This window comes from Arachis hypogaea, chromosome 16 (assembly GCF_003086295.3).
Source record: "Arachis hypogaea cultivar Tifrunner chromosome 16, arahy.Tifrunner.gnm2.J5K5, whole genome shotgun sequence".
Lineage (NCBI taxonomy): Eukaryota > Viridiplantae > Streptophyta > Magnoliopsida > Fabales > Fabaceae > Arachis > Arachis hypogaea.
The window spans coordinates 139694314-139765450 of record NC_092051.1 but is presented as its reverse complement, the minus strand read 5'-3'; the positions used below and the strand labels follow the sequence as shown (position 1 = coordinate 139765450).

General features: G+C 35.4%; 6 protein-coding genes across 12 annotated transcripts; 5 read left to right on the top strand and 1 right to left on the bottom strand.

Annotated features, from left to right (window-relative positions):
• The first annotated feature begins 14426 nt into the window (after positions 1-14426).
• Positions 14427-27006, top strand: LOC112755316 (uncharacterized). 2 transcript variants are annotated; one of them, XM_025803312.3, is made up of 18 exons: positions 14427-14851; positions 15532-15723; positions 15816-15971; positions 17239-17532; positions 18360-18577; positions 18689-18763; positions 18961-19027; positions 19308-19627; positions 19863-20096; positions 20177-20364; positions 21009-21150; positions 21242-21350; positions 23040-23142; positions 23247-23436; positions 24357-24455; positions 24540-24598; positions 25225-25330; positions 26216-27006. In XM_025803312.3, the coding sequence occupies exons 1-18, from the start codon at positions 14632-14634 to the stop codon at positions 26384-26386; spliced, it is 2943 nt and encodes a 980-aa protein (XP_025659097.1). In that variant the 5' UTR covers positions 14427-14631; the 3' UTR covers positions 26387-27006. The 2 variants fall into 2 exon arrangements, with proteins under 2 accessions (XP_025659097.1, XP_025659098.1); XM_025803313.3 differs by having other exon boundaries at positions 14471-14851; positions 15816-15982.
• Positions 27007-29218: 2212 nt separating this feature from the next.
• LOC112755315 (peroxidase 31) lies at positions 29219-31015 on the top strand. The gene has a single exon (XM_025803311.3). The coding sequence runs from the start codon at positions 29694-29696 to the stop codon at positions 30669-30671; it is 978 nt and encodes a 325-aa protein (XP_025659096.1). The 5' UTR covers positions 29219-29693; the 3' UTR covers positions 30672-31015.
• Positions 31016-39615: 8600 nt separating this feature from the next.
• On the top strand, positions 39616-42858 carry LOC112755314 (iron-sulfur cluster assembly SufBD family protein ABCI8, chloroplastic). The gene is made up of 2 exons (XM_025803310.2): positions 39616-41408; positions 42357-42858. Exons 1-2 carry the CDS (start codon positions 39975-39977, stop codon positions 42573-42575), a joined length of 1653 nt encoding a protein of 550 aa, XP_025659095.1. The 5' UTR covers positions 39616-39974; the 3' UTR covers positions 42576-42858.
• A 1208-nt stretch (positions 42859-44066) lies between these two features.
• Positions 44067-52023, top strand: LOC112755312 (uncharacterized). 2 transcript variants are annotated; one of them, XM_025803308.3, is made up of 7 exons: positions 44067-44445; positions 48916-49024; positions 49115-49459; positions 49691-49737; positions 50086-50148; positions 50275-50407; positions 51554-52023. In XM_025803308.3, the coding sequence occupies exons 2-7, from the start codon at positions 48946-48948 to the stop codon at positions 51568-51570; spliced, it is 684 nt and encodes a 227-aa protein (XP_025659093.1). In that variant the 5' UTR covers positions 44067-44445; positions 48916-48945; the 3' UTR covers positions 51571-52023. The 2 variants fall into 2 exon arrangements, with proteins under 2 accessions (XP_025659093.1, XP_025659094.1); XM_025803309.3 differs by lacking the exon at positions 44067-44445 and adding an exon at positions 46169-46815.
• Positions 52024-61012: 8989 nt separating this feature from the next.
• Positions 61013-64546, bottom strand: LOC112755309 (uncharacterized). 2 transcript variants are annotated; one of them, XM_025803303.3, is made up of 6 exons: positions 64371-64546; positions 63086-63121; positions 62523-62724; positions 61793-61868; positions 61508-61629; positions 61013-61346 (listed from the first exon to the last, which is right to left on the bottom strand). In XM_025803303.3, the coding sequence occupies exons 1-5, from the start codon at positions 64544-64546 to the stop codon at positions 61508-61510; spliced, it is 612 nt and encodes a 203-aa protein (XP_025659088.1). In that variant the 3' UTR covers positions 61013-61346. The 2 variants fall into 2 exon arrangements, with proteins under 2 accessions (XP_025659088.1, XP_025659087.1); XM_025803302.3 differs by having other exon boundaries at positions 61512-61629.
• Positions 64547-64681: 135 nt separating this feature from the next.
• On the top strand, positions 64682-69869 carry LOC112755310 (dolichol-phosphate mannose synthase subunit 3). Of its 4 annotated transcripts, none has more exons than XM_025803305.3 (4): positions 64682-65282; positions 67362-67471; positions 68779-68886; positions 69540-69869. In XM_025803305.3, the coding sequence occupies exons 2-4, from the start codon at positions 67370-67372 to the stop codon at positions 69597-69599; spliced, it is 270 nt and encodes an 89-aa protein (XP_025659090.1). In that variant the 5' UTR covers positions 64682-65282; positions 67362-67369; the 3' UTR covers positions 69600-69869. The 4 variants fall into 4 exon arrangements, with proteins under 4 accessions (XP_025659090.1, XP_072077424.1, XP_025659089.2 ...); XM_072221323.1 differs by having other exon boundaries at positions 67362-67782; XM_025803304.2 differs by having other exon boundaries at positions 64905-65282; positions 66605-67471.
• Positions 69870-71137: the final 1268 nt, after the last annotated feature.

The window sequence follows — 71137 nt, the reverse complement described above, 5'->3', positions numbered from 1 at the left end:
CCCATATTAGTTTCAAGCCACATATCACCCATACCAATAATATCACACACTCTTTTATCTCCCAATTTGATCTTGCCAAAATTTCCAGCAGTATAGGAAGTGAAAAATTCACGCCTCGGAGTGACATGACATGAGGCACCAGAGTCCATAATCCAAGTGGAATCATCACAGACAAGATTCACATAATTTTCATCATATGTGATAAGAACATCTTCATAAACAATAGCAGCAGTTTCTTTATCACTATCTTTACCTTTGTCTTCGTTTCTTCCCCTTGATTGTTCTCTTTTCAAGAACCTACAATATCTCTTGATATGTCCCGGCTTGCCACAATGGTGACAAATAAACTCCTTTCTTGGCTTGTACTTTCCTCTTGACTTGCTTCGACTCTCTGACCTGTCAGAACTGTGAGGTTTTCTACTTTGACTTCTCCCCCGTGACTCTGAAACAAGTGCTTCTGACTGGGAGGAGGCATTAGTCAAACCTCGCTCTCTTCTTCTGGCTTCTTCATTCAACATGATCTCTTTAACCATTGCTAACGTCAACTTTCCTTTTGGAGCTGAGTTAGTCAGTGTCACAACCAGAACTTCCCAACTATCAGGCAAAGAGCTCAACAACAAGGCTTGCAACTCATCATTCAATGTGATTTCATTATTTGTCAGTTGGTTCACCGTCTCTTGAAAAATACTCAAGTGCTCCGGCATTGATTTACCTTCAACATACTTCATATTGACAAGCTTCCTAATCAAGAATGCTTTATTTTGCACATTCTTTCTCTCATATAACTCCTTCAATTTCTTCCACATCTTCTCAGCATTCGTTTCGATGTCAACATGTGGATACACACTAAGATCAAGCCATTGCCTAATCAAAGCAACTGCCTTCCGATTCAGCTTCTTCCATTCAGCATCGGATTTAGTACCTTTGGATTTATCTCCCTCCACAGGATCATACAAGTCCTTGCTATACAACATATCTTCCATGAGGGTCTTCCAAATTGAATAATTTTGGGAATTCAATTTGACCATATTCGGTCCATGGGTATTTTCCTCCATTTAATCAGCACAGAAATAAACAACCAAAGCTCTAGATACCACTTTGTTGGGAAAATCTCAACCAAGGTTCAAAACAAGAACCTGTCTAACAGCGAAAGCACTAGAAATAATTTTCCCACAACCTGTGCAATTAAATGGGCAATGCCAAAGATACTCCAAGCAGCAAATATAATGGCAGAAATTAAATAATCAGACACCAGAATTTTAACGTGGGAAAACCCCCAAAAGAGGGACAAAAAACCCACGGGACCTAGTCCAGAAAAATCTTCCACTATCAGAATAATGGGTACACAAACAGTCTTCCTAGTAACACTAGGGCATCTCAACAATCAACAAAATACATCACCAAAACTGGTGGAATCAACATAAACCCTCCACAAAGTGGGTATCTCAAATCAGGCAAAAGAGAAGGCAATACAACAAATAAGTTATATCCTAATGTTCATCTCTACACCAGGAATAACATACTAAAATTTCATAAGAAATGGAGCAAGTTTACCAAGTCAATGTGATCAAAGTTGGCTTGCCCTTTTCCCCCAAATTTTTCCTTCTCCAACGCCGAAACCCTTGCTGTTCTTTTCCTTTCATTCAAATGAATGAAGCCTTCAAAAATCTCTCTCTCCCTTCCTCCGTGGCTTAAAGCCACTTTCTTTTATTTATTTATTTATTTATTATTTTTTTTTGTTTTAATGTGTGGGCCCCACTTGAGATTGGGACCCACCAACAATTTCTTCAAATTAAAAAATATGAGGAGAAAATCTTTAAATTAACCCTTAATAATATTCAAATTATCTTAATTTTACCTTTAATATTTTTTTAAAGAGTTTTAATTTTACTCTTGTTGTCATCTCTTGATTTTTTTTGTTTTAGTGGTCTCTCTATCTTTTCTCGTCATGTCTCATCTCTGACTGTTGTGCCACTATCTCTGCTATAGTCACATCGTTATTAGGAAAAGTCTAGGGGTCATTATTTAACCATCAAAAGAAAAGTGAGTGATCTCTCACTATTCAATATAATCTCACATTATTAAAAAGATTATTAATGATTAATTGATAATTACAAAACACAAAAGTTGCTAGCCCCTATCACTCCTCCTCCTGTTATTATTGTTCTTTTCGCTTCGTGTTTGATAAAAAACGGAGCGTCCAAACAAATAAAAGCATAAATTTATACAATTGACACAAAAATATCAAATATTTTATTAAAAAATTTTATAATATAACATAATTATAAAATTGGATAACTAGATCTGATCTATACATCCTAACTAAATCTCTTCCAAAGATATCCAAAATAAATAGTCACTCTATCCAAACTAAAATCCTTATACAGAGATACAAAATAATAGTTTATTTGTAACATTCCATCCAAAACTAAGTCTCAAATACACCCACAACCATAATGTATACCTATTAGCACTAAATTAAAATGGTGTAAACACTCAACTCAAATACAAAAAAAATACAAGACTAATTTTCTCTATCCCCAAAAAGGTGATAGATGACTTGGTAAACAATTAAAATGTAGCTAGAGTCACAATCCTCGTAATAAAACCTTACAATTTTTTTTACTCACTATATTATTTAATTTTCATACCAAATTAAGCTAATCAAATCACTTATTTATACTAATTTATTCGTAGATATGATAGTTTTTTGTATTATCAACTTATATAGTTTATGATTTTTAAGTTAACAACTTTCAAGTTGAAATATTTAACTAAGTAACTCTTTAAATATAATACTATCAAATCAGGTACTACTGTTAAGAGGAGGTCCGTGAAAAGATGTCTGACAACTGAATTTTAAAGAGCAATAGGTAAAATATAAGATGATTAGTGGATTATTTATGGAAATAGTGGATAGGAGAAGAATCCGATTTTAGAAAGATAATTGGCTACAAGGTGGGCTGTTGAAAGGGAATTTTTCGAAACTTTTCTCTATTTCAAACCAATAAGGATATGTGATATGAGATTGTGGGTTTTAAGATGGGTTAGAGTGGATTTGAAATTCCCATTGGAGGAAAGAGTTGTTCCAATAGGAGTTGGCACTTGTCAACCAACTCCATGAAAAGTTAAGGCCAATTAAATTATCAACTGGTAGAGAGGATAGAGTGGTGTAAAAATTTGATAAAAATGATATTTTTTCTACTAATTCCTTTGTGCAGGTGTTGCAGACAGAGACGATTTTGGAAGAAGTTACAATGCAAGTTATAACTTCACTAATGCAATTTGGAGAGGGTTGGTACCGTCAAAAATTGAGTTTTTTATTTGGTTTGTCTTAGTGAAAAAGGTAAATACTAAAGAGAGACAGAGTATATTAGGAGTCCTTCATCAAAGTGATAATAATTATGTTATGTGAAAAAAGATGTAGAATTTGTTCATCATTTTTTCTTTGTTGTGAGTTTACCTGGTAAGTGTGGTGCGCGTGATTGACATACTTTGGTAGAACTTGGGTTGTTCCAGACACGATCAAAGAACTGTTTGAGAGTTGGACAAGAATGTCTGACAGAAAACATGAGTAGAAACAATGGCTGGTTGGTTTCTTTGCAGTACTTTAGAATATGTGGATAGAATGCAATACGAGAATTTTCAAGAATAAAGAGGGTAGCATCGAGGACGTTGAAATGAGAACGTTCTTGAACTACAAGGAGTAGTGTAGTGATGATCCATTTGGTTATTAATGGTAATGTCGAAATATAATGGATTGATCGTTTTTGTGTTCCTTTTGCTTTGTTGTGTCTTGTTTCTTTGAGTCGCTCTACTTTAGTGTGTTGAGCTTTTTTTGCTTAAAAAAAATTAAACTAATACACTTTGTACGTAACTAGTGTATCAATAAGTTGGTGTCTATTAATTCACTCTTTTATCCTTTAAATATGTATAAAAATAACAAAAATTAAATTAATAAGAAAATTAATTTATAATTTAACAAAATGTCATGGGTTAAAGTTTTAAAAATAATATTTTTTATGAATTATATGGAAGGAAAGGTATTTTAAGAAAAGAAAATTAGACATCAAACTTTTTTATATTCTCGTTATATATAGTATAGATATTGTTCATACCCTGACCCAACACTAAGGCCCAGATTTAAATAAAAGGCACAATCCAAAGATTGGCCCTCACTCGACACCGACCTACTCTCAAGAAGTCAGATCTAACGATGACTTGCTCTAAGGAAGTCGGGAGTGAAGATTAGCTGGCAGATAATCTTTATTCAAATAAATAACTGCCCCTAAAATCTCTCAACCCACTTCCAGGAGCCATATCTCAACTTCCCTAAGATAAAGGGACGGTTATCCTCCTTAAAAGGTGGAACTACTTCAACGGTGGTTATTGGTTCACCACTATAAATACACTGACACCCCTCAAGTATCTCTAAGTTCCAATACTCTCTAAACTTGCTTAGACCCTTGCTGACTTAGGCATCGGAGTGTCTTTACAGGTACCACCCTCATTCCTTCATCCACACAAGTCGGACGGAGGCCCCCAGACGTTAACCTAGTCGAAGGCTTCCTCCTTCAGACGATTGGGCCAACCCAACGAGTCCAGTCCACTAATCTTCGATTACCTACCGTAACATTGGCGCCGTTGTCAGGGACCTGAGAGATCAACTAATAATGGCGGATGACTCGCACGAAGATGACCACATAGCGTCCGATTCCGAGCAGAAAAATCAGGATGTGGGAAGCAACAATGAGGATATTGACCTTCATCAAGGGGTGACCAATCAACATAGAGAAGGCACCTTAGAGTTGAAAAACCCGAAGACAAACTCCTCTGAAGGGCGCGAATCAGGAAAGGAGGGACAACCCCACGTAGCTGATTTCATGGGATTGTTCCATGGCCACCAAGGGCGCCTGGAACAGTTGGAGCAAGAGTTAGAACGACAGCGAGAGGCAGAGAGAAACTTGAGGAATGAGATAGAGCGACGAAAAGAGCTAGAAGAAAAGCTCTTAAGGGTGGAGTTTGCTCTCAAAAATCGAAGCTCCCGCAGCGACCGAGAAGATTCTCCCTTAGGAGGAGAAGATCCATTCAGCGAGGACATTATGAAGGCCAAAGTTCCAAGGAATTTTAAGAGCCCTAATATGGACCTCTACGATAGAACCACTGATCCAAAGCATCATTGGAGCAACTTCAAAAGTCAGATGTATCTAGCCGACGCCTCTGATGCCACTCGCTGCAAGGCTTTCCCGACAACCTTGACGAAAGCAGCAATGAAGTGGTTCGATAGTCTTCCCCCTAGGTCGGTCACTAGTTTCGACGACTTCTCGCGAAAGTTCCTGATGCGATTCTCCATCCAAAAGGATAAAGTAAAACACGCACCAAGCCTTCTGGGAGTAAAACAAGAGGTCGGAGAACCTTTGAGAGACTACATGGAGAGGTTCAATAAAGCGTGCTTGGAGATTTAAGACCTGCCCATGGAGGCAGTGATTATGGGCCTAGTAAATGGGTTTCGAGAAGGTCCCTTCACCCAATCCATCTCAAAAAGGCACACGACCTCCCTAAGTGATGTACAGGAGAGAGCTGAGAAGTACATCAACATGGAGGAAAATGCCAGACTTCGAGAGCCAAACTAGCGACCTGGACACTCTCACTCATCAAAAGAGAAAGAGAGAGCCCAAGAAAAAAAGGAGGTCGGCCCTGAGAGGCCCAGGAGATATCACTCCTATACTCCTCTACGAGTTTCTTTGGTTGATGTCTACAGGAAAATTCGCCATACTGAAAGGCTACCACCCCCTAGACCCATCAAGAATAAAAAGAGGGGGGAGTCGTGGCGATTACTGTGAGTACCATAAGATATATGGTCACTCAACGAATGAGTGTTACGACCTTAAAAATGTGATAGAAAAACTGGCCAGAGAAGGTCGGCTTGACAGATATCTCATGGAAAGGTCGGACCATCATGGGAAAAGGAAGCGAGATGACGAGGACCGAAGAGATCCACCATCACAAACCCCGAAAAGACGTATACACATGATCTCGGGAGGATTTGGTGGAGGTGGCCTCACGAAGTCGTCTCGTGAGAGACACTTGAAGGAAGTCTATCAGGTCGGAGGCGAAACTCCTGACCTACCAACTATTTCTTTCACCAAAGAAGATGGGCAAGGAATCATTCCTGGACACGATGATCCAATTGTGATAACTATGATTCTTGCCAACGCCCATCTTCACAGAACCCTGGTAGATCAGGGAAGTTCAGCCGACATTCTTTTCAAACCAGCATTCGATAACCTGGGATTAGATGAAAAGGAATTGAGAGCTTATCTTGACACCCTATATGGGCTAGGGAATACACCAATAAAGCCACTGGAATTCATACCCCTTCATACAAATTTTGGAAAAGGGGCAAAATCCAAAACTCTGAGCATCGACTTCATAGTCGTCGATGTGGGGTCAGCCTACAATGCCCTAATCAAAAGAACTACTCTAAATCGGCTCGGAGCAGTGGTTTTCACTCCCCACCTTTGCATGAAATTCCCAACATCAGAGGGAATAGAAACCATTAGGGGAGACCAGAAATTGGCAAGAAAATGCTACAATGAAAGCCTGAACCTGAGAGGAAAAGGCAAGGAGATGCACACAATTGAGCTTGGAGGAGTCAAAGCCAAGGATGAGCTACAGCCACAACCGGGGGGGAAAGACTGAGGAGGTACAGGTCGGAAAGGAGGAAGGAAAAAATACAAAAATAGGAGCCAATTTAAAAGTAGATTTGAAGCAGAAGCTTATAAGGCTCTTACAAGAAAATTCTGACCTCTTTGCCTGGAAAGCTTCCAACATGCCAGGGATAGATCCCGAACTCATGTCGCATAAGCTATCAGTATACCCCAGATCGCGGCTTGTTCAGCAAAGAAGATGGAAGCTCAGACCAGAGCGAGCTCAAGTTGTAGAAGAGCAAGTACAAGCCCTCCTAGAAGCCAGCTTCATCAAAGAGGTCAAATATCCGGCGTGGCTGGCAAATGTAGTGCTAGTCAAAAAATAAAATGGCAAGTGAAGGATGTGCGTCGATTACACCGACCTGAACAAGGCGTGTCCCAAAGACCCATATCCACTTCCAAGCATTGATACCCTAGTAGACTCTAGCTCAGGGTATCAGTACTTGTCGTTCATGGATGCATACTCAGGGTACAGTCAAATCTCGATGTACAAGCCGGATCAAGAAAAAAAAAACATCATTCATCATGCCTAGGGCAAACTATTGCTATGTGGTCATGCCCTTTGGACTGAAAAATACTGGAGCCACATATCAAAGGTTGATGAACAAGGTATTCGAACCTCACCTTGGGGGATTGATGGAAGTCTATGTAGACGACATGCTAGTAAAAACTAAGGATGAGACCGACCTCCTGGCTGACCTTTCGCAAGTTTTCAGCACCATAAGGATGCATGGGATGAGACTAAATCCCGCAAGATGCACCTTCACGGTGGAGGCAGGAAAGTTTCTAGGATTCATGCTTATACAAAGGGGAATCGAAGCCAATCCCGACAAGTGTAAAGCAGTCCTAGAAATGAAAAGCCCGACTTGCTTAAAGGAGGTCCAGCAGTTGAACGGCCGACTTGCCGCCCTCTCCAGGTTCTTGGCAGGATCAGCATTAAGATCTCTACCACTCTTCTCTCTACTAAGAAAAAGATGCCAGTTCGAATGAACTCCTGAGTGCGAAGAAGCATTCCAGAAATTCAAAAGGTTTTTAAGCCAACCTCCCATTCTGACCCGACCTAAAGTTGGGGAAGAACTCGTCCTGTATTTGTCTATAGCAGACAAAGCTGTAGCATCAGCTCTAATACGAGAAGACGAGGTCGGGTAGCATCCTGTATACTTCACCAGCAAAGTCCTACAACGCCCTGAATTAAGGTATAAAAAACTTGAGAAGTTTGCATATGCCTTAATAGTAGCCTCTCGGAGACTACGGCCTTATTTTCAAGCTCATACAATAAAGGTTCGAACGAACTAACCCATGAAGCAAATCCTTCAGAAGACGGATATTGCGGGTAGAATGGTTCAATGGGCAATAGAGCTATTCGAGTTCGACTTAAAGTACGAAACTCGGACGGCAATAAAAGCCCAATCCCTCACCGACTTCATGGCAAAATATAAAGGAGATCAAGAGGAAGAATCCACTACGTGGGAGCTATATGTAGATGGATCCTCAAACAAGGGGGAATGCAAATAGAAGTCTCCCTCAAATTCGACTTTTCAGCTTCTAACAATCAGGCAGAATATGAAGCCTTAATTGCCGGGTTAAAGCTGGCAGAAGAAGTCAGCGCAACAAAGGTAATTGTGTTCAGCGACTCCCAGGTGGTGTCCTCTCAAATAAATGGAGAGTATCAGGCTAAGGACCCCAATATGAAAAGGTACTTGGACAAAATCTTGGAGCACCTTGGACGATTTGCTGAGACCGAAGTCAAATACATATCTCGGGATCTCAACAGCAGAGCAGATGCCCTTTCCAAACTAGCAAGTACCAAGCCAGGGGGAATAATATAAGCCTGATCCAAGAAACTCTCCAAGAACCCTCTGTCTTAAAAGCAGAGGTCAAACAAGGTATCCTTGAAGTATCCAGATTGGACCTCGGATGGATGAACCTATTAGTTGAGTATCTGAAATTCGACATCCTACCCAAAGGGAAAAAAAAGTCAAAGAAAATCCGGAGGAAAGCACAAAATTACACCTTGGTGAAAAATATCCTCTATAAAAGAGGGATATCAACACCATTATTGAAGTGCGTCCCGACCTCAAGGACGACAGAAGTTTTAGAAGAGGTCCACAATGGTACCTGCGGAAATCATCTTGGAGCAAGGTCCCTGGCTAGGAAAGTCATCCGAGCCGGGTTCTACTGGCCGACTTTGCAGAAAGATGCCATCGAGTTCGTAAAGAAGTGTCAGCCATGCCAAATGCATGCAAATTTCCACGTCGCTCCCCCCGAGGAGCTCATAAGTATAACTTCTCCATGGCCTTTTGCAAAGTGGGGATTGGACCTATTGGGACCATTTCCCCAAGCGCCTGGGCAAGTAAAATACTTAATAGTGGAAGTAGACTACTTCACAAAGTGGATCGAAGTAGAATCATTAGCCACCATCACCGCCCAGAGAAGTCAAAAATTCCTCTACAAGAACATTATCATAAGGTATGGGGTACCTTACTCCATCTCCATTGATAATGCCACTCAGTTCATTGACTACACCTTCAGACACCTGGTAGCCAGTATGAAGATCAAGATTCAGTTCACCTCGGTGGAACACCCACAAGCGAATGGGCAAGCCGAGGCAGCCAACAAAGTTATACTGGCAGGATTGAAGAAAAGGTTGCAAGAAGTAAAAGGAGCATGGGCTGAGGAGCTCCCTCAAGTACTATGGGCTTATTGGACCACACCTCAGTCTGCCACAGGAGAAACACCCTTCCGACTTGCTTATGGCATAGAAGCCATGATACCAGTCAAAATCAATGAGCAAAGTCCAAGGGTAAACTTCTACGATGAGGTTGGCAACATACAAGGGCACAAAGAAGAACCCGAACTACTTCCCGAAGTCCGAGAACAAGCCAGATAAGAGAAGCAGCGCTAAAGCAAATGATGACAAATAGATACAACAAATCTAGGGATGGAAAGCTTCACCCCGGACGACTTGGTCTTGATCAGAAACGACATTGGAGTTAACAAATCTAGGGATGGAAAGCTTGCTGCCAACTGGAAAGGGCCATAAAAAATTAATGAGGTCTTAGGAAAATGCTACTTTAAGGTGACCGACTTGAATGGCATCGAGCTACCCAGGTCGTGGCATGCTTGTAATATGAAAAGGTACTATAGTTAATAGCGAACTCCATTCCCTGATGTACTCTTTTTTCCGACTTCATGGTTTTTTCCAAAAAGAAGGGTTTTCCTGAAGGAGGTTTTAACGAGGCATCAAAATGGGGCTAAGGGGAAACAACTTGTCAAACCTCTTAGTAGCAAAAAGTACCTTTGTGAATAAATAAAGATCTTTTTCCCACATCTCTTCATAAATTCCTTTTACGTTATTATCACTCTTTCTACGAAACGCGCCAACTTAAACTCGACAAAATGTGAAAATCCCATGAACCGACCTGTAAGGTCCTCAGGATAAAACGACGAGGTACAAGTCGGTGTAAAGAGGTTATAAAAGTAGATCATGATAAACTTAGAAATTTATCGATTTATAAATCGGTAAAATCGAGAAAAATAGAAATGCATCACGAAAATAACCTAAGTTACAGAAACTCAATGAAATAAAAATTGAGTATAAGGAATACAAAAAGAGATAAGAAAATCCATCAAAATCAAAGGCAGAGACTGTCCCAAGTCTTTGAAAAATTCAAATAACTTAGACAAAAGACAGCCAGCCAAGATAAAAGATTTTCCAAAGCACAAAGATAAAAAAGGCCTTTTTACAAAGCCTAAACAGAAAGCACGCACGCACCAAATATATCTTGAAACCCTTATCCAAAAAAGGGTGAAAATTAAGCGCATTTTTCGTTAACGGCCATAAAAGGCCATAAGAGTTAGAAACAAACAACCACAAATTAAAAAACAATAAATAAAATTATTCAAAAAATGAGGGGCCCACAGGTCGGGCCCCCAAATAGCCAAACATCAATTAGGTGGAAGATCAGAAGGAAGGTCAGTACCGCCAGAAGAAAGATCAGCAGGGAGAGAAGTCGGAGCAACACCCGGGGAAGACGGAGCAAACTGTTCAGGACCTTGAGAAGGAACTCCAGACGAACTCGGTAGGTCTTCACCCTGAGGCTCCCCACGAGGAGGGGACTCCACTATCCTCTGCCCCCTTGTCTTTAAGTCGGAGTCAGTCTCAAGTCGGGGAGGGTAGACAATGGCCCCATCAACTACAATCTTATCAGGGTCAAGAGGAGAAAGATCTAGGTCAGGGGCAATAACCCCGACTTATTCCTTAAAGACCCTCCAGGCTTCCTTTGCACCCTCAGCCACTGAATCCTCTAGGTCCTGGAAAGCCTCCCGACATTCTGACAGCTCCTTCTTCAACTCAAGATTCTCCCTATAAAGCCTGATATAATTCTGCTCTGCCTTCTCTTTAAGCCCCTCCGCCATGGCACACTGGCCCATCAACCTCTTCTCCCTCTCCTAGAGACGGTCCTTTTCCTCCTTCAGCTCGGCGACCTCCTCCTTAAGCATCTTCTCTTCCTCTTGATGAAGGAAGATCCTCCCCTCTAGCTCCTCAACCTTTTGGGTGGAACCCAAAGAGCTGAGGGTAGTCTTCTCCAAAATATCAAGAAGTTTGGTACATACTCCAGCCGCATGGACACTCCCCTGGACCAGAATATTAAGATGGTTTCGAACGAAAACATCATCCATATTTATTCGAGTATGAGGATAAATGTGATTCTGAATGAATTGGGGGCCATTAAACTTATCCTCCCCATCAAGAGAAGAGCCAGACTCTGAAGTCTTACGCTTCTTCTTTTCTGGTTCAGGGGAAGATCGGGGCGGAGGAGAAGGAAGAGAAGAAACAGAAGAAGAGGATTCCATAATGGGACGAGAGGAGGTCCCCAAGTTACGAGGAGGAGGAGGTGGAGGAGGAAGAGGAAGAGTGCCAGCAGCCATGGCAGCATCAACTCGAGCCCGAGACCTCTTCTTGGCGTCTTGGACCTTCTGGTAGGAAGAACTGGAATTTTCCTTCACCATTTCTGAAAAAGAAAATAGAAAGTAAAATTACAAAGTCGGAAGACAACAACAAGTCAGAAGCAACAAATCGGAAGATTACAAGTCGGAAGTTATCAAAATCAACAACAAAGTTACCTAATTGGGTCTGCACAAAATTTGGAGACCTCTGAAGGAACTTTTTGGTATCCAGATAAGGGGCTCTCCCCCAAGCATCCCGGAAGAACCCACTATGGCCTCCTCAACTTCATCCAAATCATCTGGACCATACTTATCTACAGGAGAAGCCTTCAGCCAATGTAGAGGAAAGAGGGGGTTGGAATGTTCATCAAGAAAAAAGGGATGGTGACCTTCTACTGCTTGGATTTTGAAGAAAAAATTCTTGAAATCATGAAAGAATTCGTCAAACATGGAGAAAACTCTCCAACCTTGAATGGCCCAGAAGGATATCCACTGTTGTTTATTATTTTACCCACTGAAGGGCTTGGTCATATGAAAAAGAAAGAACAAAATCCTCAAAGAAGTCGGAAAATCTAATTCTCGACTAACAAGTTGATAAATTTTCATGAAATCCCAAGAATTGGGGTGAAGCTGGGTGGAAACGACACGACAATGAGATAACACAGCTATTTCAAAGTCAGAAAATGGCAGAAGAACCCCCAGACGGGTAAACAAACAATCGTACATAAAAAAGAAAGGAGGGTCAGCGTCAGTAGCTTTCCCAAAGCAAACCCAGTCTTCAGAACTCGGGGCAATCAACTCATATTTAGGCTCATCATCCTCAGAGCCATAGATTCTATGGTGGGTGCGGAGGTCGGTAATATAATATGTGTCTACTAGAGGTTCCTCCCCAAGAACAGTAACATCTACCCACTCAGAAACGGAAGAAGTCATCTTTCTCCAATAAAAAAAAATAGGAGAAAGAACGACGAGACCTACAAAGAAAAATGAAAAAGATAAAAAAACAGGGTCTCTAAAAGGCCCAAAGCGGAGACACTAGACCTATCAATAGACTAGCTTCGGATGCGCAAAAAACTCCTCTAAATATGCAAGTAAAGTATTTAAATAAAAAGGAGAAAGAAAAAGCTAACCTTTGTCAATGCACTCCAAGAAGCAGCGGCAGCAATGCACTCCAAGAAGGAGGAAGCTTTCTTTCAGAACAGAGTGTGCAGGCGAAAAAGTTTTTTCAGAAAAAAAACAAAGAAAGAGAGGGAAAAGCATTTATAAACACGCTAGGGGCATAGTGGTAAAATTGACGCAATCATTAAAGAAACGCACCGTTACCAATGTAACTGCCACCCCACGTGTAAATGCGAAAAACCCTAACGGACGCAACGTTTGATTAGACGCAACTGTTGGAAATATTTTGAATCACGCAGGTTAAAAAACCACGTCGGTTCCCATTTCACGTCGGCTACAAACCCGAGTTCAACGAATCCAACTCTTAAGAAGAAGAGATTGAACTCGAGTAGGGGCACTGTTGATATCCTGACCCAACACTAAGGCCCAGGTTTAAATAAAAGTCCCAATCCAAAGATTGTCCCTCACTCGACACCGACCTACTCTCAAGAAGTCGGATCTAACGACGACTTGCTCTAAGGAAGTCGGGAGTGAAGATTAGCTGGCAGATAATCCGTATTCAAATAAATAACTGCCTCTAAAATCTCTCAATCCACTTCCAGGAGCCATATCTCAACTTCCCTAAGATAAAGGGATGGTTATCCTCCTTAAAAGGTGGAACTACTTCAATGGTGGTTATTGGTTCACCACTATAAATACACTGACATTCCTCAAGTATCTCTAAGTTCCAATACTCTCTAAACTTGCTTAGACCCTTGCTGACTTAAGCATCGGAGTGTCTTTGCAGGTACCACCCCCATTCCTTCATCCACACAAGTCGGACGGAGGCCCCCAGACGTTAACCTAGTCGAAGGCTTCCTCCTTCAGACGATTGGGCCAACCCAACGAGACCAGTCCACTAATCTCCAATTACCTACCGTAACAGATATCTATAATTATCAACTTGCATAATCATTTTCAAGTTGTAAACAAATATTAATTGATTTTGATTTCTTCACATTTTTTCCCTTTGGTTTTTTCCTTTACGAAAAAAAATTTAAAAACCAGCCATCCTTTGGTTCTTCGGATCCCAGTTTTTTATCTAACCGTCCGTCCGGATCGGTTTTCATAAGTGTTAATTCGGTAACTCCCCGTCATGGCGACATCTAGGGGTGGCAACGGGGCGGGTAGGGGCGGGTTTTTGCTCTACCCGCATAAAACCCGCCCCGCCTGACAAAAAACCCACATAAAACCCGCCCCGCCCTACCCACGGGTAGTAAAATGTTAAACCCTAACCCGCCCCGCCCCTACCCGCCCCTATAATTATTAAATCCAACAAATAAAATAAAATTTTAAAAATTATATAACCACCATTTACATACATAACATAAATTAAAGTAAAAATTTATATATGATATAATATTATTAATCATTTTACTAATTATTTTATATATGTTACATATATTATATATTAAAAATATATATATTTATATATATATATTATATATGCCGAGGCGGGTAGGGGCGGGTTTAACCTAAACCCGCCCCGTTAAAACCCGCCCCGGTGCGGGGGCGGGGTGGGTACCCGCGGGTTCGGGTAGTGTTGCCACCCCTAGCGACATCCCAGTTTGAACATGAATAACATCCCGGTTTTTTATCTAACCGTCCGGTCCGGATCGGTTTTTATAAGAGTGTGAATTCGGTAATTCCCCATCATCCCAGTTTGAACTCGAGTAACATTCGATCTAGACATTCAGATTTTGTCTTTGCTTCTACTCTAGTATTTCCCAGGTACACTGGTTTGTAGTTGGTAGGTAGTCTCACTCGAGATTCATTACTCACTAATCAGTAGTCACTAGTTAAGGGAAGAAGAATGCATAGCGATGGGATCTTAGGAACGAAAGCGGGGGCAAGCAAGCAAAGGAAGTGGCTGAAGGGAAGAGAGAGATGGCTTGTGGTGCTTGGCATCATCCTCCATGCCGTTTACATGCTCAGCATCTTCGACATTTATTTCAAGTCTCCCATTGTTCACGGCATGGATCCTGTTACCCCTCGCTTCGCCGCCCCGGCCAAACGCCTAGTCCTTCTCGTTGGTACGTCCAAACCACGCACTCCACCTGTTTGTTCTTTTGTCTCGCTCAATGTTTCGGTTATTTTCCCAGAAGCTGCACTTTTTTCTACTTGCTAGTGCCATTTATATTGATCAAAGGATGCTATAGTGTTGTGAATAAATTTTGTTTCTATATGCTGAGTTTTTATTCTGTCTCCACGAGACAAAATTACAGAGGGATATTTTCTGACCCACTTTTAGTAAGTATAGAACATGCATGAATTTGCTGAACAGAAAAAGAAAACTGTGTCTATGTCTCTATTTCTACAACCAAAAGAGTTTTAGCATCTACTGTCTTTGTTTTTCTGTCTGGGAGACGAAATCTGAATGCAGGCTATACGAAGTTGGGTTCTATTTTAAGTTGTATTGGCGTATTATGAGAATATTTGATTTATTTATTTGTAGATGCTAAAAATTTCATTGCAGCTGATGGTTTGCGTGCTAACAAATTTTGTCAATTGCATTTGCAGTATAACCAAAATTTAAAACCGTTGTGGATGCTATAACAATAATAACTAAGATTTTTTAGGTTAGGTGGTGGTGCTATGGAGTTGTGTCATAACTCATGTTTATCTATAGAGTTGGGTTCTATTTTAACTATTTATTAGCATGTTACGGGAATATTGGATTTACTTATTGGGTGACACTAAAAATTTATTGCAGCTGATGGTTTGCGTGCTGACAAATTCTTTGAGCCGGATGCAGAAGGGAATTTCAGAGCTCCATTCTTAAGAAATATAATAAAAACACAAGGTCGTTGGGGGGTGTCTCATGCTCGGCCCCCAACAGAGTCGCGGCCTGGGCATGTTGCCATAATTGCTGGATTCTATGAAGATCCCAGTGCAGTTACAAAAGGTGGTTATTATTAGTCCTTCCGATTTGTGATGGCTGGCTCGGTAGCTCTATGGGCTGTGTATGTGCTAAAAGGTTGATATTGTTTGCTGCAGGGTGGAAGGCGAATCCTGTTGAGTTTGATTCCGTGTTTAACAAAAGTCGGCATACGTTTTCTTATGGGAGTCCTGATATAGTTCCAATTTTCTGTGGTGGTTTGCAGCATAGCACCTGGGGTACCTATCCACATGAATATGAAGACTTTGCTACGGGTTTGAAAACGGTTTTTCACTATGGACTTTTACAATTATCAAAGGCGTCTATATGAATAATTATGTTTCATAGATGACTGTATTTCTTAAAGTTCAAAATTGGTGACACTTCCTCTTTGTTTATATTAGTACATAGTCTGAATAATGCATAGTTGAATCGTCTGATTCCTGTAGGCAATTCTAACTATTTCAAATAGGCTTTTGTATATTTTTACTGCATTGATACTAGTTTATGAAATCATTGTCATAGAAGAGGTTCTTTTGAATGTTATAATTTTCTGATGAGAATTACTATTGCAAAAAGCCTATTTGCTATACTAATTATCTTTTTCTCCATTGATACTAGCTTTTGACTTTTTCCTGGCCTAAGTATAGTAGCTTTTTAAAATTCAGAACATTGAATTTGAACCCGAAAATTATTTGACTGTAACTTTTTTAACTATTTCTCCCGATAAAATGGCATAAGCATATAGTCCCTGCTATATTTTGTAAACAATTTGATTGTAGGCTATCTAGTGTAGTTAATGGCAAGTGCTCTAAAGATGCCCGGTCCCATTTGTTCACTGGATTGAGTGTGATTCTAATATAAAAAGAAGGCTTTGAAAATATTGAGAGCTTATGATTTTCTCCACATCTCAAACTGTGGCTCCTGCTTTTTCACATGAATTTGTATTATGAAGATGTGAGGCAAGCTAGTGTGTAATATGGACAATAATTTGTTAGAGATGCTGGCCTTCCAACCTACTTTTGTTGACGAGACATTTCATAAACATGTGTACATCAAGAAACTTGGTTTTCATCTAAATGTCTCAGTTTTATTCCTGTGTTAATTTGAATTGCAAATGATGGGACATATGCATCTGATTTGCTTTTCATGTATTTCTGTTGAGTATTCTTGTTTATGTCCATCTAATTAGGCTATTTGTGTATGTCTGCTGAAAATGTCTGCTCCTATGAAATTTTTGGGGGGTTTATTGTTGGATGCAAATGTGGCTTTGTTTAGTTCTTATAGTACAACTATTTAGAAATTGTTCCTACCTATTTTGAAATATGGGGGCTTATTAAGACTGACTGACTTGAAAAATGTGCAATCAGTTGGTCAAGGTGTTCTCTTGAAGATTTTCTTGTACTTGCTAATTAGAAATTTAAAAATCTTACATGATAGTTTGCTAGGTGGAAAAGTAGTATTAACTATTATATAAATTAGCTTACTGAATCCTTAAATTGATACATTTAACAATTTGGTACTCTTGAATTCTTAACACAGATGCATCATTCCTGGACATGTGGTCTCTTGATCAATTTCGAAGCCTTCTTAACAGGTCCCATGAAGACTCAAAGCTAAAGGGACTTTTGCAGCAGGATAATCTTGTTATATTCCTTCACCTGCTTGGGTGTGACTCTAATGGGCATGCTCATAGGCCCTTCTCCTCCATCTATCTCAACAATGTTAAGGTTGTTGACCATGTAGCTGAAAATGTTTATTCTCTTCTCCAAGATTATTTCAAGGATAATCGTACAACATACATTTTTACAGCAGATCATGGAATGAGTGACAAAGGTGGCAATATTTTTCTATCATATCTCTGTATGGATATTCTTTTCTTCATATCATAAATATATATTAATCCCATTCTCGTTGTTGAAACATGCTGGACCAAGAATTTCACAAAATGATGCCAGTTTACATTCCTGTTAATAGCATTTGAAGTGCCTTAATTCCATTGTAATCATTGAAAGACAGCAACTGTTCTTACGTATTTGTTGGCATACATCCACAATTTTATATGGAAACCAAGGCAGCAAATGATGAGAAAGCTTAGTCTTGATCTAGGTTGCATTAGCCAAATGCCCAAATCATCTTAACTTAGATCCAATCATCTTTTCCTCAATATACCCCATGAGAATCTCATTCTTTCAATGTTGGAGTCAAGTCCATAGCTTGTGATGGATCCCAACATTCCACGACACTCTGCAGTCTTGGTGCACATAAGATGGTTGTGCACTACTCTTTGACTAGTCTGGAAAAACATTGCAGTGATGGCATTCCAGCCATGTCACCCCATTGTAGTGTGGAAAGCTCTGTTACCAATTGATAAGAACCCAATAACACAAAATTATTGATTCCCTCTTTTCCCTGCAATTAGTTTATTATTGATTCCCTCTTTCCATTCTCTCTTAGCAATATATCATGTGTAAAAGGCAATCATTGTGGCACTATGGCTAGAGTTAGTCATTGACTTGTAAATGAAAGAATTCTTTTAATTTTCGATTATTTAAGTTGTTCTTTTGCCTGTATTGCATTTTTGGTTGCTACTTTGAAATAAATATTGCTTTATAAAATCTTTCGTTCTTTATATATTTGCTTTATTTTACTCTTATTCATAGGAAGCCATGGAGATGGGCATCCTACAAACACGGATACTCCCCTTGTTGTATGGGGTGCTGGTGTTAAATATCCGAGACCAATTTCTAGCAGCAACCATTCTGATTGTGGTTTTCGATTTGTTGATGACCATGTCCATGACGCGCCAACACCAACTGAATGGGGCTTGCAAGGGATTGAAAGGGTGGATGTCAACCAAGCTGATATTGCACCACTGATGGTTTTATTCTTTTTGTTTCTCTGATCTTTGTTTGGAGCTTGATATATTTCTCCAACAATTCTTTGATTGCATGTATCTGATGTATTTATTCAATTTTATTTTTTATAACAGTCTACACTACTTGGTCTTCCTTGTCCTGTTAACTCAGTTGGAAGTCTACCCATAGATTATATCGACATGACCAAGGTAGCTTCCGTAATTCCTTAAGCTATTGTGCTTTTGTTTACTGTTTCCATTGGAATATTATGTTACTTAAATTAAGGATTTGCATTGTCATGCTTGTGGTGAAAGAGTAGAAAAGCTGATGTTTCTATACATAGAAGATAATAAGTAGGTCAATGATACAACTAAGATAATATTTATTTATTTATTTTGTTTTCTAGGCTGATGAAGTTGAAGCTGTTCTAGCCAATACAAAGGAAATTCTGAACCAATTTCTTCGCAAATCAGGTAGTGTTTGTTTCTTTGATTTATTGTGGATAACATGAACTATTTTTCATTGAATTGCATCCTTTGAGTCAAGTTAGTGTCACTTAAATGATTATCTAGCCTTTGGACTGGTTTAGTAAAGATTGAGAGGCAAATCAGGAGTAAAATGTTTTATCAGTAAAAGCAAGGGGAACAAAACAATAGAATTCTTGGTTCATTCATTTTGTAATAAAAAATGATCCTTCCTTCTCATGTTGAATGGAAGAATTGTTATTGATGATGGTTTCGTTGACAACTTCAGATATCAAGCAGTCAAATTCTCTATATTTTAAACCATTCAAACCACTGTCTCAATATTCCTCAATATTGGATGAAATTGAGGATCGGATATTGGCTAGAGATTATGATGCTGCAATGGACCTATCTCAAAACCTCAGAAGTTTGGCATTACAAGGACTTCACTATTTCCAAACTTACGACTGGTTGATGCTCATGTCTGTAATCACCCTCGGGTATGTTGGTTGGATGATCTATCTTGTTCTACATGTGCTGCAGTCTTACACTTCACTGCCAGGAACTATTGGAACGGAGCAAGGTGGTCAGAAAAATAATTGCGGAAAAGTAATGTTTGTGTAAGCTTAGCATTTCCTAAAGTCACTTTTGGTTGTCATAAATTATGGTTAGTTTCATGTGACATTAAGTTGAGCTAAATAGAGATATTATGAAAACATACATGGTAACATAATGCTTATGAATCACACATTACTAAAATTCTTATTCATAGATAATTTCATTTTTCTTTAATGCCATCAATTAAATAAATTGAATATCTTTTTTTTTTTTTTTTCTGTTGCAGATATATCTATTTGGATCTATAGTGATAGCAATCCTTTGTTTGCTGTTATTACTTGAGCACTCTCCGCCTCTTTACCATGCATACATGATAATGACGTCATTTCTATGGGTCCAAATATTTAGTGAATACCAGTTTATTAAAGCATTATGGAAGCTGTTATCTGGAAGAAGGAATTATATTATCGTTAAGCTTCTTGCCACAACTGCTGTCTCAATTTTTATTCTCGAGTTCCTGGTATGTATATTTGCCATAATGTTATCTGACCATTGATGGTTCTAATTCATCTGATAAGAATTATTTACATAACTTGGCAGGTTAATAGCTTCACTGAGAGGAAGCTTTATACCTGGTGTTTTTTAATTACCGGTGTTACAGCTTCTATCTATCTCTTTAAGATAGTTCCGTGGAGATCTGGTATACCGATATTTGTTTGCATTGCATGTTGGTTTCTCTCTATCTTCACATTGATGCCAGCAGAAATTCCTGACAATAATCAATTAGTGTAAGCCACTTCCACCTAATATATCCTTTTCATAATAATGTAAACAAATGTCAAATGTTAATGCATGAAAATGGTAGGCATAAAGAACCCACTGAATCCGAGTCACAAACTATATAGCCTTCAAAACTATTGACTTTGAGAGTGATACTTAACTTTTCCCATTCCATTTTCATTGTTCATGTCACATACTCATGGAAGCAGATCCTGTCTCAAAAAATTGACAGTGTCAATTGGAAGATTTGGGACATTAAATTCATTTAAAATAAATTAACGGCCAAAAACACAATAACGTTTTTTACACTTTTTTTTTTTAGAAAAAAGAATAGGTTCATCCCTTTCGTTCTCTCTTTTGTCTTTTTCATGTCTTTGTCATTGAACTCATGTTTGAAAATGTTACTTTCTGCTCTTTTCTTTTTCTTTTTTTTTTTTTACTTTGACCATGATGCCTCTGAGATATTTTCCTAATCTGATTATTTTACTTTCACTTTTCACTTCTTGCATTTATCACTTCTGATATCTTTTTGTACCTTTTTTTTTTCTTTAGGCAAATGCTTTTCTATTTGCTTATTTTCTTTCCTTGCATCATTTCCAACACAGCAAAATCCTATTAACTCTGTTGAATGTGTCGAATATTTTATTTGCAGAGTTGTTAGTGGGGCCATCATAATCATTATAGGAATAGGTGCAAGGTGGCTTGATCTACATGCTGGTGGGAATAAGTATTGGCTAAGTATATGCAATTATGAGTTGAAAAGTCACAAATTTTCTTCTCTATTTTATTTACAGGTGCATATCACTATTTCTCTGGTACTGGTTTTGTAGGTATAATTATATGTTTATAGCTGTTCATTGATAATCATTTCTTGTCCATCACTAGGCTCTGTTGGTCGCGTTATCTTCAGTCATGGTGTATTTATCAACAACTCACAGAACTGAAAAACGGGAGTTGCTTGCAGTGCACCAGTTGATAAATTGGTCAGTTGCCGGTATAGCTTTCATTCATCTTCCTTTCATGATATCCTACTAATCATATTCATTTTTTTAAGCTCGTGTCATCTTTGTTGTGTATTTTCATTTTTGGTTTCCGACTTAAATTACTCTGCGCCTTGCATGTCAATATTATGTTCTGTTTGGTTCTCTACATGTGCTATGGATGGTAACTTTTTATTTTTTAATTTTCTTCGTTCCTTTAACTGAAACATTGATTAAATTGTTCTTGCTTGTTAGTCATTACATTTCTACATTTTTTTCAGTTCCTTTTTCTTTCTTGCATGGCATTTTTCTACATTTAGAGTTATCTTGTTTGCTAAGAGATTGTTTCTCATTTTGCTATTCCAAGTAAAAAATTCTGGAAATATGAAACACAAGAATTGAAAATAGGAACCAAACAAGCCTTAATTATTTTAACATATCAATATTTATGACTTTGTTTTTCTTTCCCTTCTCTGTAGAAAGTAAAATTTATTTGGTGTATTCTCCAGTATCTAGTATAAATTGACCTATTGACTTGGGAGAATTCATTGTGTTTCAACCTACAACCCTTTCTTTTTATATTCATTGTCTATTACTTGTAAAGTTTTAAATCCATATTTATTTTCACATTTCTGACTATAAGTTTATACTTCATCACTTAATATATATATATATATATATAAGGATCAAACTCTATCCTTAAGTACTGGCCTTCAAAATAGATATTTTGATCCACCATTTTTAATATTATAATTTTTCTTCTCTCGTATATTATATAATAGATTTGATTTTGATGTACTATTAGTGTAAAAGGTTCTTAGACAGTCATCCAATCATTGTAACATCATTAAAAATATCTGGCTCTTAAATATCTACCTATTGAGTCAAATGTGTGATAGTGTCTAATTGTTTGACTCTGTTTAACATTTATTTTATTTCTGTTATATAAATTTGATACACCCTTGTAATTAAATGATTTTTGAATGTTATTTTTGAATTGGAATGTTAATACTGTTATTTTATGGAATGAACTATAATTTTTATTGTCTTGATATTAAACATTAACTATCATTGTTCCTCAGATTTCAATATTATTTGATGATGAATATATGCATTTGTATATAAATACTTACATACTATTGATATTGTGCCATAAACAAGAATTTGTGCATTTAAAGTCTTTGTTTTTATTCTTTTATGATATAAGTTACTTGAATACTATGAATGCTGTTTCTCCCTTGGCTTGTTGGCTTATCATGAGAAGTGTCTTTCCTCCACCTCATATTTTTGATAAAGGGAAAAAAATAAATAAATAATAGATGAATGTAAAACTCATCACCATGTACAATAGTTATATTGATCTATTATCTCTTTCTAATATACCCCATATTCATTTTTTCCGGATTTGTATTCTGTTCATTTGCCAATTACACACCTGTACTTGTATTTGTCTAGGTTTTTGTCAAAAAAAAAAATCGAACTTTATATCATCCCTCTTTCAATAAATCAATTATGAATTGGAATGGGAATTTGAAGATATTTATTATGGGAATTATGAATTGGTCAGTAGGATTAATTTTTACATTCTTTATCATTTTATTAGCTATATTTATTATATTCCTGCTTTCTTCTAAATGACTTGTTAATGAAGTAATTTATGTTGGATGTTCAAATAGACTGATATTTGGCCCTTTCTTTTTTAGGTATTTCCATGATACTCCCACTGTTCTCAGAAAATAGCCTCTTGTCCCGACTTACTTCCATATTTCTTGGCTTTGCCCCTCCATTCCTCCTCCTATCCATTGGGTAGTGTCTCATTCACTGACTTTTTGTGTCACCTGTTTTTTAATCAGCTTGTTATATATATATATATATATATTTCACTCGTTTTTTATTTGAAATGTATGCAGATATGAAGCTATATTCTATGCAGCTCTTGCACTAGTACTTATGGCATGGATACTCTTTGAAAATACACTTCTTAACTTCAATATTGTTAATACATCATTGGACAACAATAAAAAAGTTAAGAACAATCTCATCCTTGGACTTGAAAACAGATCTATGCAGCTGTCTGATGTGAGAATTCCTTTGGTTTTTGTAAGTCTGATTGCCTCCTTTATTTTATTTTCTTCATAACTTGATTAATTTGAATATATATGTTAGAAAAGATCAAGTTATCCTGGTAATCAGTGTAGCTTCATCAGCTGTTTCACTAAACAACATTTTGTTACTGTAATGATTTTGAAAGTTTGGTATTAGATTAGAAGTTCATATCAAATAAGTTATTTCCAAAAAATTTCAAATTAATCTAAAGTCATTTGGTATATTTTTTATATGCATCAAAATCATTATATATTTATAAAATGCACAAAAATATCTGTTTGATCAGATATTATTGCTAGGAAAGTTATTTTAAGATTTACCAGTATCTTCACAACAGTTCAGTATAGCATTTATTTATTTTAGTTTTGATTAAAGAAGGATATTATGAAGATAAAGACGGGAATGATGTAAAGCAATAAGAGGTCAATATGAATAAATCCTTTTACTAAATAAAAATAAAATGAAAAAGAAATATCAATGCTTTAGTAAATTGCAATAAGTGACACAATCCTTATAACCTCATTTTGATGCCTTTGATTAACCCACTCACCAGTCACCACTGTTTTCAAAACCAAACCACTAGTTGTGTTTGTTTCAACTTTTTCTTACAAAAAAAAGCTCCAATGTTTTTAACTAAAACTTTAGACAGTTCTGTTTTGTATTTTCATATTTCTGGTCTGTTATTTATTACAAGTTTATATTAGTAACTTATATTAAGAAAGTATTTTTTTTTTTTTTTGCTTTTAAAAAAAAAGAAGCTTAAACTTATTTTTGAACCATTCTTCACTAAGGTGAACAGCAAATCCATTTTTATCCTTGTGATAGAGCTAACTAACCCTATTATAGCCTTCTCAAATTTCATCTTGAAATAGACCACAAAGTATACATGAAAACAAAACTACTTTATAATGCAGATGGTTTTATTCAACATTGCCTTCTTTGGAACGGGAAACTTTGCAAGTATTGCAAGTTTTGAGATTTCATCAGTCTATCGGTTTATTACTATATTCAGTGTAAGTGAAAGTTGTACTATTTTGATATATAATTTCCATAGTTGCAATCAGCTTTTAAATGATAATGTTTTCTTCCTGTTGCAGCCATTTCTGATGGCAGCGCTACTTATCTTCAAGTTATTTATACCTTTCATGCTTGTGATGTAAGTGTACTTGCGAATTTCCTGGTGACCCTATTTGTTATTGTTCAATAGTATTTCTTCTTTGAGAATCACCTAAAGTCAATGATGGGAATGTCCTTTTCTGTCTGAAGATGAATATCATGAAATGATACATCATTACATGGACTTCCAAAGATGTAATTTTAAAATTGCTTGCCACTGTGTTTCTAAAAAAATAAAATAACAAGGCAACGAGTTCTATCAGTTAGTAGATTTATTCATCATCTCTTCGGCCTTGTTCTGATTGATAATAAGGGATGAAAAGGAAGGGAATTGAATGGATTTGTAATAATGAAGCACTGCTATTTGGATTCTTAAAAATTAGGATGGATTCGAATGGAAACCAGAAGTTACAATGATTGTGATTCCAAGCATTCCATTTACTTCCACATGAGCTTCTAAACAATCCGTTGAAAACCTTTCTTCCGTTCCTGATGGGAACTATATTCGATTTCATTAGATACCATTTCTTTCCACTTATGAAATGAAGAACTGATTGCTACTCATCAGATGGGTCACAAATTGTTTCACTTTGTGCCATCTTGATGCTTTTGAATCCTTTTGTTTTATTGTCCATCTTATGTTATTTGTAATGGACAAAACTGCAGATGTGTATTCAGTGCGATAACCAAATTGAATGAAGTTCCAAGGTTGGGATGCTATTTTCTTGTCATATTATTCTCAGACGTGATGACCATTCACTTTTTCTTCCTGGTAAGCTCATTTTATTCTTTATATTTCATTGTGTCAATGGTCTTCTAGAATTGTTGTTATAACATAATTCGAGTCATAATACTTGTATATGTGTGCCTTCTGATCATGATAATAAATACAGGCAATCAAGTTTACAGTTAAAATGACCTTTCTTCCTTGTCTGTGAAAATGATATCTATAATTTTCTCCCATTTTATGTTGATGTTCTATTTTGTTATCTATTAATGTTTAGAGATATGAAATGAAACCTTTATTTGTGTTTTAATACGCTTTGTTGAAAAATAAGGTCTGAAAGATATGAAAGGATACTGTTCAGAAAATATAAATAAATAAAGATAAAAATATTAACTATATGAATCACTTGGGAATGAAGAACATATAACTTCTATCTAAATTTTTAGAGGAAAGAACATTTAATTATAGTTGTCATTTAATAAGTTAGTGAAGAACATATAACTCACTATTTATGGTCATTTTTTAATATATTTTGTCACAATTTAGGAAACTGCGAGAGTAATTATTTTGGACTCCACTATTAAAGCAATAAATATAAATATATATAAATATTTGACAATGAATCAGATTGCAATATATAATGCTAAATGAGTCATGTATAATCTGGGTATCTAATATTTATTTATCCATCAAAGGTATGGATATCTGTTATATCTGTCCAAGTTCTACTATGCTTGTTTAATCCAAGTGCTGCTTACTGTTAGCGTGAAATGATCGTGGACGTTATTGACTCTTGTTCTTTGATCAATGAAAGTACTGTTTATGGATTAAATCCCCAATTCTTAACCTTAAAGTGTGATGTTAAAGTGAAATTTGCCACATATATATTATATATATTTGAGGGCATATACCGAGTGTGTTTGGTGACAGGTTCGGAATACGGGAAGTTGGATGGAGATTGGTAATAGCATCAGTCATTTTGGTATCATGAGTGCCCAAGTTGTTTTTGTTCTTTTACTATTTGCTCTCACAAATACCTTCACCAAGGACATCCAATGTAACACAGCAGCAAAATCCGCGCGTGCACAGAAGGCAAATTAGTTTGCATCTGAGAGACATATTTGGCACTAAAAATGAGCTCTACCATAACATCATGGCAATCAGACTATGCATTTTTGTTGGTGGCTTCGACTGAAATTATAATCACCCTGGTTTTGTGCCGATCTCTGGTAGCTTTTGTTTTCCATGTGAGGTCCTGAGTTGTACGGGTGATCCCGGTGCTTACTGACCTTAATGCAACTGGAGCTGGAATTTGGTGTGTTAACTGATCTGTCTCAATTTTTATTTTTGGTTCAATGTTTGAGTCCCTCCTAACTATATGGTTCAAAGTTGCGATTGAGGGACAGTTTTGGGAAACTCATGCAAAAGTTATCAAAGAATTTCTGCTTTGCCATGAAATGGAATCAAGAACTCGTCGATTGTTTTTATTATTTGGATTCTGATTTACATCCTGCACCTTGGTATTTGAGTTCATAGAGCTGAGCGCAATTCAGGTCTGGATTGTTAATTACAACTGAAAGGGGAAGGATATTATTTGTTTGGCCTGTGAACATTTATTTTGTAAGAGTGTAGCAATGTGAAATATTCAATCGTTTTTGTTCTACTCTACTTTTTGGGACCTCAATCCCAGTTTAAGTAATATTCATACACACTGATATCTAGTGATGATTTCGTAATAATGTATGACTAGATTTACACCGCGCAAAAATGTAAGAATGAAAATGAGAATATTCATTTTCTTAAAAATTAAAGTAAAATTGTTTAGTCTAATTTTAAAAATATATTAATAAATATTGTGTTAGATACAAATATTTTTACATATCTTGTATAAGCTCAAAATATTATGTGTTTGATTCTTTTCAAATATTGATCTAAAAATAATTTTCTATATAATTAAGACTATTTTGTGAACACAAATTCATCTATACTAGTTGATTACATGTAAATGTGACTCCATTAAAAGTATTTGCATCTATTTTAATATTTGGATATACAAATATATATACGAATTGTTTAGCCATTTTTACACGGTAAATTATGAATAACCTTCCCTTTATAGGAGTGTGGCATTAACAATTCGCATGAAACACTTGCGCTATATCACTACCTATCATTTCTTACTAAGAACGTGTCTAGGGGTGCACATGGGCCGGGTGAAGCCGGGTTTGATGTGACTCAGACCCGACTCGAAATATACACCGGGTCTATTTATTAGACCCGAATCCGACCCTAGACCCGATGAAACCAATACACTTTCGGGCCACAATTATACCGGGTGAAAACCAGACCGTTAACATTACATTACGTTGATACATTCTTGTAAGCTAGCATATAAAAATATCCAAATTTTCAAGACTCCAACCATTATTTAACATGGTAAAATTCACTTAGAAGAATATAAAAAGAACCAACCCTTCTTTAAAATTAAAGCATAACCACAATCAATACTAAAGCAAAACCACAATCCATACTAATATTGTCTAATAATACCAAATATTTAAATCAATACAAATAACACAATATTATGCATTAGTCTAAAGTCTTATGCATTCTAAACATAAAACATTAACTTATAGTCTTATAATGACTAATAAAACAAAATATTAAGGTTTACAATACTTAAATTCCACATAAGAATAGTCATGATCCATCACTAATAACACAAAATATTAATTGTGTATGATGATCGGGCCACCGGGCCGACTTCGGGTGACCCGAGCTATGGCCCGAACCCGACCCGAAATAATGACCGGGTCTATTTTTGAGACCCTTACCCAGCCCTAAATCCGATAAAATCACACCAAATTAGCCCCTAAAGTGTTCGGAACCAGGCCGGGCCTTCGGGCCGGGCCGGATCTATGCACCCCTAAACGTGTCAAATGCATGCTTTTATCGTGAACAAATTTTCATTCCTTTCTTAATAGTGACTTGTGAAATGCTTTTTTAAGTTGTGAATTATGGATATGCGAAATGCATGGATTTGTCGTGCAAATTTAATTTCTAGGTCTTATCTCACATGGATGTGTTGTGAAATGATTCGAAAATCCATCCCCCGTCACCTTATTGCCAAAATCTATCAGTTGTGTATTTTTGCAACTATTTTCGAATTTGCATGTTGTTGAAAATAATTAATTTTATTTTTCATTTAAATAAGAAAACCATCATTTGCTTATTTGAGCTATTTTTCACATAAAATTTCAATGAGTGAACTTACAGGCGTGGAAAGTGGTAACAAGAAAATTAGGAACGATGAGGATGACATTTTGAAAAGAAATATGTAAGTGAAAAATAAAGGATATTAGATTTTTGATGAAAATTAAAGAATTTTTTCTTCAAACCTTTATTTAAGAAAAAAAAGATACAAATCATAAAAATATAAATATTTAATTAGTTATACAATATTAACTTTTATGAAAAATAAAGAATATTTTTGTCAAATACAAATACAAATACAAATACAAATACGTATATTTAACTTGGAATTTTATCTCTACAAGAAAATTTCTGTTTTTTATTTAAAATATATTTTATTATCAATGTATCCAAATTAAACTTATAAAATAATAGTATAATAATTTAATTATAAAAATAATATATTAAATGTAATTATGTAATGAAAATGACTTGTATAATGTGTTAGTTACTTGTTGTATTTAGTTTACTAATATATATATATATATATATATATATATATATAGATATATATATATATATATATAATAATAATAATAATAATAATAATAATAATTCTCTAGTTGAATCTTCTAATAAATTCAATTCATAGAAAATTTAAAAATTATATTTTGTTATAATAATTAACAAGACGCTTTCTTTGATTGTAAGAAGCTTATGATAAATAAATAATGCGGCACACATACTGTTAACGAGAAGATCTAACAAATTCCAGCTTGGTTCGACAAGAGAGAGCCCCAATTTAGTCATTTTGGTTATTTATTCCATTTCTAGTGTCTAATACACTGTACGCGTCACAATGCCAGTTACTCACCAGCACTTCCATTGCACTTGCAAGAACATGACTTTCCCGAAAACACCCTGGCATGGCACACAAATGGGTCCCCACTCCCACCTCCGGTGCACCCATACATGCCTTAAAGCACGCATCCCGTGATTAGTGCTTCACAATGGTGGCGCGTGTACTCTCCTCAAAAACCCTCACTTCATTTATCCGCTTTTAACTCTCACTTAAGTCTTTACTCGACTGTTGGCTGCTCACACATTTTACTAACAGACACTCTATCTATCTCATCCTCTTCTCTCTATTTAGATCTTCATACATTCCTTATTTTCTCTAACACAACCAAACTTGAAGTTTTCTATAATCAACTCAATGTTGCTTCTAAATCCAGCTTTTTTCTTCATTGTAGTGTCCCTCTTTTTGGGCACATTAGAGTCCAGACTAACTCTGGACTACTACGCCAAGACATGTCCTAAGTTCAGTCAGATCATCCAGGATACCATCACCAACAAGCAGATCGCCAGTCCCACCACCGCCGGCGCCACCATCCGCCTTTTCCTCCACGACTGCCTCCCCAACGGCTGCGACGCCTCCGTCCTCATTTCATCCACCTCCTTCAACAAAGCCGAGCGCGACAACGAAATCAACCTCTCCCTCCCCGGCGACGGCTTCGACGCCATCGTCCGGGCCAAAACCGCTCTCGAGCTCGCCTGCCCAAACACCGTCTCCTGCGCCGACATCCTCGCAGTCGCCACCCGCGACCTCGTCACCATGGCCGGCGGCCCTTACTACCCCGTCTACCTCGGCCGCCGCGACGGCCGCGTGTCCAGATCCTCCGACGTCGACGGCAACCTCCCTAAGCCAACAATGCCGATGTCTCAAATCATCGAGATCTTCGCGAAGAGAGGATTCTCCGTTGAAGAAATGGTGGCTCTCAGCGGAGCTCACACCATCGGATTCTCTCACTGTAACCAAATCAGCAACGATCTCTATAATTACAGCAAGTTATCGAACTACGACCCTCGGTACAACCCTCGCTTCGCGCAAGGGTTGCAGAAGGCGTGCTCCGATTACCAGAAGAACCCGACGCTGTCGGTGTTCAATGACATAATGACACCCAATAAGTTCGATAACGTTTACTTCCAGAACCTTCCGAAGGGGTTAGGGGTTCTGAAGTCGGACCGTGGCCTCTTCGGGGACCCAAGAACGAAGCCTTTTGTTGAGACGTTCGCTGCTGATGAGACCAAGTTCTTCAAAGCTTTTGCCAGTGCCATGCAGAAGCTCAGCCTTGTTGGGATCCAAACGGGCAGGAAGGGTGAGATCAGGCGCAGGTGTGACCAGATTAATTAGTTCATTTTTATTTTATTCTTTTTCAATCTTCATAGACCGGTCAATTAGTGGGGGAAATAGTTGCTTTCATTTTGGATCATAAGAAGGTTAATTTTCTCTCTTGGGTTTTGTGACAACATAAGATAGTAATGTTTATAAGGTTCATGATAATTTATTATACTACTTCCCCAGCACCCCATTTCTCTACCTCTTTGAATTTGTAAGCTAAAGTATGTGCAGAGTTAGTTTGGGGGTTTGTGTGGCCTTTTCGCAAAATTTCTCTGTTATTGCCATGATAGACGGAGTCTGATTTAAGTGTTATAAAAAAAAGTATAATGATAATAAAAGCTCTTATTTTTTCTCTAGCATGTTGATTTCGGTGCAAGAGTTTACTAGTTTATTCATTTATTCGGGGTTATTGATAGCTCTGAGCTGTCATTCATGCATGGAAGTGCTGAAGTTTTGGGGAACACCAAGGATTGTTAGGTTTAAAAATTGGATTTGAAAAACAAATGAAGAAGAATTTATCAAGACAATATTAAAATGCAGAAGATGCCTCTGATTTGAATTACGTGCCTTTCATGGTGCTGATTAGATTGCCTTTGTCGATGGTAGTTGTCTTGAAAAGAGCTGATTTGGAAGCCCATGCACATGGATGCACATTTCTTTTATCATTTACTTTTTATAATCATTAAGACGAACGATCATCTTGTTTATGTAAATATAGAAAGATGCTTTGATTTGAAGTTCGGCGCATCTTCATTCCAGCACGAAGACAAGCTAGCACAGAGACAGGGTTTTGATTTTCGAATTCTGATTAATGGATCAAAACTGATGAGTGTTTTCCAGCTGGACTAACACACATTATTTTGTGATCGTGGGACAGGGGGCAGAGTCATGAATCAATATTAAGGCTTTTTAACAACACTTCACGGCCAGCATCTTTTTAATTTTTATGATTGAACTGAGTCTGGTAGTTTAAATTTGCAATGTAATGCAATTCATTGTTTTATCTAGGATTCTTTTCAACTGTGACCTGGTTAAGTGACCTAACAGAAAAGTAAGAAAAATGCATTACAGAGAGTCTACTAGGAGATGTAACTCCAAAATTCCACATACATAGACATTTGTCGGCGATTATCTTCTCCATAGTGTAAATAATTTAAAGGGTAATGGCCACAACAAACTAAAGCTATGGGTTGTCTAGTCTAGGTTTTTCCATTTGTCTTTGTTTTTCCATTTGTCTAGTTTTTCCCGAGTTAATACCCGTTATACCCCAAGGCTATGTTTGGTTATGTTTGGATGATGTACCTAAGACAAAAATGCAGAGACGAAAATATAAAGACTGAGAGATAGAAACACCATCTCTAATATTTTTATGTTTCTGTATTATATTTGAAAACAGTGGATAAAAACTTGTCAAATATCTTTGTTTTGTGTTTGAAAAGATATATATAATTAATTAATACATAATAAAAAATATTATATACTTTTTTTTTTAAATTGAAATATTTTTTTGATCAAATTCCATCTTCTAATAAAAGAAAATCCTTCCCTGCATTCTCTTGATTTTTTCGATCAAATTTTAGCTAATTCAAGAAGAAGAAGAGAAAGAGAAAGAGAAAGAAGAAATGACATAAATTAAACGAGCTTCTTTTTTTTTTTATTGGTTGCGCAGTTGCAGAATGAAGGAGAAGGTGAAGCTAGGGTTTTAATAAATGAAAGACAAATTTTTGTATTTGCAAAATATATTACGGATTAAAAAAAAATTATTAAAATGGTTTTTAAATTCTGTATCCCCATATATCTTAAGTTGAGACTGATACAAAAATTTAACCAAAAAATATATACAGATGTGTATTTTGTCCTTATCTTCTAAACCAAACATATTACAAAATATATTATTATCCTTTATCTTTATATTTAAAGTGCATCCAAATACAACCTAAAAGAGTTAGCTTAGGAAAGTGGAGTTAATTTTGGTCAAGTTTTATGTGCATTGTCAGAAATTTGACTAGAATTAAGGATCCCTCCCCCTTTCTTTCTTTCTTTTTTTTTTATATACAGAATTATTATTATTATTATTATTATTATTATTAGAAATTGAATTTAAGAATATATATATTACAGAATTATTATTATTGTTAAAAATTTAGGAATATATGTTTAAATAATAGTTAGAAATATATATGTTTAGATTTAGTTAGTAAACATTTTAACCAATGATAATGTTTGAATTAGACTAATGTGATAGATTAGTAAATAATATATGTTTAGAATTTTTTGTAATAATTTTAGAAATTATAATTAATTAACTTTAGAGTTACTTAATTGTTGTATAATTTTTTGTAATAATTTTTAGAATTATGATTAATAATTAGGTTTTGTAAAATATAATATATTTTTACTTCGATAATAATTATTTGTTTATTGTTAGATATTTAATTGACATAAATATATTATTGTAGTTGAGGTTTTAATAAAGTGGAACATTATTAGTTAAATAAGAATTGGATTTATTTATTAGTTATTATTAATAGTAAGTGAGTATTTATTATTAGTGATATAGGGATTATTACCCAGTAAATTATCTATGACTAAATAAATAAAGATTTAATTATTTTGTTGGTTCCTATAATTTCGTAAAATTTTTAATTAGATCCCTATATTTTTTTTTAATTGAGTTCTTGCACAAATTTTTTTTTTAAATTGAGTCCCTACACTTTTTTTTCCCTTTTTTTTGAGTCTCTGCATTTTTTTTTGTTGGGTCCCTATATAATTAAGCCAATTACTACTAAGAAGGACCTAATTGAAAAAAAAATTGGTGTAGAGACCCAATTAAAAGGAAAAAGGTATAGGGACCTAATTGAAAATTTTACAAAACTATAGGACCAACAGAATAATTAAACCACAAATAAATAATTATATAAGAAACAATTCAATGCTCACTTTAGGAAACAGTATGACTAAAATATTTAATATGTATAATAATATTATAATTTTTAAAAATTAAAAAGCATTGGAAATAATTTCTAAGATTATTAATTAAATTTAGAAGTTAAATTATTATTATTCTAGAGTTTAGTAAATTGGATTTAGTAAAATTATTTATTTTTTGGTATTTTTAATAATTAATGATAGCTGTTAATAGGTATTTAATTAATATGTTTTGTGTAGTTAATTGTGGAAATTTTTTAATAATGATAGTTAATTAATTGGTAGATTAGTTGTATTTATGCATACATGATAGTTACTAAATTAGCTAATATAAAGTCGCAAATGTTAGAATACTTAGATAAAATGTAAAATATATAAATTTACTGAGCATTACTGACGGCATTTACTACAGCTGTATCCCTCGGCCCCACATCGCCTAGGACCACGTAATATTCGTGTGTCCATCTCATTCAAGAAACGCGTCATTCTTGGACAACCTTTGACAACTCGTCTCAGGAACGGATTCGGTACGAATCGATGCCCATTGTAAGTAGGTCATGTAGTAGGATTTTTCAGTGGCCTAAATCTAACTCGGTAAACCCTTTGAACTTGATCCATCTTATAGACATCATGAACATACACTTGCCAATCTAGCCGTTGATTTGCACAACATGCAAACACATGTCGACAAGAAATTCAGTCCTCCTGAAACTCACCACAGTCACATCGTTGTCGGTGGAGATCGACGGCATATTCCATTCCACTTGGCATCTCACGCACTTCAAAGACCGCATTCTACCTATCGAAGCAATTAACCTGAATGTTTCTTGATGCAAGTTGATTTGCATGCAATTTTGAGGTCACAAGCTAAGAAAAAACATGTTTAGCATTAATCCGAGCATCCGCCTCAGCTCTTTTTTGGGTGAACAACTCGTTAAACCTGTAGAATGTTGCTTTGACAAGTACAGTGATAGAAAAATTGCGTATACCCTTCAAAACTGAGTTGATGCATTCTACTAGGTTCGTAGTCATGTGACCCATCGGTAACCACCATCGAATGCCAACACATACTGTTTGCGGGGATTCCGTTTAACCAGTTAGTATAAATCTCGTCCCGTTTTCGTAAACGCTGCTAACGCAATTATTACTCACGAATCGTCCTCGAATATCTTGCGCAATAAGAAAAATCGAAGAGAAAAAAATAGATAAGAAACACTATTTTAAAGGTAACTCTATGAATAATGAACTTCGAATTACTCAATGTTACCTATATTGACGACAAGTTTTTTCAAGTACGGTGCCTTGAACTTTCTCAAAAAATTCGACTCTATATGCCTGATGCAAAACATGTGAAAAGCTCTAGGAAGCAACCAAGCTCCGTTATTGCGGGCCACAACTGCATTGATGGATTCATGTCGGCCAGAGATCAGTCCCACACCATCCCGAGTCACCACATGCTATCACAGGTTACTAAGAAAAAAGTGTCATGCATCAGAAGTCTCTCCCTCCACAATAACAAAAGTAATTGAGACGATATTGTTGTTACTATTCTGTGAAACTACAACCAACAGACAACCCTTATACTTTCCGTACAAGTGAGTCCCATCCACCTGGACAACTGGTTTACAATATTTGAATGCTCTAATACAGGGGTAATAACTCTAGGAGACTCGATGCAATACCCGAATATCAGTTACCAAGTCATCGCCTTGATATGCAGGCATAGTCTCAAAATGGATTACTGCTGATAGCTCCTTATGACACATGGCCTCAAATCATATGGGCAAAGCTTCGTACGATGCTTCCCAACCTCCAAATATTTTTTCTACTAACTTTTGCTTAGCCAACCATGCTTTCGGATAGCTGATGGTGTAATTGAACTTCGATTGCACTTTTGCAATAACTGATTTCACCTTTATCAAGTGGTCAGTCTCAACCAACGGCTTTATTGCTTCTGCAATTGTGTTTGAATCCAGTTTCGAATGATCCTGAGAAATGGTGGCTATGGTATAAGTGTGACTACTATTATATCTCCTTATAACCCAAGAGTACTTTCTGCTAATCATGCTAACCCTGATCAGCCAATCACAACCTGACCCATATTGTGTACACTTGGCATAAAATGTCAATGGCTCTGACTCATACATCCGGTAGTCTACGCCTCTTTGGATGGTATAATTTTTCATCGCCATAATAACAGCTTCCCTGGAACTGAATTTCATTTCCACGGCAAATTCACCATCTGTGACAATAGGAATTTCTACCACGACGACAGCCATACGATAAATATTTAATACACAAATATTTAATAAGTGAAATTAAAAGTAAATCAATATTCACTACATCAATATTAATATAAATAAACTTTACATCAAGTTATTATCTCAATTTTAATAAAATAAAAACATAAACACATAAATAAATACTAATTAATATTTAACTAAATCAATAACTAACTAAAAAGATTATTATCTTAAATTTAACTAAATAAACACAAACAAATGCTAATTAAGTATATTTTTACATGTCACGTAACTATTTGGTCCATTGATCAATATAAATTATTACAAAATTCTAATCCTTCGTATAAATATAGGCAATTACGTACTTGCATTCATATATTCCAGAAACTCCGGAGAATGCATGGTTTCCAAATCCAAAATTCGCATGAAAGATGGCTCCTCAAACGGATGTTTGTTTGCGAGTGCATTTGCCACATCTGTCACATTTGGATCCCTAGTGTCGTCGCCTTGATCTTCGTCTCCGTCTGAACCGACAACTTCGTAATTGCTTTCAAACTCTTCCTCACTGTCACTATTGTAATCTTCTCGTTCAATAATTCGGTCGGCTTTAGATTGTTCGAACTCAATATACAACTCAATGAACGATATCTAAGTGCAACTTTCAGTGTACATTAAAAACATCTCTTGCATGCTCGCTTCATTAGTTACATATTTGGTTTGAAATTGAACAAATCCACCAAATACTGGTATAGAATATCTATATAAAACACATGACATTTTCTTGACATTTCAGAATCTATCTTCTCACAAATCACACATTTTAGTTCTTCGAATGAGATTGTGAATGAAATAACAATATCTAACGGATTTTCACAAATAAATTTTATTCCTTCAGATATTTGTAACAAAATCTGACTGAAATAATATCTTTTAATAGGACTCTATCGTCCATTTTTCTTACTCACGTGAATATAAATTTCACTATCAATTTTTTTTACTTCATACGAAATAACAGAGATAGAGGAGCTGAAAGAAGAAGAAGAAGCAAAAGGACAGGAAATCTGAGAACTCATATACGAGTTACACACCTTTATATATAGAAAATCGGACCACCGATTAACTACGCCAAAATTCAAATTTTTTCTCCCACACATCAAAACATGTCTTTATATATAGAAATATAATAATTACTTTTTAATATGTACATTATTTTTTATTTTAAAAATTATAAATTAAATAGAAAAATCCAATTATCAAAATATTTTAAACCAAAAATGATTACCAAAGGGCCAGCGTGGACCATGGTCTCGCAAAAAAAATTCAACCTTATATTTATATGTATTAAATTGTTAATTATTTATTTTAAATTTTTTATTAAACATATTTTTAGTATATATTTATATAATAATTTTATAGATACTAATAAGTTCACTAAATAAAAAAATAACTAAAAATATTATAGAATTAACATTAATTACAACAATTTGGCTATTCAAATGTTAAAGTTTTTGGTTCCCTACTCACTATTTATGTGATAAATTGTTAACCTTTTTTCTACATATATGGAGGCAGGATTTTGTGAGTTCGTATTTCGACATAAACTACAGTAAGTAAACTCTGGCTCATTTTTTTGGACATACAAAATTTGTGTGTGTTGTGTGTTGTTATAGAGAATGAGAGTGTTAGATAAAAATGTGGGATAATTTTTTTTAAAATATAGGGTAAAAAAATCAGACCATCTAATTTGTTGGTTAAAAAAAATTAAGTCCACTAATCAGACGATCCGATTATATTCTTAAATTTCTAACAATAATAATAATTCTAAAATATAAAAAAATTTTAAAAATAAACTTACATAATCAAAATGGCAGAGATAATTCATAATATGAAGTTCAGGACGATCAATATCTTTATATTTTTGTTTCTTTGGCATTGTAGTTTTTTTTAATTGAAGAAGAAGTAGTTAAACTGGAAAAGAAGAAGAAGAGAGAAGAGACTGCTGGGTGGGTTCAAGAAAAAAAGTGACTTCGAAGGGAGATAGTGGGTTCAGAAAAGGGCATGTTGGTATAAGGAACACCGCTGTGAGGAACAAAGCATGCGCGACATGTGGCCGGAAGTGTGCCCTTAAAATCAGACCGTCCGATTTATTCTTCGTTGACACCACATCTGAGTAAAGCTCGTATGCACTCCATAATATCGTCCTACTCCATTCCCCTTTCCATATCAAAATTAAAAAATGGTAAACTCTAACATGATTTAAACTAGGCACACTCAAGACCCTAACATAATTTCCATGTTAAAGTAAACTATTCACATCCTCACACCAAAGCACACTCATAATATTTGGTTGGCAAAGGGGCAGCAGCTCATCGGACCAGCCTGCATAACTCACCAACAGAAAAAAAAAAAAAAAAACCTAAATTAGACTATACCAAATAGTCTTTTTGTTATGATTTTGGATACACTTCAATGCTTTGTATTGATATTTAGATTTATTTTACATTTTTAGTTGAAATTAAATCAGCTTAACATTTGATATTTGACAAAAACAACTAAGAACATAAGATAATACTAGAAAAAGAAGATTTAATAAGAGTAAAGTATTAAATTAGTCCCCCTAGGTTTGGGCGTAATTCTGCTTTGGTCTTTAAGGTTTAAAGTATTCTATTTGAATCCAAAAAAGTTTCATTTAGCATCAATTTAGTCCCACAGTGAGGTCAAAATTAAATAATTAACAAAATTTCCTACATAACAACAGTTCAAGAACAAAATTGATAATCTGGAGAACAAGTACAACCTCCAGAGGCACAAAATCAACCATTGATGCATCAATACATTTATTTATCATTTTCTTTAGTTTTATAGAAAATATTTTATTTATATTATAAAAAAATAATAAATAAATGTATTGATGTATCAATGGTTGATTTTATGCCTCTGGAGCTTGTACTTGTTCTCCAGATTATCGATTTTGTTCTTGTACTGTTGTTATGTAGGACATTTTGTTAATTATTTAATTTTGACCTCACTGTGGGACTAAATTGATGCTAAATGAAACTTTTTTGGATTCAAATAGAACACTTTAAACCTTAAAGACCAAAACAGAATTACGCCTAAACCTAAGAGACCAATTTAGTACTTTACCCATTTAATAAAATAATACTTCACTTCATAAATAATTCTTACAAATAACTCATACACTACAATCCAAACTCACCTCTATTCATAGTCATCCACTCTTTTAACATATGATTAGGGTTAAATCTAATAAATGGTCTAAATCGAGTATTTAGAGCCTTCATTATAAATATCTAATCTATTATATTTTTTTAAATATTTTTAAATTATTCTACATTACTCTTCACACTTCTACATATATTTACACTCTTCTAGAATATTTTATGACCTTCTAAATTTTTTTAAAACATTTTAGGATATACCCGACTCTTCCAAGACATTTTAAAACATTTCAAAAATATCTATAACAATCTCAAATACTTTAAAAAACTATATAAATACTGTTAAATATAATATTTTAAAATTTATCGTGACACTTAGATCTAAATGAAAATAAAAGTATGTCAATCAATTTTTTCAATATTTTTTGTTGATATTATCAAATATAAATTTTTATTATATATTCTTTAAATAAAATAAAAAATACTCTATACTCAGTTATTAAATAAAAACTTATATTTTTTATATTTATATATTAATTTATATGTTTTTAATTAAATAATAAGTAAAAAAAAAACTAACATAATAAAACAACTAAATTTATAATAAATAAATAATTAAATATATTTATAGGAGTATAATATTTTTTAAAAATATCAAATACATATTTAATATAAGATGACTAATTAATAACTAATTTTAATATATAAATAACAAAAATAATTATACTTTTCAACATCAATTAATTACTTGGGGCATTTCCCATTTTCTATACTCCCACACCGCCACACCCACACCAACACCAGTGTCTAAAGGCCAAGACAGGGTTCGTGTTACCCACAAGACACAAAAAGGTGTGGCCACAAAAATTCGCAAATTAGGAAAATCAAATTCCACACCAAACCGAAAACAAAACGAAATCCACCAACCCCAAGCTGCAGAAAATTCTCAAACTCAAACATCATCCATGGCGTCGCTTCTGGCCAACGGCGTCTCCACCTTATCCCCTCAACCCACCTGCGATTCTAAGCTCTCAAAATCCCTTCTTCCTCACCCAACAACAAAGCTCGAGTTCCCAAAGCCCAGACCCCACAACAAACCCTCGCGGCTCTTGAAGGTTCGCGCCGATGTCAGTTACGACAACATCAACCCTTCCACCACTCTCCCAACAACCTCCGACGAGAAAATCCGTGAAATTCTCCGAAACCGCGACTACGATAAGAAGTTCGGTTTCACCGTTGACATTGACTCCTTCTCCATCCCCAAAGGCCTCAACAAGGACACGATCCGATTAATCTCCACCTTAAAAGAGGAACCAGATTGGATGCTCGAGTTCCGCCTCAACGCGTATGAAAATTTCCTGAAAATGAAAGAGCCTAATTGGTCCGACAACGTGTACCCTCCAATCAACTTCCAAGAAATTTGTTACTATTCCGCACCAAAGAAGAAACCAACTCTCGGCAGCCTCGACGAGGCGGACCCCGAGCTTCTCCGATACTTCGACAAGCTCGGGGTTCCGCTCAACGAGCAGAACCGCCTTGCGAATGTGGCGGTCGACGCAGTTCTTGACAGCGTGTCGATCGCCACGACTCACAGGAAGACTCTGGAGAAGGCTGGAGTCATATTCTGTTCCATTTCGGAGGCTATTAGGGAGTACCCTGATTTAGTTAGGAAATATTTAGGGAGGGTAGTGCCAAACGAGGATAATTATTATGCTGCTTTGAATTCTGCTGTTTTTAGTGATGGATCTTTTTGTTATATTCCGAAAGATACTAAGTGTCCTATGCAGATTTCGACTTATTTTCGGATCAACGCTATGGAGACAGGGCAGTTTGAGAGGACTCTGATTGTTGCTGATGATAGAAGCTTTGTGGAGTATTTGGAGGGGTGTACTGCGCCTTCTTATGATACTAACCAGCTTCATGCTGCTGTGGTGGAGTTGTATTGCTGCGAAGGCGCCGAGATTAAGTACTCCACGGTGCAGAATTGGTATGCAGGGGATGAGGAAGGGAGAGGTGGGATATACAATTTCGTGACGAAGAGAGGGCTGTGTGCCGGCGCAAGGTCGAAGATATCGTGGACGCAGGTTGAGACGGGATCTGCCATTACTTGGAAGTATCCAAGTGTTGTTTTGGAAGGGGATGATAGTGTTGGAGAGTTTTATTCTGTTGCTTTGACCAATAATCACCAGCAGGCGGATACCGGGACAAAGATGATACACAAGGGGAAGAATACGAGGAGTAGGATTATTTCTAAGGGGATTTCCGTTGGACATTCAAGGAACTGTTACAGAGGGCTTGTTCAGGTTCAGTCTAAGGCGGAGAATGCTCGAAACTCGTCGCAGTGTGACTCAATGCTTATTGGCGATACTGCAGCGGCCAATACTTATCCTTACATCCAGGTACCATTTTGGTTTCAGATTGGCATTGCTAATACTTGTTTAGCTGGAATTTGTGTTTTTAATGGCATTTAATAAGTTTGGAACTTTATTTGTTATTTTCTTTTTGTTCAGATAACTTGTACAAGGATAGATTGTATTGTATTCCTATTAAGCCATTCACAAATGACAGAACTCAAACTTAAGATGTTGCTTAGAAGGATGAGTCATGCTATTTTGAATTAACCAAACCAAACTAAATTGGAAAAACTATACTTTTTCATATCATATAGTAACTAGAGAAAGTACTGTTAGAGAGATGAAAGTAGGATCATTTAAACTCCACTTTTAGTGCAATCATCTGTTTATTTGATCCAATATGTTTGGATTATTTATATATTAGCCTTGTCAATATGGACTACTGTTCATATATATTAGCCTTCTCTTTTCATAATATTTTTTTTCTCTTTAGCTTTACCCGCCCTATTTAAAGATGAGTGCATTAAACTGAAATCCAGATGAATAATGTATAATTGATTATTGTAGGGATAGGAATTAATGCTGAATAAATGATTAAATTGCAAAGAGTGATCAATTGATATTAGACATTCTTCTTCTACAGCTAAAATAGGGTCCCTGTCTAGTACCTTTTTCCTTAAGAGTAAGGGCGTGTATGTTATTTTCTTTATTTCAGGGAGGCTGGAAGTTTAGATTGGATTTTATACTTTAATTATTAGATTAGCTTTAATGCATAGTGGACTATGGTGTGTGATTTGCTCAATGATATGAAGTTGATTATTTACCCTTTTAAAGCTATCTACCTGACCAAACAACTGTTAATTCCCTTCGTTTCACTCTCTTTTTTTTAATCAATTCTCCCAATTCCGTACGACCGTGTGTATTCCTGTCTTGAACATCAGATCATCACCATGATAATTCTGTTTTGTTTATCAATTAACAATTATTTTGCAGGTTAAAAACCCTACTGCAAGAATTGAACATGAGGCTAGCACGTCCAAAATTGGAGAAGATCAATTATTTTACTTTCAGCAAAGGGGGATAGACTACGAAAAGGCCATGGCTGCTATGATCTCTGGATTCTGCCGTGATGTCTTCAATGAGCTTCCCGATGAATTCGGTTCTGAGGTGAACCAACTCATGAGCTTGAAGCTTGAGGGTTCAGTAGGTTAATACAGCTCTTTCAGGCATTCTACAAATTGTGGAACTCCTCAGAAATATAGTTTTGTAGAAACGATGTATATAGATTTAGTGTATGCCAAAAAGAGTTTCAAAATGTTGTCATCTTATCACCTTCAATAAAACTGTTACCCTTTTACTTTTTTTTTTTTGGTTTCCCACTGTATCCACCGACCTGGCAGACCAAGGACTAATCCGTTGCGAATCGGATTTATTAGCCTTCTCTTGTCAATATTACCCTTTTACTCTATTTAATTATTTAGCTCTATTGTTGGTCTTTGTATTTCTTCTTATTCCCCTTCTACTTGCTTTTTCCCTCGTCTAGTTTTGATGCAATCTTCGTGAAAAAAAAAATACTCTAAAGTGGAAATAATAAAATGATAATTGACTAATTAATTACTTTTCGATGACACTAATTTATAACTATTTTTACTAATATTAGAAATTAGGGTTTAAAATTTAGTACTTAAAGTTTAAAGTATTAGTAAAAAGTAATAAATTTTATAACTCAAATGACATAGTCTTTTCATTATCATCTAAAATTTTTGAATTTGAGTTTTACTCCTAATTTTTATAAAAAAAAAAAAAAAGAGTGTAGAGTTGCTATCAATCTAGTTCTCCAAAAAGGAAAAAAAAAGAAAGTATAGGGAGCCAAACAATGTGTATAATGGGGGTTTAGGGATATTCGATTCAGCAGGATATCAGATATTTATTATCCCTGGTACGTAGATGGTTATTCTGGATAATATGGATGTATTGTGTTTGAAAAATTAGTAATATTTTATCCTAGTTTATTTTTTAACTCATATTAGCCAAATAAATAACTCATTCTACACATTGTACAAATAATTGATTGGCTCCTTAGCGGAATTCAAAGAAAAATCAATAGCTTATGCACATCGTAACTGTTTGTTTGCCAATCCCCGTAGATCATACCTCATACCAAATAACTGACAAATCCATGTAAAACATTGATGTAAAAGAAGCATATATTTCCGTATACATAAAGAAAGGGAGCTTTGATACAGTCAGTCGCAGAGAATTCTGGTGAACGATGATGGAGTTGGCAGTCGAAGGAGATCTTTTGTCATGCCATGATAATACATAACTATTGATTTGTGCTTATAAGACAAAGTATTGATATTGGAGATCGATTTATTTAAATAATGTATCAAATTCTATAAGTCATATACTCATATGCCTACATTTATAAAATTTTAATAAAATTAACGGTCACTTCCCAATTCCCATACTCTCAGCCACACTTCGCTTTCTCTGGGAAGCTATAGTTGTAAAAATCGAATTTGATCGTCCGGTTCGATCGAAAAATCGGTGAATCGGATCTCTAATTGATCTAGTTGAGTGATATGACCGGATAAAAAAGAGAATCGTTAAAAATCGGATTTAACTGGCCGGTTTTGATGAAAACTGGAAAATCGGCGGTTTTTAATCAACCGATCGGTTCGGAAGCTTTTTTTTTTTTTTACTTCATTTTTCAAAACGACGTGGTTTTGGTTTATTAAAAAAAAAAAAAAAGAAAAGTGCTCTTATGCGCTACGGTACCCCAAACCCAAATCAGTTTCCACTTTTCCCCAACCCTAATCCCCTAACGGCGAACCCTCCCGTCACCACCTCACCTCACTCCGTCAGTGTCACTCACCCAGCCACCGCCTCCAGCCGCCCGCCGTCGTCTCCTTCGTCTCACCGCCGGACACCGATTCTGAACTCTGAAGTCTGAAGGAACAGAACAGAGTACAGACCCGCGGCTCCGCTTCGTCCCTGTCTCTCATCGCCGTCGCCGTTGGCTCGCCATTGCCGCGCCGTCGCCCTCGCCGTTGCCTCGCTCTTCTGCTCTGTCAAATAGGTTAGTTGAATATGTTGTTCTCCAGTTCTCCTCTGTTATGCACTTTTGCAGTTCTGCTCTATGCTTGTTGAAAACTTATGAATAATGAATAATGTTGTTCTGCACTTCTGTTATGACTTATGCTTGTTCTATTCTGTTGTGAAAACTTTGAAAGGATATATTCTGCACTTCCTTGACTGATGCATCAATATTTTTTGTTGTTCTGGAGTTGAAAGGATATGTTCTTTTCTGGAGTTGTTCTATTCTGTTGCGAAAACTTGTTCTCACAATATTTTCTGTTTGTTCTATTCTGCACTTCCTTGACTGATGCATCAGGAGTTGTTCTATTCTGTTGTGAAAACTTGAAATTTCTGGGATGAATATGTTTGTTGAAAGCTTGAAACTATGAAATATGAATAATGTTGTTATGTTGATTTGTTCTGGGTTGAATATGCTTGTTGAAAAATTTATGAATATGAAGCTGTTATGACTAATGTTTTTATGTTGTCTGTTCTGTTATGAATATGCTTGTGGCCTTGTGCTGTGAATTTAACTATTTAAGAGGTTGCTGTGAATTTAACTATTTAGGCCTTTAAGGTTGCTGTCTTGCTGTCTTGCTGAATAGGGAATAGGAATTAGGGAATTTAGGATTGCTATTTTTTATTTCTTATTTATATAGGACCGGGTCAATCGGTTCAACCAGTAATTTAGCGGTTGAACCAATAATCCAGTAATCTGACCGGTTCGGTTCTGACAACTCTCACACTCTTCCTTCTTGACTCATTACCTTTGAGCCTATCTCTTAGAGTTGACAATGAGTAGAGTTTGAACTCAATCCTAATTATATTTGCGGATTGAATTTGTTACTAAAATTTAATTTAATTTTATCTACAGATTGAGAACAATCCAACCCTAACCCTATCTGTAATCAAGTTACAGGTATCCAATTCTATTTGTGAGTTTTCACAAATATACAATATTATTATATAATCTAATGAGTATGCAAAATAAAAATTTAATATAAACAACATAATCATCCCACAAATAATATAATAATCTATAAAAATAACCATCAAATGTTCAATTTTACATAAAAGTCTTTAATTAAATTAATAACACAAACACAAATAAAATGTTGTGATATAATGTTATATTTATATATTACTAAAATAAAATTTATTTTTATATAAACAAAAGTGTTAAATTATTACTTGATAATCTTTACTCAATGATAAAGATGATTTGCACGAAGTTAGAGAATTTTGGTTTAACACCTACTTATAACATATTTTTATAGGGTTATACTAGGTAACCAATAATTTTTTTGAATAACATGAATAACCACCAATCAAATCAAAATATACTATATCTTCAAATTATCCATATAAATCTTAATATTAGAATAACTATCTGCACATCTAGTAAAATAAACATCCGATATATCTATTGTTCACATTGTTTAGTATTTTCATTGTCTACCTATACTTTTCCATATATATATATATATATATATATATATATATATATATATATATATATATATATATAAAAGATGCATGTTAGTTGAATAGGATTGAGACTAAGGTGCAAGTTAGTCACACTCAATCTCTCGTTCTCTAATTTATCATATTTTGACATTATTTATTATTAAAGTATTCAAACTATTTTTATATATATAAAAGATGCATGTTAGTTGAATAGGATTGAGACTAAGGTGCAAGTTAGTCACACTCAATCTCTCGTTCTCTAATTTATCATATTTTGACATTATTTATTATTAAAGTATTCAAACTATTTTAAATTATTCCAATTTAGCCTCTTAAATTTTATTGTTAAAATTTTAAATATTTGATTTTTAATCATAATTTTAATTTTATCTTTAAATATAAAAAAATATTGTTAAACTAATAAACTATTAACAAAAACGAAAAATCTAAAGATTTTAAATTAATACATGAGGGAGAAACCCCCAAAAATACCCCAACGACTATCACATCGCATTTTCTCTTTGCTTACCCAACAATACCCACTACTTTCAAATCCCCAATCTTCTTCTTCCACAACCCCTCAGTCTCCCGCTCTGTCATATACCAGAACGGCAGCCACTTCTTTCTCCAGCATCCCTCCGATCTCTTCATTGTACACAGCTGCTGTTGCTGTTGCTATGTGATGTCTCTCCACCGAGGCTGCAACCTTTGAGCTCCTCTCCTCTCTCCGCTGCTGCTGTTCTCTCTACTCGCCCACTTTCGACCGCTACCTCTGTACTCTCTCTCCAACCTTTTGCTTTCTCTACGCACACCGCCACTGTTCTATCCACCAGCAGCCTCCGCCGCCGCCTGCAAACTCTGCTGCCAGCACTGCAACGAATATCTCCTCCCTTCAGAAAATTAGGTATGCGTTCTCCTTCTTCATGTTCTATTTGTTGTTATTTCTAATTCTGGAACCTAAATTTGTGTCTCTTGTTTTATTTTATCTAAATATTTGTTTTTTTTTTCTCTTCCTCTATGAATTGAATTTATTTATTTTTAAACTATGGTATTTTGTATCATTGTTTTGTCATTTCTGGAATGATAGAACTTTGGCACTAGAATTTGCTTAACAGAATGGACATGGATATGGTGAGCTACAACAATAGTCAAAGAGCCTAACATAGCTAAGTTAATAGATAATTGAGCATGCCATGAAGTTGTTAGGATCTCATATAGACCTTTATGACCCTGGCCTGTAAATGGACCCTTATGGGCCTCTAAGATCTCTTTTATACCATGACCAATCCCCCAGTTGGTTCTATACATGTGACCAGCTATCAGGAAAAGAATCGCAATAGCTAAATGATGGTGCGCAATATCAGTCAGCCATAAACCGCCAGTTACTGGATCTAATCCTCCACGAAAAGTAAGAAAATCCGCGTATTTTGACCAATTCAAGGTGAAAAATGGAGTTGCTCCCTCGGCAAAACTGGGATAAAGTTGAGCCAAAAGATCCCGATTCAAGATAAATTCATGAGGAAGTGGAATCTCCTTTGGATCTACTCCAGCATTTAAAAATTGGTTAATTGGTAAAGATACATGTACTTGATGCCCGGCCCAAGAAAGAGATCCAAGTCCTAGTAATCCTGCCAAATGGTGATTCAACATAGATTCTACATCTTGGAACCATGCCAATTTTGGAGCAGCTTTGTGATAATGAAACCAACCAGCAAAAAGCATTAAGGCTGCAAATACTAATGCACCAATTGCGGTGCAATAAAGTTGTAATTCACTAGTTATTCCAGATGCTCGCCAAATCTGGAAAAAACCGGAGGTTATTTGTATTCCTCGGAAACCCCCGCCAACATCTTTTCTGTGCATCTTTTGATTTTTGATTAATTGATTATTGAATATTGATGACTTGATCAGTTAAGAACATGGATTAGTTCAATTTTTTAATTTCTTTGTTCATCTATCTTTTTTATTAGGTTAGTTCTGGGTTTGCCTCTTTATGAGATGAAAATACAGTGTGATTAAACTTTATTCAATTCAGTGAGAGCTTTTTAATATTTGTGATGTGTTCTTCCGAAATAGAGAATTAATTTGCTTGTGTATGATTAAACCTTGCTGCTTTATAAAAGAATGAACTAGTTAACATTCTGGGGCCTTAATTTGCTTGTCATTTGAATTTAATTAAAGACGAATGGAAGGATGAAGGCCTTAGTTTGCTTCGGTTTTGCTTGCCATTTAGGTTCACTAATCCGTCTTCATTAAATACAATGTAATAAGTGTCTTGCATATGATTGTTTGCAATTCTCAATTTATCTTTTATTCACGTAACGAGACTCCTTTATGGCTATGCAATTGATGACTGCTTGTTAGACCAACCATATTCCTGTCTTTTATTATTGTCTGTTAATTTGTTAATTGAAATATATCTGATCACACAGAATATTGTTATTCATTGAAAAAGTTGAGAAGTTGAAGAACACAATCTCTGGGATCACTTTGGTCCCATTTTGGATTAAAAAAAATTAATAGTTTACAATCAAAAGGTGTCAAGGAAGAAAATGAGTTAAGCAAAAAAAGAAAAAGAAATAAAAAGAGAAAGAAAGAAGGAAGAAAGAAAAGTTGAGATATGCATCCATATAAAGGGCATCTAAAAACATATTGTGATGACTAAAAGATATCTCTATATGTGTATCATGTTGCTAAATGCTACAAAGGGAATGGACATATAACATAAGATGGAGGGAAAATAATGAAGGATGTTGTGAGGAAAGATTGAGTGATTGCTTCAGGAGATGACAAAAAGCTACCACCTGTTGTAATTTTTGGTCTATTAAGTAATAATGTAGATTAAAATGATTATAGGTGAAAATTTTTAATGAATGTTGGAGACTTGTACTGTTGTACATGGATGTTATAAATTATATCATGTAGGATATTTGTGTCTTTATTTGTGGTCTATTGTAGATTTGTAGCCCTTTTTTCTTACTATATTATTTTTATTATATTGAAGGCAAAATTTCCAAGGCGTAGAGCCAAGAAAATGGTCAAACAATCAACTCAATTGAAGGAACTTAAAACCCGAACGCAGCAACCTCAATTCAAGGAGCTTGAAATTGAAGGTACAGCAAAATTAAATAACAAATTTCTTGATCAGCATAAAGTTTTCACTATTTATTTTCATTAAAACTCTACCTGTGTGTTTGTGACAGTGGAGCGTCAAATCAGTGCAATTAGGGTGGTTCGTGATGTTGAGATCGAGCGATTGTTGATGGAACTTCGTTTGGTTCGGTCGTGTTTCAGTGAGGAACAGCTCCGGAAGCCAATGCTGCAGGTCTTCGAAGAAACCTTACCGAATCTCTCAATTGTGAAAGATGAAGGGAATGGGAAATTCGATGTGAAGTGGAAAGAGAGAGGGAGCAGAATGTCCACGACCTGTGGTGGTGTAGGAAGAGATTTGCACGCTTCTCTGTTCCAAAGGCTTTCGATTGCTTTTCCTTCGAAATGTCCTGCTTCGGTTCCTCAGTTTGGTGGTTTTGAATACTCCAGCAATACTGGTAGTGTTTAGTTTTCTCTTTTGATTTAACTCATTTCATATCTGAATTAAAGTTTCTTAAATTGAATTAAAAAAAATGGAAATGTGTGTTACGAAACATACTATTGTTCTATGCCCCTTAAATTGTTTGAGTTCCTTCAATTTTGAACGATTTTACTATAGATAGTATAGTTCTTATACATTTTGGCATAGATTGTAGTTGATACCTGTTAGTTTACTTCTTTGTTGGCAGGGAGAACAGGATATCTTGGTGATGAAAATCTTCATTTTAAGGACTTTGTATGTTCTCTATCTTCTCTGTGCACTTTGATTAATTGTATTTTGTAACATCCTTAGCTGGCTTATTTGGGTCACTTACGCAGGACTTGATGCGACATAAAATTGGGTCACTTCCATTCTCATTTCCATTATGTGCTGAAGCATCGATGAATTGATTTGAATGAGAAATGTTGCTATTCATTTAGGATCGTTTCATGTACAGATGGAAGAGAACTTACCTCTGTTACTAGTTTCTTTGCATATGCTGCTAAATCTATTATGACTAACTTAAACAGCTTGCAAATAACAACTAATTAGTGATTGCAATGTATCGTGATAATATGAATTGATTGAATGTCTGTTACATAGGTTTTTGAGGAGCCATGTGAAGCTCAGACTCTCACAAGTCAAGAAGGTCTTCAGACTCCCAATGTCCGTATTTTCTCCCTTTATTTTTTACGTTCTGTTTTTTATGGATGACTTTATGAACTCTAGTATTCGTTGCTGAGGCTATTTTTTAAACAGCTGTGATTGATTTGGCTTTGTTGCTTTTTGCAGGTGAGTAGTCAGCGCTTGTCTGTTGGGATGACACCCAAAACCCTTAGGCTGCCAAAACCTGGCGAGATGCTTCTCTCTGTCCATGGATCACCTCTTGGTGTTTACAAGGAAAATAACATGGAAGCTATATATGGTACGAAGCAAATGTTCAATTTGAAACTATTGCCATATTTTGTTCATTTAGTTTCCTTGTTGCATGAAAGAAGGCGACAACTCCTTTTTTTTAACATCTGCATACTTTCTCAAAAATAAACTACCAAGATGGTACCCGAAAGTTTATGCCGCTAACAAAAATAACCTGGAAAGATAACAAATAAGCTCCAAAAGATTTAAAAAGTGAGAAAATTAATCGGATATTAGTTATATTTTTTCATAAAATACTTTAGATATTAGATTTCGATACGATTTTTTGTAAGCATTATTAGAAAAATGAGACTTTGTCATAGTTAAAATTTGGTGATTTGTCAAGGAATTTTTTCAATGTTTTTTGTGAATGATTGAATTTAAAATAAAATGCACAAGTTGTTTGCTAAATACAAAATTCATTTAATATGTAAAAGTAATATGATATTTTTGTTAATGTTGTCACGTTTTAAATCTTCTGAGACTTATTTGTCATTCATATCTTATTTGGATATTTTTTATAGCATTATGAATTTTTTGGTGCAATTTCGGTAATTTACCTTGTTCCTAATAGCATGTGAGCTATTTTTAGCTCAATTTGTTAGTTACTTTATAAGCTAAGTTTTTGATCCCGTGAGCTACTGAGCTTGAGCTAAAAGTTTGAGCTCATTTATAAAATGAGTCAAACTTAACTTTGCTATGTTCCATAAGCAGGGTTGTATATTCATTTATCAGTTCACATAGATATGTAGATGCCTTGAGACCTTGGCATAATATCACCTATATCATTATATATTATCAATAATAATATATAATATCTCAATTATTTGCATAATGTGTCTTGTAGATTAAATATGTTGAAAATAAGTATGTACTTGTAGCCAAAAAGCTTAATTAATATCTAAGGGTTAATGTTCAAAATGGTCTTTGAAATTTTACTCGTGCATCAAGATTCCATAATAAGATTAAGCTCAATAACAAATGAGTCAAGCCATGAGTTGAGCTAAATATTATCAAGCTGAGTTTGAGCATTGTCAATTTTGGGGTCGACTTTGCGTATTTTCAACCCTTGATTTTGTTTTTGTTCTTTCACACTGAATGAAAATCCTGAAATCTTCCAGAATACTCTAGTTATGATATCTATTATTATCTGCAGAGTCAGAAGAAGGTTAAATGCCTGCTAAAGCTATTATTCGCACTGACAGTACCATCCTCTTCATCTCCTTAGAGGATGGCCATGTAAATTTGGTGGCCCCTAGTTCATCATTTTTCATCCAATGTTCTACAGTTTTAGATGAATGCCATTGACTAATTAGATCGAAGAAATGCAAGTATTGGTTTTCAGTTGCTAGACCATTCTACAAAGTTGCTTATACCATATAGTTTCAAATTCAGTGTTGGTTTATACTTGGGGAAGCATAATTGTTAGATTATTACATATTTACATTGAGGTTCAGTTATTTAGTCAGTAATGAGAATTATTCTCCTAAATATGTATGTTAGGATTGGTTTCATTCTGTTAAGAGTAGTACAGACTACTTAAAATGAGTATGTAAGTGATAGCTATGATTGATTGTATTGGTCAATCTCATTTTAAATCTATGCTTAGATTTTTCTCCCAGGCTACTCAATTTGTCTGTGACTCCGTGCATTCCATTGGGTATTGACATTTGTTAACCCTTTCGTGTTATAAGTTTTAATAATTTGAATTGTGTATTCTTTTTGCTAATAGATGTTTTATGTTGTTATGAAAACCATCATGTAGTATTTAATCTGAAAGTAATAGCAGAAGCAATAGAATAATGGTAAGCGGCATACAATCCCATAAAAAGAAAAGAAAAAGGTAGACCTAAGTTGATTGTGCATTAAATCTTTCTCCTTTTTCAGCCTATCGACGTTTGCAATGTAGCATTTGGATTAAGTCCAAATTTTTGAGTTTGGTCGTTTGCATCGAAAAAGCTTTTGAGATTTCAATTGCATTATAAATATCCTCGAGATTAAAAAAATTGTTTTATGTTAAATGACATCATTTCAACAAATGTTTATCATCAAAACTAAAGTAATATCGTTTTGTCCAACTCAACGTAAGGATATGTGTCAAGCTTGATGAGTAACTCGACAGAGAGGGGATAGGAATCACATGGTGCAATTTTTTTAATTTCAGAGATTTTTATGGTGCAATTAAAGTCTTGGTGATTTTTTTCGGTGCAAACGATCAATTTCAATGATCATTTTAGAGTTTAACAAAGTTTGGGTTGTAGTATTTGTTGTGATAAGTTCAAAAATGTGGAATGTGGATGACCATTTACGGGCGGCTGTTTTTCCCTACGAAGAAGTGTTGCTCCCAAGCTAAATTAACATTAAATAAAGTTTGAAATATTCCATGCTTTACCTCTATAAATAGTGAGGTATGAGACAATGGACGTAAGTAACAATAAACAAATGCAATTCTCTTTCTCTTTACTTTTAATACTTCTTTCTATCTTTATATATATATATACATTACAACACATAATATTATTATATATATATAAATCATTATTGAACTAATTATATTAATGCTAGAGTCTTCTATTTATACATTTTTATTTTATATTTAATATATCTTTATTTATTTTACAACACGTTATCAGCACGAGACTCTGATCAAATTTTTAGGAAGACTCAGGTAACAAATTTTCATTATGTCGAAGCTCTTTCATCTTGAATTCAATGCTCTTGATATATCAGGAAACAATTATTTATCATGGATACTAGATGCTGAAATTCATCTTGATTCAATGGATCTTGGAGATACCATTAAGGCTGAAAATAATGCATTCCAGAAGGATAAAGCCAAAGCCGTGATTTTTCTTCGTCGTCATCTTGACGAGGGATTGAAAAATGAATATCTCACATTAAAAGATCCTGCAGATCTTTGGAAAGACCTTGAAGAAAGGTATAATCATCAGAAAACGGTGATATTTTCTCAAGCTCGATATGAATGGACGCACTTGCGTCTACAAGATTTTAAATCCATAAATGAATATAATTCTGCAATGTTTCGAATCACCTCACGAATGAAATTATGTGGAAAAAAGATCACTGATCATGATATGTTGGAGAAAACTTTCTCAACCTTCCATGCCTCGAATGTGCTCTTGCAGCAACAGTATCGAGAAAAATGATTTAAAAAATATTCTGAGTTAATTTCTTGCCTTCTTGTTGCTGAACGCAACAATGAGTTGCTCTTGAAAAATCATGAAGCGCGCCCAGCTGGCGCCGCCCCATTTCCTGAAGTAAATGCGGCAAATTACCCCAGAAGAGGCAAGGTTTTAATAACAAGAAAAATTATGGAAGGAAAAAGAATTATATTCAAAAGAAAGGATCTCACCAGAAGTGGGATAAAGAAAGAAATATCGGGCAGAATAAATCAACAGAGGATAAGTGTTTTCGTTGTGGTGGAAAGGGCCATTGGCCACGTACCTGTCGTACCCTAAGGCACCTAGTCGATCTTTACCAGGCATCTTTGAAAAAGGATGACAAAGGAAAGGAAACAAATTTTGTTTCAAATAATGCTGAAAATTCCACCACTCATTATGATGTATCTGATTTCTTTGAGGATCCTGAAGGAAATATTGGTCATTTGATCAATGATGGAATAGTTTAATATGTGGGATTGTGAAGTATCTATGTAAATAAATAATGTAAAGAACTTATTGTTAAGTTTTATTTTCTATGTATTTAAGTTTCAAATATGATGTATATAAATAATAAAATATTAATGTATGAATTTTGAAATCATTAAATATGTCATGTTTTAAAAAAGAAATTTAGTATATGACATTATTTTTATGTGCAGTATTTCTTAGAAAAATAACTCCGATCAAGTATTCAATTTAACTGTGCATACTACTCATTTTATTATTATTTGTTTTTGAAGAGAATGGCAAGGATATGTAATGAAGATGTATGCCTTGCGGATAGTGCAAGTTCGCACACTATTCTCAAAAGTGATATATATTTTACCCATCTTGTGCCAAAAGAAGAATGTGTTAATACTATCATTGGCTCAGGCAATGTGATAGAAGGCTCCAGAAGAGCTATAATTTTGTTTTCTGGAGGATCAAAATTTATAATAAATAATGCACTATTATCTACCAAGTTCCTGAGGAATTTGTTGAGTTTCAAAGATATTCGCCGAAATGGATATCATGTTGAGACAATAAATGAGGGAAATCATGAGTATTTATGTATCACAACTTATGATTTAAATAAAAAAGTAGTATTAGAAAAGTTATCCTCACTTTCATCTGGGTTGTATTATACCAAGATTAGTGCAATTGAATCACATGCCATTGTAAACTAGAAGTTTACTAACCCAAATGAATTCATAACTTGGCATGATAGATTGGGTCATCCGGGAACAACCATGATGAGGAGAATTATTGAAAACTCTCATGGACATTCACTAAAGAACCAGAAGATTCTTAAAACTAGTGAATTTTGTTGTGCTGCATGTTCTCAGGGAAAGTTGATTTTAAGGTCATCATCAGTAAAGATTGGATTTGAGTCCCTGAATTCCTAGAAAAGATTCAAGGTGATATATGTGGACCTATTCATCCACCATGTGGATCTTTTAGATATTTTATGGTCATGATAGACGCATCTTCGAGATGGTCACATGTGTGCTTATTATCTTCTCGCAACCTGGCGTTTGCGAGATTACTGGCTCAAATTATTCGATTAAAAGCACAATTTCCAGAAAATTCAATCAAAGCAATTCGTCTTGATAATGCTGGTGAATTTACTTCCCAAGCTTTTGATGCTTATTGTATGGCTAATGGAATAAGTGTTGAACATCCAGTAGCTTATGTTCACACACAAAATGGGTTAGCAGAATCACTTATTAAACGCCTCCAATTAATTGCTAGACCCTTACTTATGAGAACAAATCTCCCAACCTCGGTTTGGGAGCATGCTGTTTTACATGCTGCAGCACTTATTCGTTTGAGGCCAACGAGTTACCATCAATTCTCTCCTATGCAATTAGCTTTTGGCCAGCAGCCAAATGTTTTCCATTTAAGAATATTTGGGTGTGCGATATATGTTCCCATTGCACCACCTAATCGCACCAAAATGGGACCCCAAAGGAAATTGGGGATATATGTTGGATATGATTCTCCCTCTATAGTGAAGTATCTTGAGATACAAATTGGGGATATGTTTAAAGCCCGGTTTGCGGATTGTCATTTTGATGAATCAAAATTTTCAACATTAGGGGGAGAGAATAAGCTTCCTGAAAAGGAACTTAATTGGAATGCATCATCATTGATGCATTTAGATCCTCGATCAGGGCAATGTGAACTAGAAGTTCAAAAGATCATACATTTGCAAAGAATAGCAAATGAATTGCCTGATGCATTTTCCGATACAAAGAGGATAACCAAGTCGTATGTACCAGCGAAAAATGCTCCAATTCGAATTGATGTCCCAGTTGGACAAATTGCCACCGAAGCAAATACACGCCAGAAGCGTGGCAGGCCTATCGGTTCCAAAGACAAAAATCCTCGAAAGAGAAAAGAGGTAAATAATATTTCTGTTGAAAAAGACATAGTAGAGACACCTTCAGTTGTCCAAAATTCTGATATAGTGTTAACGCCAGAAGACGTTCAGGTACCTGAAAATTATGAAAATGAAGAGATCTCGATAAATTATGTCTTTACAGGAAAGAAATGGAACCGAAATAAGACAATTGTCAATGAAATATTTGCATATAATGTGGCATTAAATATCATGCATGAAAGTAAGGATCTTGAGCCAAGATCAGTCGAAGAATGTCGACAAAGGAATGATTGGCCAAAATGGAAAGAAGCCATGAAGGCTGAATTAGACTCACTTGCAAAACGTGAAGTCTTTGGACCTGTAATCCTTACACCAGAAGATGTAAAACCTGTTGGATGCCGATAAGTATTTGTGAGAAAACGAAATGAGAAAAATGAAGTTGTACGCTACAAAGCTCGACTTGTATCACAAGGTTTTTCTCAGAGGCCAGGTATAGATTATGAAGAAACGTATTCCCCTGTAGTGGATGCGATAACATTGCGTTATTTGGTCAGTTTATCTGCATCTCATAAACTGCATATGCATTTAATGGATGTGAAAACAGCCTATTTATACGGCTCATTAGATCGGGATATCTATATGAAAGTTCCTGAAGGACTAAGGATATCTAAACCATCCAATGAATATTCGCAAGGGTTATACTCAGTCAAATTGCAAAGATCTTTATATGGTCTAAAGCAATCTGGACGAATGTGGTACAATCGTCTTACTGAGTATCTAGCCAAAAACGGATTTAAGAATGATGATATCTGCCCATGTGTTTTCATAAAGAAAACTGCATCTGGATTCATTATAATTGCTGTGTACGTTGATGATTTAAATATCATTGGAACTCCTGAAGAGATTCCAACAATTATAAAAACTCTAAAAGAAGAGTTTGAGATGAAAGATCTTGGAAGGACTAAATTTTTTCTCGGCCTGCAGATCGAGCATATACAAAATGGGATCTTTATTCATCAAACAACATACACAGAGAAGATCTTGAAGAGATTTTATATGGATAAGTCACGTCCATTAAGTACTCCAATGATCGTAAGATCTTTGGATGTGAAAAGTGATCAATTTTGTCCTAAAGAAGAGAATGAAGATATCCTTGGTCCTGAAATACCATATCTTAGTGCAATTGGAGCGCTAATGTATCTTGCTAATAATACGCGACCTGACATATCATTCGCGGTGAATTTACTAGCAAGATATAGTTCCTCTCCAACCAGAAGACATTGGAGTGGAGTCAAACAAATCTTCCGATATCTTCATGGAACGGTTGATATAGGATTATTTTATCCCTATGGATCCAAGTCAAACCTAGTTGGCTATGCAGATGCCAAATACTTGTCTGATCCACATAAAGGGAGATCTCAAACAGGATACCTGTTCACATATGGTGGTACAGCTATATCTTGGAGGTCCACGAAACAGACGATTGCTGCAACATCCTCTAATCATGCTGAAATACTTACGATTCATGAAGCTAATCGCGAGTGTTTTTGGCTGAGGAGTCTGATTCAATATATTCTATCATCATGTGGACTAATTGATCATAAGATAGCTCCAACTGTCATGTTTGAAGATAATACAGCATGCATTGCTCAACTTAAGGGTGGATACATCAAAGGTGATAGAACAAAGCATATTTCTCCCAAATTCTTCTTCACTCATGATCTTCAAAATCAAGGGACAATTGATGTCCAAAAAATCCGCTCAAGTGACAATCTGGCAGATTTATTTACAAAGTCACTCTCAAAATCCTCCTTTGAAAAATTGGTACATGAGATTGGGATGCGCCGATTTCAAGACATTAAATGATGTCGGCAAGAGGGGGAGACTGTACTCTTTTTTCCTTGGTCAGGTTTTTTTTTCATTGGGTTTTTCTTGACAAGGTTTTTAATGAGGCAGTCCCCATCACAAAGGATATTGTACTCTTTTTCCTTCACTAAGGTTTTTCCCACAGGGTTTTCCTTTAGTAAGGTTTTAATGAGGCAATAATCCTAAATGGTCATCCAATGGAGAGTGTTGTGATAAGTTTAAAAATGTGGAATGTGGATGACCATTTATGGGCGCTGTTTTTCCCTGTGAAGAAGTGTTGCTCCCAAGCCAAATTAACATTAAATAAAGTTTGAAATATTCCATGCTTTACCTCTATAAATAGTGAGGTATGAGACAATGGACGTACAGTATCAATAAACAAATGCAATTCTCTCTCTCTTTACTTTTAATACTTCTTTCTATCTTTATATATATATATATATATATATATATATATATATATATATATACATTACAACACATATTATTATTATTATTATTATTATTATATATATATATATATAAATCATTATTGAGCTAATTATATTAATGTTAGAGTCTTCTATTTATACATCTTTATTTTATATTTAATATATCTTTATTTATTTTACAACAGTATTTTCTCTTATGTTGCAAATAGTTGGTATTTTTTATCTTGAAGTAGTTGGTGTTTAATCCATGGTTTGACTATTGACACACTCTTCGCTCAAAAATAAAGTCTCTATATTATATTTAGTGTGAAGTATATAAGATTGAGTTATCTCTCAATATTTTATTTAGTTGAAGATAAATATAGAAATTAAAATAAACAAAATTATTAAAATATCCTTACTAATAAAAAAATGAAAATTAGAATAAAACCCTAGACCCATTCGGCCATCCTACACATTGAAAACAAAAGAAACAAAGAAAGAGAGAGCAGAGATGGAAGGAAAAGACATGGAAGAAGAGGAAGGAATGGGAGAAGAGGGGAGGGAGAGACGATGCCGATGGTAGGGGTGTTCGTGCAGTTTGGCTGATTTGGAGTCAAATACTCATTTGATCTCAATATTAATTTTACTTTGCAGTGCATTTTGGATGGAATTAAATTTGTGGTTTTATAAATAAAAAAATTAAATATACATAATAAATTTTAACATCAAATTTTAAATAACCAATAACATAATAAGTCTCAATAGTATATTGAAAAATCAACAATAACATAATAGAAATAAAATTTATAAGTTGTTAAAAATAAATAAATAATTTTTTTAATTCATAATAATAATAATAATAATAATAATAATAATAATAATAATAGAGATAAATACGAAATTGATATCCGAAAGATTTTGATGCTGATAAAATTATACTTAATTGTTGTTATTGACAAAATAGTTCTTAAAAAATTTTAAAATTTGATAAATGTGTCCCCAGCTCGCCGGAACAAATCTTCGACAAATACAATACTAACGTGGCTACTGTATTTTGGTGACCTGTCAAACCACTCCAAACCCTAATCTCTCCCTCCCCAACGCACACTCTCTGTCCCTCTCCTTCCCATCGCAGCCCTCCCTCAGAAAGACTAGCAGCATCCTCAAGAGAGACACTAGGTGGAATAGGTAGAACTAGTGTTTTAAGGTATGGGACTAGTGGCTTAAACTTCCAAGTGATGATGGGAAAATTGCGCATGGACTTTGAGTCATTGTAAACAATGAAATGAACTTCATGGAAATCCTGTCTGATGGAAGAGGGGCTGCGATGGGGAGGGAGGGAGAGTGTGTTGGGAGGGAGGAATTAGGGTTTGGAGATGGTTTGCCAGGTCACTAAAATACAATGGCCACGTTAGCATTGTGCTTACTAGAGATGTGCTCCGGTGAGTTCGGAGACATACTGGTCAAATTTTAAAATTTTTTGGGGACCATTTTGTTAATAACAAAAGTCAGGTACCATTTTGTCAGCACCAAAATCTTTCGAATATCAATTTGGTATTTACCTCAATAATAATAATACATGAATAAGATAAAAATGTATAACAAATTGAACATATTATATCACATTGTGTGATTTGAATTGGATTGAATCAATTTTAAAAGGTAGATCTGAAATCTGATTCAATCCATGCGGTTTGCCAAATATAGAATCCAATTAAACTCAAATTAATGCAGTTTTAATCAATTTTAGTTTGGATTGGATAAACGGGTTTAATTTGGATCGATTTGAATTTAGACACCTGTTCGATCGGAATCACTATTACTACTGCCATCGTTGGAAGAAGACAAAGGAGAGGGGGAGAGGATTCGAGCATAATCGAAGACGAGAGAGAGAGAGCGAAAGAGAGAGAGCATAGCAAAAGAGAGAAGATAGAGGAGAGAGATGCTCGTCAGAAGAAGAGGAAGGCAGTGACAACGCCAGAAATAGCGGTTGTCGTTGTAGAACCGAAAAGCAGAGAGAGAGAGAGAGAGAGGGGGGGGGCAGGAATGCAGGGAAGGAGGAGTCTCCGCCGCCGTCATGGCCACCGTCCTCCTTGTTGTTGTCGTCGTCATCAAACTCGACGCCAGAACTGCCTAGAAACCACCGTTTTGAATGAGGGCATTTTCGGAATTAAATATTAGCAAATTTCAATCATTGAATGATCAAATACAATACTAAGTACTAATCGCAATCTTCTAATCTCAGTTCTGGTCTCTAGAAACAAACACAACCTTAAGGGTCTAATTAAAAAAAATATATAAAGACTTAATTACAAATTTAATAAATATGGACCAATTAAACTTAAAATAATATATTTATGTATAAAATATATAATTTAAAATAATAATTTTATAATTTTAAATCAGTTAACCATTAAAAAATCAAACTAATTTAACTGATTAACCAATTGTTTGACTGGTTTTTTCAATTTTTGATCGGTTCATTGCTAAACGATTTTTATCCTGAATCGGACCGATGATTTGGTGATCAATTTCTAGTCAACCGAACCAATTTCCAGTTCGGTTCTCAGAACACTAGCTTATACAGATTAGTGCATTTATTTTTTATTTTATCTACATAGGCAATTTTTAATTAAAAAACAAAAATAATGATTAAAAATTAGAAAGAAGTTGTGCGTATGAACGTATCAGATTCTCTTAAGATAACTGATACATAAAATTCACCTATGACAACTGATACATAGATGATACTCGTAACATAAAAGAGGTCGAATAAAATAGGGCACACTGAATCGTTGCAACATATAATTCATATTTAATAGCCACATTGGTCAAGTATACACAATTTGGTTGTCTATAAAAAGCTTAAAGTAGAGGGTTAACAGCAGTAGCTTACACTGTTTCCTCTTCAACATTACGATGCTTGGAGAAGCATCTCAAATGGCGAAGGGATATATAGCGATGGTACAAGAATACAAGAGTATTTGGGAAGGAATGCAAAGATTTGAAACAAAATATACAACTTATCTTATATTTACAATAGCTCCAATGAATATGTGCATTTGCAGATAGCCCAAAATATAAATGACTTAGAAGAGCATTCACACAATGAAGCCAAGACTGCTCCTGTGGATGACATAACCATAATTGAATAAAAATTAATTAGGAAATCATAGATGAGAATTTCATAAATGGCATAAAACTTTTATTCATTTGTTCCTGTTTAGGGTGGGGGGTTATCATGTTATATCATTGCCATTCAAAGGAAATTATTTCTGCTGCAGTACCTACGTTTTGGGATGCAGGTACTCGTCCACACTGAGAGGTTTCGGACCGCCATACCAATCGATTAGAAATATGTCTTCTATTTCTAATTTGAAGACTTGAAAGTTGTGACCCTCAGGCCAACCTGTTAAAGAATACCAAAATTAAAATAGCGGAAATAAGTTTTTTTTAGCAAGAATCAAATATATAATGAGGAGAAAGCTGGTCATTGAAAATTTGCAACTAGTCAAATATCTGACATAAAACACACAGGATTCTAATCTAATTTAATGATTTTCAGGTATTACCCTTCATCTCTGAGTGCTTGGAAAACAAGGAAATTCTTGCAAATTCGGCTTCCTTGGAATCATCAACCAATTTAAGCTGAAACACAAGAGACAGCTATCAAAATCCAAGTTACTTATCATCAAAGGAAGCACAAAATTTCTTTATGATTTTCCCTTTCCTATAATAAAGCTGTTTAAAACTTTAAGAACATAACGTATTATACAGGAGGACAAGAAAACAAGTTGGCATTTACAAATCAATGAACTACAGACTTTTAAATATGACCACAAATGTTCTTCAGAAACCAGACCTTGCACCTATATGGAGGATATTTTTGTAAAAATCTGCATCAATTTATATAGTGTGGTTCACATTATCTTGTATAATTGACAGGAAAGAAGTATATGAGTAAAAAAGGTAGCATTGTCCATGATAATGTCATTCTTTTGCTTTTCCTTTTGAAGAAATAATCCACAAGCTGGAGATTCAATGAAAAATTTATAAAGTAGGACAAAGATCCATAGATATTGCTACATCATTAGTTGGCCACTAGACGTAATGTTAATTTTATTTTCGCCCGAAACATCATGTTCAACTAGTCTGGAGGTGGAAAACAACCAAAGAGAAAAACCTAGCATGAAGGAAGACTGAAAATTTGAAGAACAGAAAGACCAAGATCAACTAATGGGAAACCATAGCGGCAACACCTACATGAATATATTCAACTGAATTTCATTTTTTTTCACACACCTTTCCAGTTAGAGTAATTTTTGAACATGCAGGGTTCTCTGGGTCAAGGTTACCGCAGGTCCCGAGAGGGTATTCACTAACTGTGAACGAGGCTCTTTCATCTTTTAATGCATTTCTTGCCGTTGGATCAAGAGTTGTCAAGTAAAAGTATGGGATGCCACTGCCTTCATTGGGAGGCCCATCGCTAAATGATACCACATTCCTTCATATAGATAATAAGATTTAATTACTTTGAATACTGGAAATTATTAAATTACACAATGCAAATCCAATGGTCAAATAATGTTGGATGTAATAAAAATTATTCCTTTACAGAAATATACGTTTCGAAGGAATAGATAATTTAGAAGGTTGGTCAAACTGAAGGCAGAAGAAATTAGCAAACAGCAATTGAGATTAGCATTTATTCTTCCATTTCGTTTTCATTGGCCTCGTACAACGAATAATATGCAGTTGTGCAAAGATGTTCTTTTCCGAGAAATCGACAATCTCAGCCTTTTCAAAATCACTTGGTAAAAAGCAATTTTCCTGAATTCAGCCTGATAAAAGTAGGAAATGCTTACCCAAAGGGCGCTCCATCCAGATCAGTTGAGATAGTACTGCAAAGAATCAAAGAAATGCGCTTGAGAAACATAATTTGAACTTTAGACTTCGAAACCAAACAGTTAAATGATAGAGAACTGACTAGACATAACACATCGAACACGGTTAAGCAACTGCCCCGTACTCATAAGGCAATTCCCTTGATCTCAGTGTGAAAATGGTTAAGTATTTTGAGGTATCATCATAAATTTTATCCTGATTCATTTTTGCAACAATATAAAAGACAATGACATATGAGAAATCTGAAACCAAAACGTCATCGATTTTCAATTTAAGGTGGTCAATGCACATCATCTATGGTTTATGTTTGTCATTACTCATAAGTCACTGCACATCCTTCCACTTTATCCTCCTACAGTAAATCATCTTGTAACACAAAGCCATCGTAAATTAAGGCGACAATTACATAAAGGTATGTGCATCATGGATGGTAGGAGTGAAAAATCTAAGGAAGAAGGCAAAATGTAAAAATTGTCACTCTATAGTATCAGAATTCCCCCTAGTGGGGTGAATTCAAACATGATTCATGACAAGACACAATCGAATTGTTTGATCCATATAACTAATCCTTTTCCACCTTTACAGCTAGGGAAATAATAAGTTCAATTTCATCACAAAGCAATGAAGTACTCATTAGAACGATAACAGATAATCAACAAGATTACAAGAACCAACGTTCTAACATAAATAATCAACACAAACCAACAGCGAAGATCAAACTACCACAATATCATTAACCATCAAGTACTCCCTCCATTTCAAATTAATCATAGCTGTCACTCTTTTGGCAAATTAGAAAACCAACGTATCCATAAACAGAGTTGAAGTCAACAATTAATTTGAGATTGAGGGAGTAAAATTGCAATTAAACAGGGAAAACCAAGTATGGAGTTATGAGCTACAGTCACACTAAGTGAGAGTAAAACACAAATTAACCATCCCATAACTTATCAAGTGAAATAAAATATAACAATTCTATGCGAACAAGTTACTTTTGTAATCAAGTATAACCGAATTTTTTTTCTTCTTACGTGTCTCTTTTGGACCGACTTAGGTAAACTAAGTTAAATAAGTTGATAATGTAGCATCACCGCATGCAAAAACCCATAGAATATGAAAAAAATAGTATGTTGGTAACCGATTCCAAAGAGTTGTTTGCCTCTAAAAGTTCTGAAATAGAAATTCATGGAGCAGTAAGTAGTGTATTTATATCAAAATTAAAGGAGGGAGGAAAAGAGTGTATACTTCAAGACACCCCAGGAATTGAGAGAAAGTAACCAGCGAGCGGAGGCAGCAGAATCGTCCGGGTCAGGTTTCGTTTGGATGGAGAGGAATTGGCCTTGTGCAATGGAATTAGAATCCTGAGAACCGACCAAGAAAAGCAGATATGAAACCCAGATGACCTTGATCACCGTCAACATGGTGGCTTTATTGTTTTACGGCACAGGGCAACTGGGCAAGTACATTACAAGCCAGCCACAAGGAGTAAGAATTTATTGCGTAGGTAGAAGTAAAAGTAACCTCGATTACCTTTTTTTTAAGCGGGCACCTAAAGTGAAATTCCCTAAATGCCGCTCGTATAAAAGGAAAAGGTGAAAGATCCCTAATTTTCATGGTTTTGTAAGCCGAACCGAACCTGCCGGTCCAACAACAAAAACCGCTATTTTAAAATTCGCTTTAAAACCGTTGAACCGGCCGAAAATCGGATGGTCGGGCCGAATTGGGACCCAGCCGATTTTTATGAAACAGCGTCGTTTTGCGTTTTGTTTTAAAAAAAAAGAGCCAGGTTCTCGTCCTCCGTCACCTGAAGCCCTTGCCCAGTTGCCCCCATCTCGAGCCCCATTTCTGATTCCTCAGTCTCATACATACTCTCATTATTTCTCCCCAAAACACAACCCTAACCTCCATCGCGCCGCCGTTGGTCTCACTGTCGCCGCCTGGTTCGTCGTAGTCGTTCGCCAATCTTCCTGTTTTGTCGTGCTCCAAGGCCCTTCCATTCCCCCGACGCCAGCGTCTCCAGGTCCTGCTCCGCCGTCGTCCCTCTGTCGTGTTCGTCGCCAGCTCCCCGTCGTCCGTCGCCAGCTCGCCAGTGTTCGTCGCCAGCTTCCCGTCGTCTGTGGCTCTCCCTCAAATCTCTGGTCACTGCCCTCGCCGAAGGTAATGCCTCGGATACTCCGTCAGTGCTCGGTGCTTTTTCTTGGTTGATTGGCTTTGCTCACTGCTTGATAATAAATTTTAACTCTGTTACTGGCTTGTTCTTGTTTGTTCTGGGTTGATTAACTGTTAGTGGTTTGTTCTTGTTTATTCTGGATTGATTTACTGGCTTGTTCTTGTTTGTTCTGGGTTGATTAACTTTTACTGGTTTACTGATTGATGATAAATTTATACCGATAAATTGTTACTGGTTTGTTTGTGCTTTTATTTTTTTCTGTTGTTAACTTTTGTTAAAGTTTCTTGATGATAAATTTTATGATCATTGCCTAAAGGAATACTTGTAATTTAAGTTGGTGCTTAATACTCTTATTGTATCACATAGCTCACTACTAGTGCCTGCTGTTCGTGTTTGTTTTTTAGTTCAGAAATTATCAAATTATATTGATTATTGAATGTTTCTGCTCTCTACTGCTATGCTGTGTTGTACACTGGTCTGTGTCTTCTTTGCTGCGGTGCTGTGTTTTTTGGCTCACTGCTGTTCACTGCTGAGCTTTTTTGTATTTAATTAAGTCAATTAAAACTATGCTTTGGGCTTAATTGTGCTTAGATTATTAAGTTAGTTAATTCAGCATATGTTCTGCTGTGCTGTTGTTGTGCTGATGTTTTGTGTTTTGTGATTTCTTTGCATAGTGATGTACTGCTGGAAACTGAATTGCTGCTGTTTTGTGTGTGTTTGTGTTTGTTTTACTGTTTTGTGATTTAATTATGCTTAGATGTTGACTGTCATGATTATTTATTTCAGTTATGTAGGATTCTGTGATTTCTTTGCATAGTGATGTGCTGCTGGAGATTGAATTGCTGCTGTTTTGTGTTTGTGTTTTACTGTTTTGTGACTTAATTACTCCTAGATGGTGACTGTCTTCATGATATATTGATTTTATTTATGTAGGATTTTGTGTTTTTTTACCTAGTGATGTGCTGCCAGAGACTGGATTGCTGCTGTTTTGTGTTTGTGTTTGTTTTATTTGTGACTTAGTTATGCTTACATGGTGATTGTCTTCATGATTTATTGATTTTAGTTATATAGTGTTTTGTAATTTCTTTGCGTAGTTATGTGCTGCTGGAGACTGAATTGCTGCTGTTTTGTTTTTGTGTTTCAATTTTGAGTTTGTACTTAAATAAGTTCATAAGACTTTGGTTGATGACATTTGTTTAGTGTTTTAAATTTAGAAGACATCTTAAGATTTATATTAGACTAAAATTATGTTTTAGGATATTTATTTATAATTTATTTATTATTTTTTTATAACGGTTTTTTTGGTTAGACCACGAGTGAACCAGTTGGACCAGTGAACCAGTGATTAGAGCGGTTCAATGACCGATTCGGCTTTTAGAACCTTGCTAATTTTGAACCTCTCTCTCAAACGGCTGCGCAACACTCTCTCTTAAACTTCCAAGTGATGCTGGGAAAATTGCGCATGGGCTTTGAGTCATTGTAAACAATGAAATGAATTTCATGGAGATCCCGTCTGATGGAAGTGGAAAAATAATTAATATTGATCAAGTAGTGCAAGAGGATCTTTTTCTCTTACTGATTCTAGTTACTATTGATTCTTGTTTTACCTTAGCTGGTGATAGTAAATTGTTCTGCACTATTATGTGCCTATTTGTTAATTGTAATTGCAATTGCATGCACAGATTAGGCTATATATCCATTTTAGCAGTTGAATACATTTGATAAGCGATAGGTGCAGATTAACTTTCATTTGTTTTCAACTTGACAAGGCCTTTTCCAAGCTCTATCTGGTTAGATTGTTCTCTTCCATTATTTTTCTATCTGTTGTCTTAATTTATCCTTTTGCCACTTGCCACCACCATTAACGGGATTCATGATACTGGAGGGATGTTCTTCGATTCTTTTGTTTTGTCTTATTTTTTATTTTTATCTTTATATTTGTTGCAATGGAGCTCTCAGAAATTTTGTGTTTTTATCTTTAGCCACCTAAGAGAGCATCCAAACATCCTCATAATATCCTATGTAATAAGCATTTGATAATATTTATAGACTTTATCAAATTTCAGATTGATAAATGAAGCACATTGTGAAGATTTTCTCATTGGTGGTGGCCATCACTGCATTATGGATTGGCCTCTTACAATCATCTGTAATTCCACGTAGTCATACTTGGCTGGTAAGTACTTATGTCATCATATGCTTGATTCTTTGTTTATCTTTTTAGTTTTCTTTTTTGGGTTTCCGAAAATTTTGGGCAAGGGTCACATGCAAGCTGTGTTGCAACTGGTATGGCAAAATTGCCAAAGTATCCGTATCTGGTAGTCTGGTATGTATACGCTTCTGGTCCGCGCGAACACTTCTAGGTACCATGATCTCACTTACCCACCACCATTCTTGTCCTCCAATCATCGATGGCAACAAAACAGCAGCTGCCCGACGATGATGTGAGCAAGCTTGATCAGCAGTTTCAGAGGTGGTGGATCCATGGTGAGTTGCCACTTGTCATCTCTGCTGTGTCTTGCGGACAGCCTTGAGCTGATCATTCCTAGTCACACACTGCTGAACGCCATAAAACCCTCTTGCTTTTCCTTTTAAAGTATTTTAATTTGTTTATTTCTCTTTTTTTCCCTCCATTTTCTGCAATATGGTTTGGGATTTTCCTATATTTAGCAAATATGTGGTTAGTCGAGATTGAGTGGGTAAATATATACAAGAGAGTGCAGACCTTGGAAAGAAAAAATTATTAGGATAACTCTTTTATAAATCATATGAATTTTAGTTTAGTGCATTTTAAGTAGTTTAGCTTTCTGCCAACGAGTTATAGCTCAAATGGCATAATCTCCCCATACTCACCTAAGAGGTTGCGGGTTCGAGTCTCCCTATCTTCGGTATTAAAAAAAAAAAAAAAGTAGTTTAGCTTTCTAATTATAGATGAAAGTTTGAGCAACACTATACACTATATTATTTTTAGGTTAAAATTGGTATGTGTTTCATTTATCATATAAAGTTTTAGTTTTTACATTGTATAAAATTAGCTAGATTTTTGTATCATTTAATATATACATGGTGGCTATGAAACTTTGGCAACACCTTAAAAGTGTAGCTAAAATTAAGGTCACACTTCTTACTATTTGGAAACACTTTTCAATTTGAAAATTCTAAGACAATAGTGTGATCAAGTTAAAAAGTTTTGCCAAACAATAAAATATGACCTAAATTTTAGCTACACCTTTTTCACGCGTAAATACTCCACTCTTTTGTAAAAAAATTGTTTTTTGTATGTACTCGAATCCGCACCATTCCCTTACCAATGCAACATAGCATGCAACAGACCTTGTTAATTTGTTCGCCCACAAGCAAAAAGCTTAAATCTTTTCCCACTGAACCAATACCATTGGCAATTTACTTTCGTCATTATTGTTATTATTATTTTAGAATGATAATTTGCATGATACTGACTATACCTTATTTCTGTCCGCACAGCTACCAGTCTATTTTGTTGTGTCTTTAGGATGTTATGGTCTGTTAATGGTTGGAGTTGGTCTGATGAATTTCCCAACCTGTCCTCAAGAAGCTCTGCTGTTGCAAGAGGTATCATTCTATCCTTCTGTTGGTATTGATGTCTTCTATTATTAGTCATGGCATGTGCATTTCATAGTGCCTGTCATATATATAGATATGCTTGGATGTGAGTATGAATTGAAATAATTTCAGGATAGAAAAATGTTTTCATTTCATGGATACTTTTCTTGTTTGTTTTTAGAATGTAAAACTGGATATTGTTGAGATTAAAAAGGTTGTTGGAGGAGAAGAGATCCTTCCAAAAATGAAGTTAAAACAACTGTAAAGGAAAATAAAAAAAATAATAAAAGGAAGTAATAATAACAGATTTGCTAAACTACCCTATCCAAGAAGTTCACTTGAAAATAGAACCACAAAAAATGTCAAATATTCCTTCCTCAGGTATCGCAGGTTGTTCTGTATCTTGGGCTCCAATGTAATTCACTTCAATTCTTTACTGGTTTTGGTATTAACCATGTAATTTTGATGGTCCTAATGTTTTTGGTGTTTTGTTGTCGTTTCATCTACGTATTGATCCTTTTACTTATGGGAATGTTAAGCATGGGGCAGAAGGATTAGAATATAATTCTGGTCTCCAAATAGAACTGATTTTTTAAGTAGTCCTACAATTGTTAATGTTATTATGAATGCGCTTGTTGATTAAGAATGTTGCTTCTATCTAGGACATTGTGGAGGCCAAGGAATATCTGAAGCAAAGAGGAGTTGATGTTAGCTCTAGCTGATAATAATTTGTTGATTCAGAATTAGCTGCTAACTATTACTTAATGGGAGTAGCAAAGAATTTTGTCAAACAATGTACGCAAATACTAAAACGGGAAATGTTTGGACTAGCACTACTGTACATGGAATTCTTTTTACTTCGATAAACTTTTCTTTTTATCTTTTTTGTAATTAAATTTTGAATCCTGACTATGTTTATGAAAATGTTTCTTCCAAGGCTTTTCAAAGTGAAATATGAAAGCGGACTATTGGGAAGAGAAGCTTTTTGTCGACATTCCTCGTGAATACAGAGGCCCTTATTACATTGTTATGTTCTGTTCAAAAGTAACAAAAGAAAGCTCGTTCAACAAGTTGTGCGATGTGCACGATGGTTCCATATCAGAACCCTATCACATGATTTTTTCAACTTATAGATCTTCTCCTCCAAGAAGACTTTCCTCCCAACCAATTCGATTGTTCCGACTTCGAAGGTCGACCTCTAATTTTGACAGTTTTTCCTCCAATTTTTCTGTTTCTTGTTGTAGTTCAGCCGCCTGCTCAAGTTGTTCTAATCAACCGCGATGCCCATGTACGAGTCTCAGTATCTCCGTGGGATGAGGTTCTTCATCTTCAGGTGGATGGATTTCTGAATGGATTCGTCGTGGAGGATGGTTTCCTAATGTTCCCTTTCCATGGGGACCACTCGTTCTTTCTTGTTGGAGAGGTATCATGATTGCTCTATCGTCATTGTGAGGATCTGGTTCAGATTCAGAGGCCGTATGTAAGCCTTTAAACTGGTCGTCCGCTATGATTGGGTGTAGTTTTCTAGGTCTCCGGCAACGGCGCCAATATTTCGAGGGTTACCTGAAACTGGATTGTTTTTAGCCAAGACGTGAGATCCAGTATCTTTCTGTGACAATGTCTGACTTGTATCGAGACCGAGGTGCCGTCGTCCGAGTTCCTTGTAAGGAGGTAGGGGGTGGTACCTGCAAGGGACTCCGATACTTAAGTTTCAAAGGTTCAAAGCAGGTTTTTAATAGATTGGGGTCTGAATTTACGTGAGAGTGTCAGTGTATTTATAATAGAGTAGATAATCACTTTTTAATAGATTGGGGTCTAAATTTACGTGAGTGTCCGTGTATTTATAGTAGAGTAGATAACCACTTTTTTAGAGTAGTTCCACCTTTAATGGTGGATAATTGTTTCCTTTTTATAGGAAAGTTGTTGAGGTCTCATCTCCAGATAAGTGGAAAATATTACCACAATGCCCATGTACGAGTCTCAGTATCTCCGTGGGATGAGGTTCTTCATCTTCAGGTGGATGGATTTCTGAATGGATTCGTCGTGGAGGATGGTTTCCTAATGTTCCCTTTTCATGGAGACCACTCGTTCTTTCTTGTTGGAGAGGTATCATGATTGCTCTATCGTCATTGTGAGGATCTGGTTCAGATTCAGAGGCCGTATGTCAGCCTTTAAACTGGTAGTCCGCTATGATTGGATGTAGATTTCTAGGTCTCCGGCAACGGCGTCAATATTCCGAGAGTTACCTGAAACTGGATTG

Excerpts from the sequence above, each read along its gene's own strand:
- LOC112755314 (XM_025803310.2), top strand. The coding sequence starts at position 39,975 with ATGGCGTCGCTTCTGGCCAACGGCGTCTCCACCTTATCCCCTCAACCC. Across the intron at positions 41,409-42,356 it reads ATACTTATCCTTACATCCAG|GTTAAAAACCCTACTGCAAG; the intron begins GTACCATTTTGG and ends ATTATTTTGCAG.
- LOC112755309 (XM_025803302.3), bottom strand. The coding sequence starts at position 64,546 with ATGTTGACGGTGATCAAGGTCATCTGGGTTTCATATCTGCTTTTCTTG. Across the intron at positions 62,725-63,085 it reads CTGGATGGAGCGCCCTTTGG|GAATGTGGTATCATTTAGCG; the intron begins GTAAGCATTTCC and ends ATCTATATGAAG. Across the intron at positions 61,347-61,511 it reads GAGTACCTGCATCCCAAAAC|GAGCAGTCTTGGCTTCATTG; the intron begins GTAGGTACTGCA and ends TGTCATCCACAG.
- LOC112755316 (XM_025803312.3), top strand. The coding sequence starts at position 14,632 with ATGCATAGCGATGGGATCTTAGGAACGAAAGCGGGGGCAAGCAAGCAA. Across the intron at positions 19,628-19,862 it reads AGAAAAATAATTGCGGAAAA|ATATATCTATTTGGATCTAT; the intron begins GTAATGTTTGTG and ends TTTCTGTTGCAG. Across the intron at positions 24,599-25,224 it reads ATACCTTTCATGCTTGTGAT|ATGTGTATTCAGTGCGATAA; the intron begins GTAAGTGTACTT and ends ACAAAACTGCAG.
- LOC112755312 (XM_025803308.3), top strand. The coding sequence starts at position 48,946 with ATGGTCAAACAATCAACTCAATTGAAGGAACTTAAAACCCGAACGCAG. Across the intron at positions 49,025-49,114 it reads CAAGGAGCTTGAAATTGAAG|TGGAGCGTCAAATCAGTGCA; the intron begins GTACAGCAAAAT and ends TGTTTGTGACAG. Across the intron at positions 50,149-50,274 it reads AAGGTCTTCAGACTCCCAAT|GTGAGTAGTCAGCGCTTGTC; the intron begins GTCCGTATTTTC and ends TGCTTTTTGCAG.
- LOC112755315 (XM_025803311.3), top strand. The coding sequence starts at position 29,694 with ATGTTGCTTCTAAATCCAGCTTTTTTCTTCATTGTAGTGTCCCTCTTT.
- LOC112755310 (XM_025803305.3), top strand. The coding sequence starts at position 67,370 with ATGAAGCACATTGTGAAGATTTTCTCATTGGTGGTGGCCATCACTGCA. Across the intron at positions 67,472-68,778 it reads CACGTAGTCATACTTGGCTG|CTACCAGTCTATTTTGTTGT; the intron begins GTAAGTACTTAT and ends CTGTCCGCACAG. Across the intron at positions 68,887-69,539 it reads AAGCTCTGCTGTTGCAAGAG|GACATTGTGGAGGCCAAGGA; the intron begins GTATCATTCTAT and ends GCTTCTATCTAG.